Here is a 72,089-nt window from a genome sequence, read left to right as displayed (position 1 = left end):
CTCTTTCTGACTTACTTCACTCTGTATGACAGACTCTAGGGCTATCCACCTCATTACAAATAGCTCAATTTCGTTTCTTTTTATGGCTGAGTAATATTCCATTGTATATATATGCCACATCTTTTTTATCCATTCATCCGATGATGGACACTTAGGTTGTTTCCATCCCCGGGCTATTGTGAATAGAGCTGCAATGAACATTTTGGTACATGTCTCTTTTTGAATTATGGTTTTCTCAGGGTATAGGCCTAGTAGTGGTATTGCTGGGTCATATGGTAGTTCTATTTGTAGTTTTTTAAGGAACCTCCATACTGTTCTCCATAGTGGCTGTACCAATTCATATTCCCACCAGCAGTGCAAGAGTGTTCCCTTTTCTCCACACCCTCTCCAGCATTTATTGTTTCTAGATTTTTTGATGATGGCCATTCTGACTGGTGTGAGATGATATCTCATTGTAGTTTTGATTTGCATTTCTCTAATGATTAATGATGTTGAGCATTCTTTCATGTGTTTGTTGGCAGTCTGTATATCTTCTTTGGAGAAATGCCTATTTAAGTCTTCTGCCCATTTTTGGATTGGGTTGTTTGTTTGTTTGCTATTGAGCTGCATGAGCTGCTTATAAATTTTGGAGATTAATCCTTTGTCAGTTGCTTCATTTGCAGATATTTTCTCCCATTCTGAGGGTTGTCTTTTCATCTTGTTTATGGTTTCCTTTGCTGTGCAAAAGCTTTTAAGTTTCATTAGGTCCCATTTGTTTATCTTTGTTTTTATTTCCATTTCTCTAGGAGGTGGGTCCAAAAGCATCTTGCTGTGATTTATGTCACAGAGTGTTCTGCCTATGTTTTCCTCTAAGAGTTTGATAGTTTCTGGACTTACATTTAGGTCTTTAATCCATTTTGAGCTTATTTTTGTGTATGGTGTTAGGGAGTGATCTAATCTCATACTTTTACATGTCCCTGTCCAGTTTTCCCAGCACCACTTATTGAAGAGGCTGTCCTTTCTCCACTGTACATTCCTGCCTCCTTTATCAAAGATAAGTTGACCATATGTGCGTGGGTTTATCTCTGGGCTTTCTATCCTGTTCCATTGATCTATCTTTCTGTTTTTGTGCCAGTACCACACTGTCTTGATTACTTTAGCTTTGTAGTATAGTCTGAAGTCAGGGAGCCTGATTCCTCCAGCTCCGTTTTTTGTTCTCAAGATTGCTTTGGCTATTCAGGGTCTTGTGTTTTTTCCAAACAAATTGTGAAATATTTTGTTCTAGTTCTGTGAAAAATGCCACTGGTAGTTTGATAGGGATTGCATTGAATCTGTAGATTGCTTTGGGTAGTAGAGTCATTTTCACAATATTGATTCTTCCAATCCAGGAGCATGGTATATCTCTCTACCTATTTGTATCATCTTTAATTTCTTTCATCAGTGTCCTATAATTTTCTGCATACAGGTCTTTTGTCTCCTTAAATAGGTTTATTCCTAGATATTTTATTCATTTTGTTGCAGTGGTAAATGGGAGTGTTTTCTTGATTTCACTTTCAGATTTTTCATCATTAGTGTACAGGAATGCCAGAGATTTCTGTGCATTAATTTTGTATCCTGCTACTTTACCAAATACATTGATTAGCTCTAGTAGTTTTCTGGTAGCATCTTTAGGATTCTCTATGTATAGTATCATGTCATCTGCAAACAGTGGCAGCTTTACTTCTTCTTTTCCAATTTGGATTCCTGTTATTTCCTTTTCTTCTCTGATTGCTGTGGCTAAAACTTCCAAAACTAAGTTAAATAAGAGTGGTGAGAGTGGGCAGCCTTGTCTTGTTCCTGATCTTAGTGGAAATCATTTCAGTTTTTCACCATTGAGGACGATGTTGGCTGTGGGTTTGTCATATATGGCCTTTATTATGTTGAGGAAAGTTCCCTCTATGCCTACTTTCTGCAGGGTTTTTATCAGAAATGGGTGTTGAATTTTGTCAAAAGCTTTCTCTGCATCTATTGAGATAATCATATGGTTTTTCTCCTTCAGTTTGTTAATATGGTGTATCACGTTGATTGATTTGCATATATTGAAGAATCCTTGCATTCCTGGAATAAACCCCACTTGATCATGGTGTATGATCCTTTTAATGTGCTGTTGGATTCTGTTTGCTAGTATTCTGTTGAGGATTTTTGCATCTATGTTCATCAGTGATATTGGCCTGTAGTTTTCTTTCTTTGTGACATCCTTGCCTGGTTTTGGTATCAAGGTGATGGTGGCCTCGTAGAATGAATTTGGGAGTGTTCCTCCCTCTGCTATATTTTGGAAGAGTTTGAGAAGGATAGGTGTTAGCTCTTCTCTAAATGTTTGATAGAATTCGCCTGTGAAGCCATCTGGTCCTGGGTTTTTGTTTGTTGGAAGATTTTTAATCACAGTTTCAATTTCAGTGCTTGTGATTGGTCTATTCATATTTTCTATTTCTTCCTGAGTCAGTCTTGGCAGGTTGTGCATTTCTAAGAATTTGTCCATTTCTTCCAGGTTGTCCATATTATTAGCATATACTTGCTTGTAGTAATCTCTTATGATCCTTTGTATTTCTGCAGTGTCAGTTGTTACTTCTCCTTTTTCATTTCTAATTCTATTGATTTGAGTCTTTTCCCTTTTTTTCTTGATGAGTCTGGCTACTGGATTATCAATTTTGTTTATCTTCTCAAAGAACCAGCTTTTAGTTTGGTTGATCTTTGCTATCGTTTCCTTCATTTCTTTTTCATTTATTTCTGATCTGATCTTTAGGATTTCTTTCCTTCTGCTAACTTTGGGGTTTTTTTTTGTTCTTCTTTCTCTAATTGCTTTAGGTGCAGGGTCAGGTTGTTTACTCGAGATGTTTCCTGTTTCTTAATGTGGGATTGTATTGCTATAAACTTCCCCCATAGAACTGCTTTTGCTGCGTCCCATAGGTTTTGGGTCGTCGTGTCTCCATTGTCATTTGTTTCTACGTATTTTTAAATTTCCTCTTTGATTTCTTCAGTGATCACTTCGTTATTGAGTAGTGTATTGTTTAGCCTCCATGTGTTTGTACTTTTTACAGATCTTTTCCTGTAATTGATATCTAGTCTCATAGCATTGTGGTCGGAAAAGATCCTTGATACAATTTCAATTTTCTTAAATTTACCAAGGCTTGATTTGTGACCCAAGATATGATTTATCCTGGAGAATGTTCCATGAGCACTTGAGAAAAATGTGTATTCTGTTGTTTTTGGATGGAATGTCCTATAAATATCAATTAAGTCCATCTTGTTTAATGTATCCTTTAAAGCTTGTGTTTCCTTATTTATTTTCATTTTGGACGATCTGTCCATTGGTGAAAGTGGGGTGTTAAAGTCCCCTACTATGAATGTGTTACTGTCGATTTCCCCTTTTATGGCTGTTAGTATTTGTCTTATGTATAGAGGTGCTCCTATGTTGGGTGCATAAATATTTACAATTGTTATATCTTCTTCTTGGATCGATCCCTTGATCATTATGTAGTGTCCTTCTTTGTCTCTTCTAATAGTCTTTATTTTAAAGTCTATTTTGTCTGATATGAGAATTGCTACTCCAGCTTTCTTTTGTTTTCCATTTGCATGGAATATCTTTTTCCTTCCCTTTACTTTCAATTTGTATGTGTCTCTAGGTCTGAAGTGGGTCTCTTGTAGACAGTATATATATGGGTCTTGTTTTTGTATCCATTCAGCCAATCTGTGTCTTTTGGTGGGAGCATTTAGTCCATTTACATTTAAGCTAATTATTGATATGTATGTTCCTATTTCCATTTTCTTAATTGTTTTGGGTTTGTTATTGTAGGTATTTTCCTTCTGTTGTGTTTCTTGCCTAGAGAAGTTCCTTTAGCATTTGTTGTAAAGCTGGTTTGGTGGTGCTGAACTCTCTCAGCTTTTGCTTGTCTGTAAACGTTTTAATTTCTCCATCAAATCTGAATGTGATCCTTGCTAGGTAGAGTAGTCTTGGTTGCAGGTTTTTCTCCTTCATCACTTTAAATATGACCTGCCACTCCCTTCTGGCTTGTAGAGTTTCTGCTGAGAGATCAGCTGTTAACCTGATGGGGATTCCCTTGTGTGTTATTTGTTGTTTTTCCCTTGCTGCTTTTAATATGTTTTCTTTGTGTTTAATTTTTGACAGTTTTATTAATATGTGTCTTGGCGTATTTCTCCTTGGATTTATTCTGTATGGGACTCTCTGTGCCTCCTGGACTTGATTAACTATTTCCTTTCCCATATTAGGGAAGTTTTCAAGTATAATCTCTTCAAATATTTTCTCAGTCCCTTTCTTTTTCTCTTCTTCTTCTGGAACCCCTATAATTCGAATGTTGGTGCGTTCAATGTTGTCCCAGGGGTCTCTGAGACTGTCCTCTGTTCTTTTCATTCTTTTTTCTTTATTTTGCTCTGCAGCAGTTATTTCCACTATTTTATCTTCCAGGTCACTTATCCGTTGTTCTGCCTCAGGTATTCTGCTATTGATCCCATCTAGAGTATTTTTCATTTTACTTACTTTGTTTTTAATCATTGCTTGATTCATCTTTAGTTTTTCTAGGTCCTTGTTAACTGTTTCTTGCATTTTGTCTATTCTATTTCCAAGATTTTGGATCATCTTTACTATCATTATTCTGAATTGTTTTTCAGGTAGACTGCCCATTACCTCTTCATTTGTTAGGTCTGGTGGGTTTTTATCTTGCTCCTTCTCCTGCTGTGTGTTTTTCTGTCTTCTCATTTTGCTTATCTTACTGTGTTTGGGGTCTCCTTTTTGCAGGCTGCAGATTCGTAGTTCCCATTGTTTTTGGTGTCTGTCCCCAGTGGCTAAGGTTGTTTCAGTGGGTTTTGTAGGCTTCCTGGTGGGGGGGACTAGTGCCTGTGTTCTGGTGGATGAGGCTGGATCTTGTCTTTCTGGTGGGGAGGTCCATGTCTGGTGGTGTGTTTTGGGATGCCTGTGGCCTTATTATGTTTTTAGGCAGCCTTTCTGCTAATGGGTGGGGTTGTGTTCCTGTCTTGCTAGTTGCTTGGCATAGGGTGTCCAGCACTGTAGCTTGCTGGTCGTTGACTGAAGCTGGGTGCTGGTGTTGAGATGGAGATCTCTGGGAGATTTTTGCCGTTTGATATTATGTGGAGCTGGGAGGTCTCTTGTGGACCAGTGTCCTGAAGTTGGCTCTCCCACTTCAGAGGCACAGCACTGACTCCCGGCTGAAGCACCAAGAGCCTTTCATCTACCCGGCTCAGAATAAAAGGGAGAAAAAGTAGAAAGAAAGAATTAGTAGAAGAAATAAAGAGAGAAAGAAAGAAAGAAAGAAGGAAAGAAAGGGAGGAAGAAAGGAAGAAAGAAAGGAGGGAGGAAGGAAGGAAAGAAAGGAAGAAAGAAGGGAGGAAGGAAGGAAGGAAAGAAAGAAAGAAAGAAAGACAGGAGGGAGGGAGGGAGGGAGGAAGGAAAGACAGAAAGAAAGAAATGAGGGGCGGAGGGAGGGAGGGAGGAAGGGAAGGTAGGAAAAAAGAAAGAGAGAAGATAAAGTAAAATAGAATAAAGGGTGATAAAATATAGTAGAGTTATTAAAATAAAAAAGTAATTATTAAAAAGAATTAAAAAAAACGGACGGATGGAACCCTGGGACAAATGGTTGAAGCAAAGCTATACAGAGAAAATCTCACACAGAAGCATACACATACACATTCACAGAAAGAGAACAGGGGGAAAAAATCGTAAATCTTGCTCTCAAAGTCTACCTCCTCAGTTTGGGATAATTCATTGTAAAAAGAGGAAAAGGGGCAGAAGTGTTAAATCGTGCTCTCAAAGGCCACCTCCTCAATTTGGGATAGTTCGTTGTAAAAAGAGGAAAAGGGGAAAAAAATCTTAAATCTTGTCCTCAAAGTCCACCTTCTCAATTTGCGATGATTCGCTGTCTATTCATGTATTCCACAGATGCAGGGTACATAAGGTTGATTGTGGAACTTTAATCCACTGCTTCTGAGGCTGCACAGAGAGATTTCCCTGTCTCTTCTTTGTTCTCACAGCTCCCGGGTCTCAGCTTTGGATTTGGCCCCGCCTCTGCGTGTAGGTCGCCAGAGGGCATCTGTTCTTCGCTCAGACAGGACGGGTTTAAAGGAGCTGCTGATTCGGGGGCTCTGGCTCACTCAGGCAGCGGGGAGGGAGGGGCACGGAGTGCGGGGCGAGCCTGTGGCGGCAGAGGCTGGCGTGACGTTGCACCAGCCCGAGGCGCTCCGTGCGCTTTCCTGGGGAAGCCGTCCCTGGATCCCGGGACCGCGGCAGTGGTGGGCTGCACAGGCTCTCCGGAATGGGGGCGTGGACAGTGACTTGCGCTCGCACACAGGCTTCGTGGCGGTGGCAGCAGCAGCAGCCCCAGCGTCCCACGCCCGTCTCCGGGGTCTGCGCCTTTAGCCGCAGTTCGCGCCCCTCTCTGGAGCTCCTTTAAGCAGCGCTCTTAATCCACTCTCCTCGCGCACCAGGAAACAAAGAGGGAAGAAAAAGTCTCTTGCCTCTTTGGCAGCTCCAGACATTTTCCCGGACTCCCTCCGGGCTAGCCGTGGTGCACTAACCCCTTCAGGCTCTCTTCCTGCTGCCAGCCCCAGTCCTTTCCCTGAGCTCCGACTGAAACCCGATACCCGAGCCTCAGCTCCCAGCCCCGGCCGTCCCAGCGGCCGAGCATACAAGCCTCTTGGGTTGGTGAGTGCCGGTCGGCACTGATCCTCTGTGCGGGAATCTCTCCGCTTTGCCCTCCGCACCCCTGTGGCTGCACTCTCCTCCACTACTTCGAAGCTTTCCCCCTCCGCCACCCGCAGTCTCCGCCTGCGAAGGGGCTTCCTAGTGTGTGGAAACCATTCCTCCTTCACGGCTCCCTCCCACTGGTGCAGGTCCCGTCCCTATCCTTTTGTCTCTGTTTATTCTTTTTTCTTTTGCCCTTACCCAGGTATGTGGGGAGTTTCTTGCCTTTTGGGGGGTCTGAGGTCTTCTGTCAGCGTTCAGTAGGTGTTCTGTAGGAATTGTTCCACATGTAGATGAATTTCTGATGTATCTGTGGGGAGGAAGGTGATCTCTGCGTCTTACTCTTCCGCCATCTTCCCCCGGGAATCCTCTATTTCTGTTTTGCAAATAAGTTCATTTGTACCCTTTTTTTACATTCCACATATAAGTGATATCATACGATATTTGTCTTTCTGTGTCTGACTTACTTCACTCAGTATGACAATCTTTAGGTCCATCCATATTGCTGCAAATGGCATTATTTTGTTCTTTTTTACCAGTGAGTGCCAGGACCTGCCCTGCTGTCTCGGGAGCGCGCGGATAACTCCTCCCAATAAAAAAGAAAGGACGTTTTTAACATCCAAGTGTTGGAAGGACATTGGGGCAGTGACTGCCCTGCATGCCGCACAAGCCACAGACGGACTACAGTTCCCAGAGTACCTTGCAGTTACACCGGCCCTGGGGATAGGGCGGAAGTGAGGCTCATTGCTTGCGGCCCTGGCCCGTAAAAACCCCCACAATCCTCCTCACTCTCATCCTCCACGTGTGGGGGCAGGTGCTAAGCTTCCCGCGAAAGACCGGGTTCCCTGTTACCATGGCTGAGTCACAGGGTAACAGGAGCCGGAGTGCCCACATGGCCATGTGGAAGGCCACTGTCAACCCGGAGTATTTTCATTGGATTCTGAGTGAGCAAGTGTGGAGCCGTAACTCTGACTTCTGAGGAGGGGACCGTGGCCTGCAGTGTGGTACTGATATCTCTGGGAGCTTGATGAGGCTTCTTCTGGGAAAGAGGAAATAAACTGGAAACCGGAACCAACTACTTCTAGAACTAGCTGCTGCTGTCAGGTAAGAAGTGGTGCTCAGGTGACATTGATGGGTGTAGCAAAACAAAGCAACCCACAAAAACATGAAAAAACAAGCAAAACCCCCAGACAAGCCCACGAAGGAGCACATCCCTTATTTCTCCTCCAGCCTTGCAGGCCCCTTTTGGGACCTCGTACTGGTAGAACCTTCAGGAAACAGCCATCAAAGCATAGTGTGGTTTGCTGAATTCCAGCTCCAGCATCATAAAGCTGAGTATAAAAGGTGGGTTTTGAGAAGAGATACAATAGCTTAATTACCAGCACAGTAAGAAATATACTTTTATTGCAATAAACTACCAAGATATTTGTGACAGTAGCTAATCAAAACAGATCCCCAAACTAAATTTTAATTGAACAAATTTAATTTCACAAAAACCCATTTTTTTTCTTTTCTTATTTCAGTAAGGATTTGGTGAAAGTTCACTTCCTGATGCTGTTCTTGGGGAGGTGTGTGGAAGCCCTGGGGTTTTGAGGGCAAGTAACCTTTTAATTTGCCAATACAAAACCTATCGTGCTATTACTCTGATGGCTCCATCCTTTCCTCCAAGTATTGTTTCTGTTCTCAGATGTTCACAAAATCGTGGGTGTGAGTGTGGGTGTGGGAATAGAAGGATGAACTTTGGTTGGGGGCAAGAACAAGTTGAAGTGATGGTTTAGTACCGGTTTCCTTTGGGCTCCTTGGATTGGGTTTAAATTCCTCTGGTTAGAGGAGTAGGAGTAAAAACTGACTTGTTTCTTGTGAGAAATCCTGTTGAGGGAGTGTGTTCATCAATTAAAAAATAATCAAGTAAACAAGACCAGAGAGTCCATCAGCAGTGGCATCTACAAGGAGAGATCTAGCTTTCAGTGGCTGGAACCAGGTGGGGTTCAGGACTGTGTAACCAACCTTATACTAAGGTGTTTAGCAGGGTAACAGGGAAGCCGGGTCTCTTATACTTTGGTCCAAGGGTACTTGGTATGGTAATGGGGCATCAGAGGAGAAGCTCAGACAGGAAGGGTCCAGGGATGTGTTGTGGTCCATGCGTGGTTGGAAGAAGAATTTCCAGACATGAAGTATTTTAGAAAAGAGTGAGTTTGTTGAGAACAAAGAGCGGAGTTACTGAGGGGCGCTGCAAATACAGTGGGCTGACTTCCTAATAGACCAGGGAGAGCCTGACCCCCTTTGTGGACTAGTAGCCAACTTTTATAGCCTCAAGACAAAGAAAATTCCTGCTGGCAGGATGGCATTAGGTGATTGGTCAGGATGCTACAAGGTTGCTACATGGTGAATATTTTACCTAATATGGAGTCGGGGGGCTGTCCGGTTTGGATTAGGAGAGCCCATGGCAACAGTTGCTATGGGGGCTCGGTTAATTCCGGAGTTTTTGTCCTGCGTCCTTGATGTAGGGTGTCCTTGATGTATGGCTCCACAGGATGCTGAGTGTCCTGAGGTTCGAAGATTGTCCTGGGAACTGGGCAGTGTAGGAGCCTCAAGCAGCTCCAAGGAAGCCTGGCGGCTGTGGTTGGACACTGCTTCCCGGGATTGGAAACCTTACTTAACTCATCATGATGATGTCTATAGTCCCAATAGCCTTCTTCCTTGTAATCATGGCCTGCTAGGGTTTCCAGAGTCACCTACAAAAATACAAAGAAAAAGCCATTTCGTTATAACTGGCAATTTTATTGTCATAAGGAAGTCAAGGAGAGGGAGCAGCTTGATGTCTCAAGCTTTGGAGCCGGGTGGATAGCACCCACGGGAGGGAAGACTCTTCATGTGAAAACTTGTGACAACCACAGATAGCACCTCCAGACTGCTACTGTCTCCACAGGCCGGACCTGCGTCACGCTTCTGAGCATCAAATTGCCTAACTCATACATACCGCAGGATTGTCAGGATGTCTTAGCAGAGCTGTCTGCACTAACAGAAGGAGTAAGGCATTTGTCTGAAGACTTGTAGGGCAATGAAATAACTCTGCCTCATAACTACCAAATCCCAAGACAGAGGAAAGGATATGGATGCAATTTCAAGATTGTCCCCAAATTGCTTTATGGTGTAAGTTGTTCCTACTCACTTTATGCTTTCTGCCATTCTGTTGCACTCCTCAGCCCTCACACTCAAGGTGCCTGTCAATCATGACCCACTTCCATGATTCTGTGGAAGCAGGGTGACACAGAGGTTAGGAGTCCTGGGTTGTGACAGTTGGACTTAGGCTCTTTAAGCCTCAGCTTTCTTGCCTGGAGAATGAATTTCATAAGAGTCTGTCTCTTATAGGGTTGTTAGTGAAATGATACATGTAAATGGCCACATAGCAAGCATCAGACAAATATGAACTGTTATTATCACGTTCTCATCGCCCATACTGGAGTGTATGCCCCATGAGGACAAGAGATATTCTTAATTATCACCAGGTCATCACCCAGTCTGTAGCACATAACAAGTAACCAGTGATAATTCAGTGATGTACTTACCTGGACCATTTCAGGCCATACCTGTCTCTAAGCTCTCTCCTAAAGGTTGGAGATTTGGAGGCCTCTCTTCCATGACAGTAACATACATTATAAAATAAAAGTTGTGAAAATGAAACCTAACATTTTAGTACAGCATAATATTTCTTAGTGTATACTGCTAGTACATTATGCTGAACTACTTACTATTTTTAAGGGTCGCCAATGTTTTTAATCTTAGCAATACTACAGTTGTTTTAACCTGTATGTGAACAAGAGCCACTTGACTTGCTTGTTACAATGCAGACTCCTGGGCTCTATCCCTGGAGGTTTTGGTTCATAGGTCTGAAGTTCTGTTTTTAAAAAGCTCTTCAGGTATTTCTGACGTAGGAGGGTCTCGGACTAAACTTTGAGAAATTCTCGGTTCACTAACTTACAAGCTGAATTGTGCATCTGAAAAGCCATCTCCCATCATCAGTTGGACCACTAAAGTCACTGTGGGAACAAGGGGTTGAACATCCACAGTGAGCGAGGGAAGAGCTGAGGAAGTGAAAGTCTGGCAGGGGAGGTCGGAGAACCAGAGAAACAGTCACTAAACATGATAGCCTGAAGCACTGGTCTAGGCGAGCAGGCCACGGCTTGGAGGAAATCCCACAACCTGTGGGTGGCCATCTGCCCACGGGGACCTGCAGAGGGGGCTGCTAGAGAAATCTGGGGCAGCTGCTGCCTCTGGAGATTGGTTTGGGGCCGCTCTTGTTTGGTGGGTCCTCGTTAGAAAGCAGCTGGAGGCTGCATCCTGCCAGTCCCGCCTACATCCGTCGCATCTTCCCGTTGTGACCTGAGAATATGACTTCATTTCTTCCATAAATTCCTCTTTTTGACAACTCTAACCCACATCCGTACAGGGAAGAGGCTCCTGGAGAACAAAGTTTCCAGCTGTAGTCAAACGGACACAGAACACTCTGACGCATCTAAATGTGCAAATGTGCTAAAAATCACACATCCATCCATCCTCTCCATCCTGCTGCCCCAGGTCTCTGAGTGCTGGCCTTCACGCCATCTCTTGGGTTTCTGTGTATCTCAACTGCACTGTGGAGAGGATTCCAACCTCTTTATTAGGGAGAAGTTGCAGATCTGAGTATATTTGGCATGTCGGAAGAAGCTGCATGCTGAGCTGCATCCTTGAGCCAGCCTGCGGCCTTAAAGAAATAAAAGATGATAGATGTAGACATAACATGAATGAAAGATGTTTAGATTCATATCATTAGGAAAATTAGCATTTCGGTGCTCAGCTAATCATACATGCAAACAGAAAAACATATATGTTAGGTCTATCTCAAGACAGACATCCCAAGCAGCCTCTAAAATGGTCTTTCCAGGGCTGGTGGAATCCTGTTTGCCGGGCAAAGGTGGAGGATGCCTGTAGAAGGAGGACTAATGGCCCCTAAAATATCAGGTCATAATCCCTGGCACCTGTAAATGTTACCTTATGGTTCCACATGGAATATATTATAAGAATTTGTAATTTTTAAAGTATTTGTAAACTATTTTACAAATGGAAAATGGGTCTTTGCAGATGTGGTAAAGTTAAAGATCTTGAGATGGGGAGCTTATCCTGGATTACTGGGTGGGCTCTAAATGCCATCGTGAGTGTCCTTGTTAGAGAGAGGCAGAGGGAGATCTGGCACAGAGACAGAAAGGGAGGAGAGAGAGACTGGAGTGATGCAGCCACAAATCAAGGAATGCCAGCAGCCACCATAAGCTGAAGAGACAAGGGGCAGATTATCCCTTAGAGCCTCAGAGGGAACATTGCCCTGCTGACACCTTGATTTTAGCCCAGTGATATTGACTTTGGAATTCTGGCCTCCAGTACTGTGAGAGAATACTTTTATTTTATTTATTATTTTATTTTATTATTTTATTTTATTTTATTTATTTTGCGGTATGCGGGCCTCTCACCACTGTGGCCTCTCCCGTTGCGGAGCACAGGCTCTGGACGTGCAGGCTCAGCGGCCATGGCTCATGGGCCCAGCCGCTCCGCGGCATGTGGGATCTTCCCGGACCGGGGCACGAACCCGTGTCCCCTGCATCGGCAGGTGGACCCCCAACCACTGCACCACCAGGGAAGCCCCACAATTCAGTTTAAATGTCATAGTGAGGCAAGTACAATGTACCAGGGGGAGCTGCAGGAAGGGCCCTGTGATAGAGAAAGCTTGTCCACAAATTCTTTGACTTCTATATTGTCTCCCCTTGAATCTGGACTGGTTCTGAGACTGTGCCTGCTATCAGAATATGGATAAAGTGATGCCTCACCCAAGCTTTAAAGAAGTAGCAACATCCTCTCTTGGAATGCCTGCTCTAGTGGAAGCCAGCTGCCAGGTAATGGGTCCACTGTCCTGAGACTGCCATGCTGTGAGGAAGCCCAGGCTAGCTAGGTGGAGAGCCTGTGGGAAGAGGGAGGCCCATGAGCTCTGGTTATCCAGCCATTCCAGCCAGGTGCCAACATCTGAGTGAAGAAGCCATCTCAGGTACTTCAACCCCAGCTTGTATAACATAGAGAAGAACCTAGGAATTCAACTGGAATTTAGAACCCAGGCCTCAGACATGTGACCCCAGGCAAGTTGTCCTAGTCAATTCCAGTTATTCAAGCCGTCCTATAGCCATTCCAGCTCTGGTGTGTACAGAGTCCCAACTTGAAAAATGGTGAACTTTATAAAATGGTGGCTATTGTACTAAGTTTGGGGATGCTATGTTAGATAGCAGAAGGTAACTGGAACAGGGCCCTAAACTAGACCTGGAGGATAATTAATAAATCCTTTCTATCACAAGTCCAACATTAAAGCACAGAGCACATAAAGACACAGAATTCCCAGACAATGCCTGTCTGCAAACTCCATTCTCTTCTGTCCCATGTGAAGGCTGTAGGTGAGGCCTCTTCAGGCCTCAGGTCTTCCAGTCCTTGCGCCGTTGATGAACTCCATGGAAAGTGCTGATTTTGATCCTTATATAAAAGTGCTGCCTGTATGGGGCCCACTGGTCTCCTGAGGGCTGGGACTGCAATTTTCTACAGTGGCCACCCTCCAACGGCTCCCCGGGTCATTACTGCAGGATGCTTATTCAGCCTTTCCTCCACCCATGGTTCCGTGCCACAGAATGCTACCTGATTTTGCTACCTAATCTGCTTTGCCAGAGGTCCTTCCCTTCTCTCGTCTCACTAATTATTTTTTTCTGTCCAAAGTTACCTTTTTGCGTTCCTGGGTCCAAAGATCCCTTGAACCTTTCTTCCTCCAACTCTCCGTCATGTTACATGGCAGAAAAGCAGCATAGTAGAGAGAGATTCAGGGTGCAGGCCCTGGAGTCAGACTGCCTGTGTTTGAAGTCTGATTCTACCTCTTACAGTATAACCTTGCAGCTTCTGTGCTTCCATTTCCTCAACTACAAAGTGAGGGAAATGGTAGTGCCTGCCTCACAGGGTCAGTGTGAGGATAAAAGAGATCAGTCCTGAAAAATGCACAGAACAGTGCTTGCATGTAGCAAATGTCCAGTAAATGTTGCTGACTTTTATTATTCATAATATGCATCTTGTAGTATGGTATTCACCTGCCTGTTTTTGGGTCTGCTCACTAGATTCTAAATTCCTTGTGGACAGGTGGTGTCTTGAGCACTCTCACCTCCCTGATGCCCTGTACAATGTGTGATGTGTTAGACATTCAATAACTGCTTCTTGGCTGAGTCAGTGCCACAAAAACAACCGAAAGACAGTGTTCTATCAGTGGAAGTTCAATGATATCTTCATAGGAGAAAGGCAGCAAAAGTTGGACAGCAGCTTAACTTTGTAGAACATACTCTGTATCACTCCAAGAAACAATAGGACAGAAAATTGATTGGGTGAATACATGTGAAACAACCATATTCTTATGTGTGGTTTGCATATATGGTTTACCATTATTGCTGTGTGCTTAAGATGCTTGAAAATGGAAAACAGTAACGATCGGGTACCTGAAGAAATTGGGGTGTAGGAACCTTGACCCTGAAACACCTTGATTATTTGTGGAGAACTATTTAGTTATACATGGGATCCACTTGGTTTAAGAAAGGATTTAAAGTGGCATACAGAGACCCATATAATAATTCAATAAGATAAAGTGAAGTGGGGGAATTTGAGTCCTAAGAAAAATGTAGGTTAAAAGCTAGATGGGGCTTCTCTGGTGGCGCAGTGGTTGAGAGTCTGCCTGCCGATGCAGGGGACACGGGTTCATGCCCCGGTCCGGGAAGATCCCACATGCCGCGGAGCGGCTGGGCCTGTGAGCCATGGCCGCTGAGCCTTCGCGTCCGGAGGCTGTGCTCCGCAATGGGAGAGGCCACAACAGTGAGAGGCCCGCGTACCTCAAAAAAAAAAAAAAAAAAAAAAAAAAAAAAAAAAAAAAAAAGCTAGATGAAGCTGGGAGTGACGTTTGTTCCCAAAATGCTTGCTGTGCTGTCCTATACATTTTCTAGAGGTGGGTTACAAATTTGAAGCTGCACTTTCTACTGGGTTTTATGTGAAAACCATAATACAACCAATTACATGAGTCACGCTCTGGAATAATAATGCTAATAGCTAGCATTTATCAAGTGCTTACTTGGTACCAGCTGCGTCTCTAAGTGCTTTGCGTACATTAACTCTTAATCCTCATGTTGATCCTAGAAGGTAGGTACTTAGCCCCAGTCACGCAGCTGATACACAGTTTTGAAACAAGGCATCTTGGCTCCGTGCTTTTAAAACCTACCTTGTTTAAAACAAGAATAGCGAGATCTCATATTAAGAACTTGGAAGAAATTTTTCTGGTTGGTTCTTGAATTTTTGTGGGACTATCATCTGAGAAATAGAGGAGACCATCCAATCAGAAAAGGAAATTGATTGCATGCCCAGCTAAGGCAGTTCTCAAAGCTGACCCAAAATTAGCAGCATCAGCCTCACCTGGGCACTTGTGAGAAATGGGAATTCTTGGTCCTCTTCTCAGGTCTGTTGCATCAGAAGCTCTGGGGGTGGGGCTCAGAAGTCAGCATTTTAACAAGGTTTCCAGGAGCTCCTGATATGCTCTCAAGTTTGAGAACTCCTGCTCTAAGGGGAAAGAAGCTTCTGGTATAGAAGATGTCTGGCTTCTTATGACCTTGGTGAAGAGCTTCAGGAGGCAGAATGGCTCATGAAAGCATCTTGTCAGCCTCGGAGACCAGACGGATTGGACTCCTATAATCACTATTCTAGAAAACTAGGAGATACTGTAAAAACCAGTGACAATGTTTCTGACTAATCCATCAGGTCAGAGGGAAAAAATGCAATAATCATAGTAATGCCTCCACATACAAGCCAGCAGTGCAGTTTGACAAAGTGCTTTCCTTATATTTTCTCATAAGAGTCTCACAACACCACTGTGAATTCGAGATTCTAATATTGAGATTTTACTAGTGAAGAATTAGGGGCTCGGGCTCAGGGAATTTCATTTTCTCAAGGTCATATGACTGATACATCTCAGAGCTGGAACTTGAGTCTAATTTCTTCTACCTCTGACTGTTTCTCAACACTTCCCTCTTCTCTCCACCTCCAGCCCTGCCCAGTGTCTTTCACCTGGGTTATTACAGTGACTTCCTTGCTCGTGTCCCTGCGTTTACTCTTATCCCTCTCCAATCTATTCTTAAGTCATTCATTTAACATTTTTTTGGTGGGGTGGGCGCTGGGGAATTGGCACCTTTTTCCCCCCCCCCCTTTATTTATTTATTTATTTATTTATTTTATTAGTTTCTGCTTTATAACAAAGTGAATCAGTCATACATATACATCTGTTCCCACATCCCTTCCCTCATGCATCTCCCTCCCTCCCACCCTCCCTATCCCACCCCTCCAGGCGGTCACAAAGCACCGAACTGATCTCCCTGTGCTATGCGGCTGCTTCCCACTAGCTATCTACCTTACGTTTGGTAGTGTATATATGTCCATGCCTCTCTTTCGCTTTGTCACAGCTTACCCTTCCCCCTCCCCATATCCTCAAGTCCATTCTCAAGTAGGTCTGTGTCTTTATTTCCGTTTTACCCCGGCACCTTTTGTGTGCCAGGTATTCAGCACTGAATTAGAGCAGTGATCAAAGTCACGGAGCTGGTACTCACAGAGCTGGCATAGCAGCAACAGGAATCCTCTTAGGATTTTAATACAGATCATATTGCTTTTTTTTTTTTTTTTTTTTTTTTTTTTGCGGTACGCGGGCCTCTCACTGCTGTGGCCTCTCCTGTTGCGGAGCACAGGCTCCGGACGCGCAGGCTCAGCGGCCATGGCTCACGGGCCCAGCCGCTCCGCGGCATATGGGATCCTCCCAGACTGGGGCACGAACCCGTATCCCCTGCATCGGCAGGCGGACTCTCAACCACTTGCACCACCAGGGAGGCCCCCCATATTGCTTTTTTAAGAAAATATTTTATTGAAGTATAGTTGATTTACAGTGTTGTGTTAATTTCTGCTGTATAGTAAAGTGATCAGTTATACGGATATACACATTCTTTTTCATATTCTTTTCCGATATGGTTTATCACAGGATTTTGAATATAGTTCCCTGTGCTATACAGTAGGGCCTTGTTGTTTATCCATTCCATATATCATAGTTTGCATCTGCTAACTCCCAACTCCCAACCCATCCCTCTCCTACCCTTCTCCCTGCTGGCAACCTGTCTGTTGTCTGTGTCTGTGAGTCTGTTTCTGCTTTGTAGATATGTTCATTTTTGTCACATTTTAGATTCTACATATAAGTGATATCGTATGGTATTTGTCTTTCTCTTTCTGACTTGATTCACTTAGTATGATAATCTCTAGTTGCATCCATGTTGCTGCAAATGACATTATTTCATTCTTTTTTATGGTTGAGTAATATTCCACTGTATATATGTACCACATCTTCTTTATCCGTTCATCTATTGATGGACACTTAGGTTGCTTCCATGGCTATTGTGAATAGTGCTGCTGTGAGGCTAGGGTGCATGTATCTTTTTTGAATTATAGTTTTCTCCAGATATATGCCCAGGAGTGGGATTTCTTGATCATATGGCAACTCTATTTTTAGTTTTTTGAGGAACCTCTGTACTGGTACCTCATTGTAGTTTTGATTTGCATTTCTCTAATAATTAGGGATGTTGAACATCTCTTCATGTGCCTCTTGGCTATCTGTATAGATCATGTTGCTTTTGTGTTTGAAATTGTTTTAAGGCCTTCCCATTATACTTAGAACACAATTCAGATACCATGCCATGGCCAACGGCCTTCCTCCTGTGTCCCTGTCCTCTTGCCGGTCTAATCTTCAGCTCTCCCTCTTGCTCCCCAAGCTCCAGCCACACTGGTTGACTCTCAGCTCCTGGAACACTCCAAGGATTTCCCCAACTCTGGATCTTTGAACATCCCTTTCCACTGCCTGGATTGCTCTTCTTCTTGGTCCTTGCACATCCAAACTCTTCTCGTCATTTAGGTCTTAAACTAAATGCCACCTCTTCAGAGAGGCCTTTCCCATCTGTCGTAGGTTGGTTGGGCTTCTATAACAAAATACCACAGACTGGGAAGCTTATAGACAACAGAAATTTATTTCTTAAAATGCGGGAGGCTAGAAGTCTGAGATCCGGGTGCCAGTATGGTCTGGAGAGGGTCCTCTTCCTGGTTCATAGCTGACTCCTTCATACTGTGCCCTGACATGGTGGAAGGGATGAGAGATCTCTGTGGGGGTCTCTTTTATAAGAACACTAATCCCATGTACGAGGGCTCCACCCTCATGACCTCCTCCCCAAAGCCCCACTTCCTGATACCATCATATTGGGTACAGGATTACAACATACGAATTTTGGGGAGACACAAACATTCAGACCGTAGCACCATCCAATATGAAATATTCAAGACAGCTTCTTTTCTCAGTTGTTGTCACCTGGCTGGAACAGCTGAATAACCAGAGCTCACTGGGCCTCTCTCTTCCCACAGCCTCTCCACACAGCCAGCTTGAGCTTTCTCACAGCATGGCAGTCTCAGGGACAGTCAGACCCATTACGTGGCAGCTGGCTTTCCCTAGAGCATGCATTCTAGAGAAGATACTGCTACTCTTCAAAGGCTGGGTGAAGCATCACTTTTGTCATATTCTGCTGGTCAACACAGGCTCAGAACCAGACCAGATTGAAGGGAAGAGGACATAGACATCTCTCAGTGGAGTGGGGGGCAATGTCAAAGAATTTGTGGACAAGCTTATTCTATCACAGGCTCCTTCCTACAGCCTCTACTTTCACACTGTATTTGCTTCACCATGATATTTAAACTGAACTGTAATTGTGCAGTCTTAGTCAACATTATAACCCTAGAGGGCAACACTGCACTCTCAAAACATTTTTGTCGAATGAATGAATGAAAATTAAGAGGCTTTGCCTTACATTTTAGATATCTGCAAGGATTCCAGGAGACAGGAAACAGGACACAAAGCTCCATGAAGGACCACATCTGTCTTGTTCACTCTTGCTTCCTCTGCAGGTGGCAGAGGAATATTTTAGGTTTTACATGGCTATTTGTTTAATGAGTGAGTGAATGCACGCGTCAGCCTAGTTCCACTGCCCTTTCAGTGGCACCAGAGTCGATTGTTTGTCTTTGAACCTCAAGCCTTTTTTTCTGCATCTGCTTCAGAGCCACCTCCATCCTTGTCTTCTTAAACCTCAAGCCCCAGGGACTCAATAGAGTCACCGCCCCCCCCGCCCCCCGCAGCACAATACACCATACTTCACACACAAATCCTCCGATCCTTGAAGCAGGAGTAGAATACTGTGAGTTTTAGAATTCATTCAACTCAGAAGAAAATGTCTTCAAAACTAAGAGGCCTCTCAGCTATAATATTTAGACTTTTGGAGCTTATTCAGCCTTTTCTTATATGGGTACATTGGAAAACAGGAAGTTGGAGCAGGATGTGGGAAAAGCTGTATATACGTGAGGTTCTTCTCTCTGTGCCCAGAAGAAATGCGAAGGGGGACTATGTGAACATCATAGGAGTTACTGAGAGGCTCAGAATTAGAGTCAACTCCTGTCATGGTATTTTGCTTTTCAGCTCAACAAGATGATTTATTGTTGAGGCTTTTTACTCTGGTGAGTTTACTTTGAGTACTTTGGATTCAGAGTTTGCTTACAGGGGACCAAGTCAATTGCCTGTAAAGTAAAGGATTCCTCTGAATCTTTATCTTTGGTTTAAACTTCCCTTCTGAGCTTCGGACCTTTATATCAGAATGCCAACCATAGATCTCACTGGATATCCCACAGCTATTTCAAACTGCACTTGCCCAAAATAGAATTTATTTTCTGTTCCCAGAAATGAGTTCTTCTTTCTGTAGATCCTATCAGGATCAAAGGCACCACCCTCCAAGCAGTCAGTCACCTGTGGACGTCATCCTCCAAGCTTCCCTAATATTGATGGTAATGGATAATGGGTAATGTTAACTTCCTATTGCCAGGTACTGTGCTGAGTGTTTTGTGTGCTTTAACTCTCTTAGTCATCACGTTGCCTGCGACTCAGATGATGTTGTTCTCTCCATTTTACAGACAGGGAAACTGAGATGATTGCAAAAGTATCCAAACATCCCTCTTGCCTCCTATGCCTCTCCATCCTACCACATGGCAGCCTGACTCATCTTTTAAACATGCAGATCTGATTGTGGCATTCCCTTCCTTAACCAGCTTCACTTCAGAATACAGCCCAAATCCCTTAGTCAGGAGTACCGGGCCCTTCATGACCTGGTCACTGAGCTCCCATCCATTCCTAGCTGTTCCTGCCTGCCTTCATCCCCCATGTGCTAGCCATGCTGGATACTTGCAATCTCCTGAAATACACATAGTTTTCCTAGGCTCATTTGATTCTTCACTCATTCTACAAATACTTTTGGGGAGCCCACCTTGTGCCAGGCCTCTCTTGGGCACTGGTGATGCAGCTGTGAACAAAACAGATCAAACCCCTGCCCTCGTGTTTAGACAATACACAGGTCAATAGCTAATACATGTATAATATCATAATCCTGAGTGCTATGTAGAGAAATAAAGCAGGGCAACGGGCTAGAGAGTGATAGGAGGGCACTAGTGTATGTAGGACTGTCTAAGAAGGCACTTCGCAAAGGTGTTTGCAAAGGAGCTTGCCTGGAAGGTTTGTAGAACAGCAAGGAGGTCAGTGTGGCTGAAATGGTGAACACTGAAGGAAGGGAGGTCTCTGATACAGCATGGATCCGTCATGTAAGGTCCACAGACCGTGGCAAAGACTTTGGATTTTATTCCAGGTGTGATAGGAAGCTGCTGGAAGTTTGAGGTCAGGGAGGGATGGAATCTGACATTTTAAAAGGATCATGAGGACAGCTGTGTGACTGCCAGGCAGCCCACGGTGGGGCCAGAGTGGAAGCAGGGGGAACATAGGAGGCTCTCGTGTATCTAGTTCCTGTTTCAGGGATGCTCATTCCCCAGCCCCCTCTCCACCTTTGTCTGGCGACAACTATCCAGTTTTCTATACTCATCTCAAGGGTATCCCTACACGAAAAACATTCCTCAGTTCTCCTCTTCTCCACCCTCCTGACACAGAATCGTATCTCTTTCGCAGTGCTGAATTTCACTATTTTGCAGTTATTTATGTGTGTGTCTAACTTCCCTAACAGGCTGTGAACTCCTTACAGGAAGGACCTATTTTTTACTTTTCCTTGTGTTTCTGGATCCCTGTCATGGCACCTGATACTTGATAGCACTCAAAAAGGGTTTGATGAATGAATGAAGAAATGAACAGCTTGTTTGGCTAACACTAAACATTCAAATGCTTATTTGATTGAACAAAGGGAAGCTTTACATAATTCTGTTCGGTCAAAATGGGCTGCGTCCATGTAGGCTAGCTTTAGCATATAATGAACACAGATTTCAGAAATGGTTGTACAAACTGGATTTGTGGGGTCGTGGAGCAGTCCCTTTGATTACAGTGCCATCTGTTGGAAAGAGCTCAAGGCTGTTAGCTCGCTTAGCCAAACTTCGCGCACAATTTCCATCACCTCTCGCAGTGGGCTGAAATGCAGCCAGTATCACACAAACAGAACCAGAAATCACACATTTTTGTTTCAGGTTTTCAAGTACTTCTGCAAAACTCGCTTCAGCTTCCTGAGGGTGGAGGATGTGACTTATGGCTCCTCAGATTACTCATTTGTCGAATGGCCTTCAGTTGGCTTTGTGCCTCACCTAAAATAAACCTAATATAAGAAAATCTTTTTTTTAATACAGATGACTGAAAGCTGATTTATTTGATGAATGAATTAAATCATTATAGGATTCCTTTAACTAACAAGGTTCTTTAATGCATTTAAAATGATGCAATTTGTTAAAAAAAAAACATTTATGTGCAACCTCTAAGGGTCCTTCAGCAATTAGATTTCAGCAATTCTAACTCCGACAGTTTCCATCAACAGTAGTTACTGGGTACCCGTGCTGTGGGAAGCACAAAAGAGTAGAAAAGACCAGATTCTGGCTCTCAGTCTAGTCCTGCAGTGTCTGAAATGTAGCCCCTAGTCATATGTGGCTGTTGAGCTCTTGAGATGTGGCTAATGCAGCTGAAGAATGGAATTTTAAATTCAATTCAATTATAATTAATTAAAATGTAAAAAACTGATACTTGATTCAACTACTCGAAAAGATGTAAGTATGTGTGGAACAACTTGGGTACATGGATTTGCTCTTTCAGCTATAAATTTTATGAACCCTAAGTACAGATCAAGTATGTCTGATGAAAATTTAGTGTACCGATTAAAATGTATTTTATAAACACTGATTTTGAAGACATTAATACAAAAGGATGTAAAATTTCTCATTATTACTTTTTTATACTGATGACATGTGGAGATAATATATTGGATACATTGTGTTAAAATATGTTAAACTGATTTCACCAGTTTACTTTTACTTTTTGAATGTGACTATTCTAAACTGCATACGTGGTTCATGTTATATTTCTAGCGAACAGCGCTGACAGTCTGTGCTAGGGATGCCTGCTACCTCTACCACACATATCCTGTTCTATGTGAAACCACACAGCCTAAATGGGGCAGCCCTATGCACTAGTAACCCTGGCTTATGATCTCACTTAATTACACAAGGGTTGAACAGCCAGGGCTGAGAACCAAGTTTTATTATTTGATTACTTGTGTGGTCCCTGATGTAGACTCTGTCTCTATGGATATAAATAAAACATCCAAAATGCTCCACCACCCCTCTTCCCTCTTTTTTTTTTTTAACATCGTTATTGGAGTATAATTTCTTTACAGTGGTGTGCTAGTTTCCGCTTTATAACAAAGTGAATCAGCTATACATATACATATATCCCCATATCTCTTCCCTCTTGCGTCTCCCTCCCATCCTCCCTATCCCACCCCTCTAGGTGGTCACAGAGCACCGAGCTGATCTCCCTGTGCTATGTGGCTGCTTCCCACTAGCTATTTTACATTTGGTAGTGTATATATGTCCATGCTACTCTCTCACTTCATCCCAGCTTACCCTTCCCCCTCCCAGTGTCCTCAAGTCCTTTCTCTACATCTTCATCTTTATTCCTGTCCTGCCCCTAGGTTCTTTAGGACCTTTTATTTTATATTTTTTTAGATTCCATATATATGTGTTAGAATACAGTATTTGTTTTTCTGTTTCTGACTTACTTCACTCTGTATGACAGACTCTACGTCCATACACCTCACTACTAATAACTCAATTTCGCTTCTTTCTATGGCTGACTAAAAATATTCCATTGTATATATGTGCCACATCTTTTTTATCCATTCATCTGTTGATGGACACTTAGGTTGCCTCTATGTCCTGGCTATTGTAAATAGAGCTGCAATGAACATTGTGGTACATGACTCTTTTTGAATTATGGTTTTCTCAGGGTATATGCCCAGTAGTGGGATTGCTGGGTCGTATGGTAGTTCCATTTTTAGTTTTTTAAAGAACCTCCATACTGTTCTCCATAGTGGCTGTATCAATTTACATTCCCACCAACACTGCAGGAGGGTTCCCTTTTCTCCACACCCTCTCCAGCATTTATTGTTTGTAGATTTTTTGATGATGGCCATTCTGACCAGTGTGAGGTGATACCTCATTGTAGTTTTGATTTGCACTTCTCTAATGATTAGTGATGTTGAGCATCCTTTCATATGTTTGTTGGCAATCTGTATATCTTCTTTGGAGAAATGTCTATTTAGGTCTTCTGCCCATTTTTGGATTGGGTTGTTTGTTTTTTGATAATGAGCTGCATGAGCTGCTTGTATATTTTGGAGATTAATCCTTTGTTGCTTCATTTGCAAATATTTTCTCCCATTCTGAGGGTTGTCTTTTGGTCTTGTTTATGGTTTTCTTTGCTGTGCAAAAGCTTTTAAGTTTCATTAGGTCCCATTTGTTTATTTTTGTTTTTATTTCCATTTCTCTAGGAGGTGGGTCAAAAAGGATCTTGCTGTGATTTATGTCAGCGTGTTCTGCCTATGTTTTCCTCTAAGAGTTTTGTAGTGTCTGGCCTTACATTTAGGTCTTTAATCCTTTTTAAGTTTATTTTTGTGTATGGTCTTTGGAAGTGTTCTAATTTCATTGTTTTACATATAGCTGTCCAGTTTTCCCAGCACCACTCACTGAAGAGGCTGTCTTTTCTCCATTGTATATTCTTGCCACCTTTGTCAAAAATAAGTTGACCATATGTGTGTGGCTTTATCTCTGGGCTTTCTATCCTGTTCCATTGATCTCTATTTCTGTTTTTGTGCCAGTACCATACTGTCTTTATTACTGTAGCTTTGTAGTATAGTCTGAAGTCCAGGAGCCTGATTCCTCCAGCTCTGTTTTTCTTTCTCAAGATTGCTTTGGCTATTTGGGGTCTTTTGTGTTTCCATACCAGTTGGGAAATTTTTTGTTTTAATTCTGTGAAAAATGCCATTGGTAGTTTGACAGGGATTACATTGAACCTGTAGATTGCTTTGGGTAGTATAGTCATTTTCACAATGTTGATTCTTCCAATCCAAGAACATGGTATATCTTTCCATCTGTTTGTATCATCTTTAATTTCTTTCATCAGTGTCTTATTTTTTCTGCATACAGGTCGTTTGTCTCCTTAGGTAGATTTGTTCCTAGGTATTTCATTCTTTTTGTTGCAATGGTAAATGGGAGTGTTTCCTTATTTTCTCTTTCAGATTTTTTGTTGATAGTGTATAGGAATGCAAGACATTTCTGCATAGAGAAGTTCCTTTAGCATTTGTAAAGCTGGTTTGGTGGTGCTGAATTATCTTAACTTTTGCTTATCTGTGAAGTTTTTAATTTCTCTATCAAATCTGAATGAGATCCTTGCTGTGTAGAGTAATCTTGGTTGTAGGTTTTCCCCTTTCATCACTTTAAATATGTCCTGCCACTACTTTTTGGCTTGCAGAATTTCTGCTGAAAGATCAGCTGTTAACCTTATGGAGATTCCCTTGTATGGTATTTGTTTTTTTTTCCCTTGCTGCTTTTAGTATTTTTTCTTTGTATTTAATTTTTGATAGTTTGATTAATATGTGTCTTGGCGTGTTTCTCCTTTGATTTATCCTGTATGGGACTCTCTGTGCTTCCTGGACTTGATTGACTATTTTCTTTCCCATATTAGGGATGTTTTCAACTATAATCTCTTCAAATATTTTCTCAACCCTTTCTTTTTCTCTTCTTCTTCTGGACCCCTATAATTTGAATGTTGGTGTATTTAATGTTGTCCCAGAGGTCTCTGAGACTGTCCTCAAGTCTTTTCATTCTGTTTTCTGCTCTGAGGTAGTTATTTCCACTATTTTATCTTACAGGTCACTTATCTGTTCTTCTGCCTCAGTTATTCTGCTATTGATTCCTTCTAGAGAATTTTTAATTTCATTTATTGTGTTGCTTATCACTGTTTGCTCTTTAGTCCTTCTAGGTCCTTGTTAAACGTTTCTTGTAATTTCTCCATTTTATTTCCAAGATTTTGGATCATGTTTACTATCATTAAACTGAATTTTTTTCAGGTAGACTGCCTATTTCCTCTTCATTTGTTTGGTCTGTTGGGTTTTTACCTTGCTCCTTCATCTGCTCTGTGTTTCTCTGTTTTCTCATTTTGCTTAAGTTACTGTGTTTGGGGTCTACTTTTCATAGGCTAAAGGTTTGTAGTTCCCGTTTTTTTTGGTGCCTGCCTCTAGTGGCTAAGGTTGGTTCAGTGGGCTGTGTAGGCTTCCTGGTGGAGGGGACTGGTGCCCATGTTCTGGTGAATGATGCTGGATCTTGTCTTTCTGGTGTGTAGGACCGCATCCGGTAGTGTGTTTTGGGGGTGTTTGTGACCTTATTATGATTTTAGGCAGCCTCCCTGCTAATGGATGGGGTTGTGTTCCTGTCTTGCTAGTCGTTTGGCATAGGGTGTCCAGCACTGTAGCTTGCTGGTTGTTGAGTGGAGATGTGTCTTAGTGTTGAGATGGAGATCTCTGGGAGAGCTTTCACTGTTTGATGTGACGTGGAGCCAGGAGGTCTCTGTGGACCAATGTCCTGAAGTCGGCTCTCCCACCTCAGAGGCTCAGGCCTGATACCCGGCTGGAGCACCAAGACCATGTCTGCCACACGGCTCAGAGGAAAAGGGAGAAAAAAAGAAAGAAAGAAAGAAAAAATAAAATAAAATAATTAAAATTTAAAAATTATTAAAAATAAAAAAATAAAAAGTAATAAAAAAGAAAAAAGAAAGAAGAGAGCACCCAAACCAAAAAAGAAATTGACCAGTGATAACAATCGCTAAAAACTGTAGTAAAAAAAATAAAAACAAAAAACAAAACAAAAAAAAACGGACAGACAGAACCCTAGGACAAATGGTAAAACACAGCTATACAGAAAAAAATCACACAAAGAAGCATACGCATACCCACTCACAAAAAGAGAAAAAAAAATGTTATTTAAAAAAAAAGAAAAAAGGAAGAGAGCAAACAAATCAATAAATAAATCTACCAATGATAATAAACTCTAAATATTAAACTAAGATTAACATAAAACCAGAAACAAATTAGATGCAGAAAGCAAACCCCAAGTCTACGGTTCCTCCCAAAGTCCACCGATTCAATTTTGGGATGATTCGTTGTCTATTCAGGTATTCCACAGATGCAGGGTACATCAGGTTGATTGTGGAGATTTAATCTGCTGCTCCTGAGGCTGCTGGGAGAAATTTCCCTTTCTCTTCTTTGTTCGCACAGCTCCTGGGGTTAAGCTTTGGATTTGGCCCCGCCTCTGCGTGCAGGTCGCCTGAGAGCGTCTGTTCCTGCCTGGACAGGACGGGGTTAAAGGAGCAGCTGATTCGGGGGCTCTGGCTCACTCAGGCTGGGTGGAGGGAGGGGTAGAGACGTGGGGCGAGCCTGCGGCAGCAGAGGCCAGCATGACGTTGTACCAGCCTGAGGCACCGTGTGTTCTCCCGGGGAAGTTGTCCCTGGATCACGGGACCTTGGCAGTGGCGGGCTGTACAGGCTCCCAGGAGGGGAGGTGTGGATAGTGACCTGTGCTTGCACACAGGCTTCTTGGTGGCTGCAGCAGCAGCCTTAGTGTCTCATGCCCGTCTCTGGTGTCCGCGCTGATATCCGCGACTCGCGCCCATCTCTGGAGCTAATTTAGATGGTGCTCTGAAGCCCCTCTCCTTGTGCACCCCAAAACAATGGTCTCTTGCCTCTTAGGCAGGTCCAGACTTTTTTCCGGACTCCCTCCCGCCTAGCTGTGGCGCACTAGCCCCCTTCAGGCTGTGTTCACGCAGCCAACCCCAGTCCTCTCCCTGGGATCTGACCTCCGAAGCCTGAGCCTCAGCTCCCAGCCCCCACCTGCCCCGGCAGGCGAACAGACAAGCCTCTCCGGCTGCGGAGTGCTGGTCAGCAGTGATCCTCTGTGTAGGAATCTCTCTGCTTTGCCCTCTGTACCCCTGTTGCTGCGCTCTCCTCCATGGCTCTGAAGCTTCCCCCCAGCCACCCCCAGTCTCCACCAGTGAAGGGGCTTCCTAGTGTGTGGAAACTTTTTCTCCTTCACAGCTCCCTCCCACTGGTGCAGGTCCCGTCCCTATTCTTTTGTGTCTGTTTTTTCTTTTTTCTTCTGCCCTACCCAGGTACGTGGGGAGTTTCTTGCCTTTTGGGAAGTCTGAGGTCTTGTGCCAGCATTCAGTAGGTGTTCTGTAGGAGTTGTTCCACATGTAGATGTATTTCTGATGTATTTGTGGAGAGGAAGCTGATCTCCACGTCTTACGCCTCCACCATCTTGAAGGTCTCTCTCCAGCACCCCTCTTGATAACTTCTTCATGCTTGGCCAACCAAACTTTCTCACCTAGGATTTTAGAATCAAGACTTGATAGTAAGAAGTTACCTACATGGAGCTTTAAGGTGATGCATCAGGTTACCTCATGGTAACCCCAAACTTCCTTGGGAGAGTAGGAGCCTTGCAAGTGGAACCCAGCATGAAGAGGGCAGAGCCGGCCTATGTGCGGACCCACGGAGTGTGGGAAGAAACACAGCGGGAACCTAGCTGTACCTCCCACACGGAGTTTTGTGAGATTCCCTTGTATCTTTACCATAAATCTCCCTTGGTTTAACCTAGCTTGACCTAGCTTCTGTTTGGTTTAACCTAGCTTGACCTAGCTTCTGTTTCTGTCTGAAACCTAGCTTCTGTTTCTTAAAGCTACTGATTTTCATACACACACAATTAGGGAAAAAAAGGTGAAGAGTCATAAAAATAAAAAGTCATTGAAATATACCAACACTGAAATTAGAGAAATGAGCCTGTATGTGAAGGTGGAAGGAATGTAGGAGGAACGGTGATGCAGAACAGGGGTCCTCAAAGTGTGGTCTGCGGATCACTGGGAGACCCTGAAGACCCTTTCAAGGGGGTCTCCTTAAAGTCAAAATTATGTTCCTAGTAATACTAAGCAATTATTTGCTTTTCTTTCTCTCATGAGTGTCTGATGGAGTTTTCCAGAGACAGCATGATGAGTGATAATAACAACAGATCAAATGCAAAAGCAAGTATGAGAACCCAGCTGTCTTCTATTAAACCGTACATTAAAGAGATTTATAAAAATGTCAAACAATGTCACTCTTCTCACCAATTGTTTGGATTCTGGAAAATAAGGGTTTTTTTTAAAAAAAATAAACCTATATTATTTATGTTAACAGGTAAAGAGTTTATTAAATATTTAAATTTTTTCCATTTTAATTTCTAGTGTGTTAAACATGATAGGTATAACCCACATAAACAAAAGCTCTTTGTTGTCCTCAATAATGTTTATGAGTATAAATGGGCCTGAGCATAAAACAGTAACATAAGTCAAAAAAGAGACCATGGAGGGAGACCTGGCTTAGAGCTGCTCTAGGATTTTATGTAATTTCTGTTCATAATGCCTGAGTCTCAAACAAGGGCCAAGGAAAGATGTGATTACAGTGGTTCTCAACCTTGACAGGAAAATCAATTTAGGGGACTAAAAATAAATACAGATTCCCAGGCATTTGTGTCTAGATGTTTGTATCATAAAATATGAGAGGAGATCCAGGAATCTGAATTTTTAAAAAGTACTTCAGGTTTGTTTTTTTCCCCACAACATGCAAAAGGGGAGCCAAGAAAAGACATCGTTTACTACAGAGAGATGGGCTACGGGGATGAAGATCGAGGGAGGGTGCCTGCCCCCGCCTGGCAGTTACCCTTCTCTGGCAGCTGTGGGTGCACCGGGGGGAGTGCGAGGCTGGTTAGTTGGGTCGGAGGGAGTTGGGTGCACCCAGGTGGGCCGCGCTCCCCTGCTGCCTCTCTGGTGGCCTGCCAGCCTGACCCTGGGAGCTGATGGCCTGAATTCATTCACAGGTTCTCAAGGGCACATCCTGAAACCCAGGAGACCCCCAGAGTTGAGAACTAGAAAAGAGGAGATGCTGCAAACACGAGCCAGTCCTGGGGCCGTATTTCTAGAGTTTTAGCTCTTTAAAAGATGTTCTCAGGACCAAAACTGGCTTCTGAAGCAGAGGCTAGCTGTGTTTCAAGAGGTAGGCTAGATTTTGTCATTTCTGTAGCAGACCTGCAGCAGGTTTTCCAATGTGTGTGTGTGTGTGTGTGTGTGTGTATGTGTGTGTGTGATGTACTTGTGGTGGTGTTCTTGTTTCCTTAAAGAAGAGGAGACCCCTCCTCACTGCAATACCTTGCAGACACATATTGATTTCTTCTGAGGGCTTAAAGAGTGCTGTGTTTACCCCTCACCTGCCCTACCCTTGTACATAGGGAAGGTATAGAGAGGGTTGGTGTGGAATTTTCATTTCTTCTCACACTGGGATGGTATATTGAGGTGGGTTCTGGGTTTATTTTGGCACTCTATTTTTCCCTTCATTTGCTTTTTCTGAAAACAGACACTGCCCTCCTGGACTCAGGACTACCATGTGACACAGGTCTATCCATTCATAATATCCTATTCTTGGGAGCAGGGCCCCCATGCAGCACAACTCTACTTAAACGCCAAATGCCACCGCTGATGTAGAGTTCAGTGTGAAGGTTGCCCCCTGGTGTTGTGTGACAGGACAGCTTCCCCTGGAAATTGAGTGGTCTGAGGAGTGCGCATGAGACATAGCAGGACCAATTGGACTCTATTCCTAGAATTAATCTATGGAAATTGGGAGACAAAAACTCCCTTTGCATTGGGACTGCTAAACAGGGATGCTGGGAAATGGGGCTTTGGTGGTCATCCTCCTGACTGTGTGCGGGAAGATCTTTGATGGAGAAAATTTTGCCAACATACACAACAGAAAACAGAAATGAGAGATTGGGAGAGAAAAAACCCTGATGACATAGTTTGAGCCCCTGGATCCAACGGAGCCTGAAGTGAGACCCATTTTTGGACTCATCAATTCCATGAGTCAATAAATTTACTATTTTTCTGAAGGAAGTTCAAGTACTGATTAATAATATGTTCTCATAGAGAAATAAACATGTGCAATTTGGGTGGGGTGTGGAGGTCCAGAGAAAAAAAGAAAAAAACCTCAGCAGAACATTCATATGTATTAACTTTCCCACATTGTTTTGAAGAAGCTTCTTGCTTTGGGCCGACTGGTGCATTTTGATTTTATTGGCTGCAGGGAAGAGGTTTAATATAGAAATAATAGTGTTGATAAATAGTGGAAAATAAAGCCTGGCCATCATTTGAAAGCATGATGTCAATTAAGAATATAAGAGGAGGCCCCGGAGGAAGATGGCGGAAGAGTAAGACGCGGAGATCACCTTCCTCCCCACAGATACATCAGAAATTCATCTACACGTGGAACAACTCCTACAGAACACCTACTGAACGCTGACAGAAGACCTCAGACCCCCTAAAAGGCAAGAAACTCCCCACATACCTGGGTAGGGCAAAAGAAAAAAAGAATAAACAGAGACAATAGGATAGGGACGGGACCTGCACCAGTGGGAGGGAGCCGTGAAGGAGGGAAGGTTTCTACACACTGCAAGCCCCTTCGCGGGCGGAGACTGCAGGTGGCGGAGGGGGAAAGCTTCGGAGTAGCGGAGGAGAGCACAGCAACAGGGGTGTGGAGGGCAAAGCGGAGAGATTCCGGCACAGAGGATCGGTGCCCTCAGGCATACACCAGCCCCAGAGACTTGTCTGCTCGGCCGCCGTGGCGGGCGGGGCTGGGAGCTGAGGCTTGGGTATCGGCTTTCAGTCGGAGCGCAGGGAGAGGACTGGGGCTGGCGGCAGGAAGAGTGCCTGAAGGGGTTAGTGCACCACGGCTAGCCCGGAGGGAGTCCGGGGAAAGGGTCTGGAGTTGCTGAAGAGGCAAGAGTCTTTTTTCACTTTCACTTTTGTTTCCTGGTGTGCGAGGAGAGGGCATTAAAAGGGCTGCTTAGGGAAGCGCCGCGGGTAAGGCGTGGACCTCGGAGACGGGCGTGGGCCGCCGCCGCCGCCGCCGCCCACCGCCCGCCGCCGCCCGCCGCCGCCGCGGCCCGCCGCCGCCCACGGCCCGCCGCCGCCCGCCGCCGCCGCCGCGGCCCGCCGCCGCCGCCGCCGCAGCCGCGGGGCCTGTGTGCGAGCGCGGGTCACTGTCCGCCCCGCCTTCCGGGGGACCTGTGCACCCCGCCACTGCCGGGGTCCCGAGACCCGGGGACGGCTTTCCCGGGAAAGCGCACGGAGCGCCACGGGCTGCTGCAACGTCACGCTGGCCTCTGCCGCCGCAGGCCCGCCCCACACTGCGCGCCCCTCCCTCCCCTCTGCATAAGTGAGCCAGAGCCCCCGAATCAGCGGCTCCTTTAAACCCGTCCTGTCTGAGCGAAGAATGGACGCCCTCCGGCGACCTACGCACAGAGGCGGGGCCAGGTCCAAGGCTGAGACCCGGGAGCTGTGAGAGCAGAGTCAGGGAAATCTCTCTGTGCAGCCTCGGAGGCAGCGGATTAAAGCTCCACGGTCCATTTGATGTGCCCTGCGTCTGTGGAGTGCATGAATGGACAGCGAATCATCCCAAATTGAGGAAGTGGACTTTGAGGACAAGATTTAAGACTTTCCCCCCTTTTCCTCTTTTTACAACGAATTATTCCAAAGTAAGGAGGTGGACTTAGAGAGCAAGATTTCAGACTTCTCGCCCTTTTCCTCTTTTTACAACGAATTATCCCAAATTGAGGAGGTGGGCTTGGAGAGCAAGATTTTTGATTTTTCCCCCTGCTCTCTTTTTGTGAATGTGTATGTGTAATCTTCTGTGTAAGATTCTCTCTGTATAGCTTTGCTTCCACCATATGTCACAGGGTTCTATCGGTCCGTTTTTTTTTTTTTCTTTCAATAATTACTTTCTAATTTTAATAACGCTACTATATTTCATACTTTATTCTATTTTACTTTACCTGCTCTTTCTTTTTTTCCTACCTTCCCTTCCTCCCTCCCTCCCTCCGCTCTTCCTTTCCTTCTTTCTTTTTCTTTCCTCCCTCCCTCCCACCCTTCTTCTTTCCACTTTCTTTTTCTTTCCTTCCTCCCTCCCTCCCTCCTGTCTTTCTTTCTTTCTTTCCTTCCTCCCTCCCTCCCTTCTTCCATTCACTCTTCCTTTTGCTTTCATTGCTCCCTCCTTCCCTCCTTTCTTTCCTTCTATCTTTCCATCCTTCCTCACTCCCTCCCTCCTTTCTTCCTTCCTTCCTTCCTTCCTTTCTTCCCTTCTTCCTTTCTTTCCCTCTCTCTTTCTTTCTTCTACTAATTCTTTCTTTCTGCTTTTTCTCCCTGATATTCTGAGCTGGGTGGATGAAAGGCTCTTGGTGCTGCAGCCAGGAGCCAGTGCTGTGCCTCTGAAGTGGGAGAGCCAACTTCAGGACACGGGTCCACAAGAGACCTCCCAGCTCCACATAATATCAAGCAGCGAAAATCTCCCAGAGATCTCCATCCCAACACCAGCACCCAGCTTCAGTCAACGACCAGCAAGCTACAGTGCTGGTCACCCTATGCCAAGCAACTAGCAAGGCAGGAACACAACCCCACCCATTAGCAGAGAAGCTACCTAAAAACATAATAAGGCCATAGGCACCCCAAAACACACCACCAGACGTGGACCTGTCCACCAGAAAGACAAGATCGAGCCTCAACCACCAGAACACAGGCATTAGTCCCCCCCACCAGGAAGCCTACACAACCTACTGAAACAACCTTAGCCACTGGGGTCAGACACGAAAAACAACGGGAACTACGAATCTGCAGCCTGCAAAAAGGAGACCCCAAACACAGTAACATAAGCAAAATGAGAAGACAGAAAAACACACAGCAGGTGAAGGAGCAAGATAAAAACCTACCAGACCTAACAAATGAAGAGGTAATGGGCAGTCTACCTGAAAAAGAATTCAGAATAATGATGGTAAAGATGATCCAAAATCTTGGAAATAGAATAGACAAAATGCAAGAAACAGTTAACAAGGACCTAGAAGAACTAAAGATGAATCAAGCATCGATTAAAAACACAATACATGAAATAAAAAATACTCTAGATGGGGTCCATAGCAGAATAACTGAGACAGAAGAACGGATAAGTGAGGTGGAAGATAAAATAGTGGAAATAACTGATGCAGAGCAAAATAAAGAAAAATGAATGAAAAGAACAGAGGACAGTCTCAGAGACCTCTGGGACAACATTAAATGCACCAACATTCGAATTATAGGGGTTCCAGAAGAAGAAGAGAAAAAGAAAGGGACTGAGAAAATATTTGAAGAGATTATAGTTGAAAACTTCCCCAATATGGGAAAGGAAATAGTTAATCAAGTCCAGGAGGCACAGAGAGTCCCATACAGAATAAATCCAAGGAGAAATACACCAAGACACATATTAATCAAACTGTCAAAAATTAAACACAAAGAAATCATATTAAAAGCAGCAAGGGAAAAACAACAAATAACACACAAGGGAATCCCCATCAGGTTAACAGCTGATCTCTCAGCAGAAACTCTACAAGCCAGAAGGGAGTGGCAGGACATAATTAAAGTGATGAAGGAGAGAAACCTGCAGCCAAGATTACTCTACCGAGCAAGGATCTCATTCAGATTTGATGGAGAAATTAAAACCTTTACAGACAAGCAAAAGCTGAGAGAGTTCAGCACCACCAAACCAGCTTTACAACAAATGCTAAAGGAACTTCTCTAGGCAAGAAACACAACAGAAGGAATAAACCTACAATAACGAACCCAAAGCAATTAAGGAAATGGGAATAGGAACATACATATCAATAATTACCTTAAATGTAAATGGACTAAACGCTCCCACCAAAAGACACAGAGTGGCTGAATGGATACAAAAACAAGACCCATATATATGCTGTCTACAAGAGACCCACTTCAGACCTAAAGACACATACAGATTGAAAGTAAGGGGTTGGAAAAAGATATTCCATGCAAATGGAAATCAAAAGAAAGCTGGAGTAGCAATTCTTATATCAGACAAAATAGACTTTAAAATAAAGACTATTAGAAGAGACAAAGAAGGACACTACATAATGATCAAGGGATCGATCCAAGAAGAAGATATAACAATTGTAAATATTTATGCACCCAACATAGGAGCACCTCAATACATAAGGCAAATACTAACAGCCATAAAAGGGGAAATCGACAGTAACACAATCATAGTAGGGGACTTTAACACCCCACTTTCACCAATGGACAGATCGTCCAAAATGAAAATAAATAAGGAAACACAAGCTTTAAATGATACATTAAACAAGATGGACTTAGTTGATATTTATAGGACATTTCATCCAAAAACAACAGAATACACATTTTTCTCAAGTGCTCATGGAACATTCTCCAGGATAGATCATATCTTGGGTCACAAATCAAGCCTTGGTAAATTTAAGAAAATTGAAATTGTATCAAGTATCTTTTCCGACCACAATGCTATGAGACTGGACATCAATTACAGGAAAAGATCTGTAAAAAATACAAACACATGGAGGCTAAACAATACACTACTCAATAACGAAGTGATCACTGAAGAAATCAAAGAGGAAATTAAAAAATACCTAGAAACAAATGACAATGGAGACACGACAACCCAAAACCTATGGGATGCAGCAAAAGCAGTTCTAAGGGGGAAGTTTATAGCAATACAATCCCACCTTAAGAAACAGGAAACATTTTGAGTAAACAACCTGACCCTGCACCTAAAGCAATTAGAGAAAGAAGAACAAAAAACCCCCAAGGCTAGCAGAAGGAAAGAAATCATAAAGATCAGATCAGAAATAAATGAAAAAGAAATGAAGGAAACGATAGCAAAGATCAACCAAACTAAAAGCTGGTTCTTTGAGAAGATAAACAAAATTGACAAACCGTTAGCCAGACTCATCAAGAAAAGAAGGGAGAAGACTCAAATCAATAGAATTAGAAATGAAAAAGGAGAAGTAACAACTGACACTGCAGAAATACAAAAGATCATGAGAGATTACTACAAGCAACTCTATGCCAATAAAATGGACAACCTGGAAGAAATGGACAAATTCTTAGAAAGGCACAACCTGCCAAGACTGACTGAGGAAGAAATAGAAAATATGAATAGACCAATCACAAGCACTGAAATTGAAACTGTGATTAAAAATCTTCCATCAAACAAAAGCCCAGGACCAGATGGCTTCACAGGTGAATTCTATCAAACATTTAGAGAAGAGCTAACACCCATCCTTCTCAAACTCTTCCAAACAATTTCAGAGGAAGGAACACTCCCAAACTCATTCTACGAGGCCACCATCACCTTGATACCAAAACCAGGCAAGGATGTCACAAAGAAAGAAAACTACAGGCCAATATCACTGATGAACATAGATGCAAAAATCCTCAACAAAATACTAGCAAACAGAATCCAACAGCACATTAAAAGGATCATACACCATGATCAAGCGGGGTTTATTCCAGGAATGCAAGGATTCTTCAATATACGCAAATCAATCAATGTGATACACCATATTAACAAGTTGAAGGAGAAAAACCATATGATCATCTCAATAGATGCAGAGAAAGCTTTCGACAAAATTCAACACCCATTTATGATAAAAACCCTGCAGAAAGTAGGCATAGAGGGATCTTTCCTCAACATAATAAAGGCCATATATGACAAACCCACAGCCAACATTGTCCTCAATGGTGAGAAACTGAAACCATTTCCACTAAGATCAGGAACAAGACAAGGCTGCCCACTCTCACCACTCTTATTCAACCTAGTTTTGGAAGTTTTAGCCACAGCAATCAGAGAAGAAAAGGAAATAAAAGGAATCCAAATCGGAAAAGAAGAAGTAAAGCTGTCATTGTTTGCAGATGACATGATACTATACATAGAGAATCCTAAAGATGCTACCGAAAAACTACTAGAGCTAATCAATGAATTTGGTAAAGTAGCAGGTTACAAAATTAATGTACAGAAATCTCTGGCATTCCTGTACACTAATGATGAAAAATCTGAAAATGAAATCAAGAAAACACTCCCATTTACCATTGCAACAAAAAGAATAAAATATCTAGGAATAAACCTACCTAAGGAGACAAAAGACCTGTATGCAGAAAATTATAAGACACTGATGAAAGAAATTAAAGATGATACAAACAGATGGAGAGATATACCATGCTCCTGGATTGGAAGAATCAATATTGTGAAAATGACTCTACTACCCAAAGCAATCTACAGATTCAATGCAATCCCTATCAAACTACCACTGGCATTTTTCACAGAACTAGAACAAAAAATTTCACAATTTGTTTGGAAAAACAAAAGACCCCGAATAGCCAAAGCAATCTTGAGAACGAAAAAAGGAGCTGGAGGAATCAGGCTCCCTGACTTCAGACTATACTACAAAGCTACAGTAATTAAGACAGTGTGGTACTGGCATAAAAACAGAAAGATAGATCAGTGGATCAGGATAGAAAGCCCAGAGATAAACCCACGCACATATGGCCAACTTATCTTTGATAAAGGAGGCAGGAATGTACAGTGGAGAAAGGACAGCTTCTTCAATAAGTGGTGCTGGGAAAACTGGACAGGGACATGTAAAAGTATGAGATTAGATCACTCCCTAACACCATATACAAAAATAAGCTCAAAATGGATTAAAGACTTAAATGTAAGGCCAGAAACTATCAAACTCTTAGAGGAAAACATAGGTAGAACACTCTATGACATAAATCACAGCAAGAGCCTTTTGGACCCACCTCCTAGAGAAATGGAAATAAAAACAAAGATTAACACATGGGGCCTAATGAAACTTCAAAGCTTTTGCACAGCAAAGGAAACCATAAACAAGACCAAAAGACAACCCTCAGAATGGGAGAAAATATTTGCAAATGAAGCAACTGACAAAGGATTAATCTCCAAAATTTATAAACAGCTCATGCAGCTCAATAGCAAAAAAACAAACAACCCAATCCAAAAATGGGCAGAAGAATTAAATAGGCATTTCTCCAAAGAAGATATACAGACTGCCAACAAACACATGAAAGAATGCTCAACATCATTAATCATTAGAGAAATGCAAATCAAAACTACAATGAGATATCATCTCACACCAGTCAGAATGGCCATCATCAAGAAATCTAGAAACAATAAATGCTGGAGAGGGTGTGTAGAAAAGGGAACACTCTTGCACTGCTGGTGTGAATGTGAATTGGTACAGCCACTATGGAGAACAGTATGGAGGTTCCTTAAAAAACTACAAATAGAACTACCATATGATCCAGCAATCCCACTACTAGGCATATACCCTGAGAAAACCATAATTCAAAAAGAGACATGTACCAAAATGTTCATTGCAGCTCTATTCACAATAGCCCGGAGCTGGAAACAACCTAAGTGTCCATCATCGGATGAATGGATAAAGAAGATGTGGCACATATATACAATTGAATATTACTCAGCCATAAAAAGAAACGAAACTGAGCTATTTGTAATGAGGTGGATAGACCTAGAGTCTGTCATACAGAGTGAAGTAAGTCAGAAAGAGAAAGACAAATACCGTATGCTAACACATATATATGGAATATAAGAAAAAAAATGTCATGAAGAACCTAGGGGTAAAACGGGAATAAAGACACAGACCTACTCGAGAATGGACTTGAGGATATGGGGAGGGGGAAGGGTAAGCTGTGACAAAGCGAAAGAGAGGCATGGACATATATACACTACCAAACGTAGGCTAGATAGATAGTGGGAAGCAGCCGCAGAGCACAGGGAGATCAGCTCGGTGCTTTGTGACTGCCTGGAGGGGAGGGATGGGGAGGGTGGGAGGGAGGGAGATGCATGAGGGAGGGGATGTGGGAACAGATGTATATGTATGACTGATTCACTTTGTTATAAAGCAGAAACTAATAAAAAAAATAGAAAAAAAAAGAATATAAGAAAATTTATATAACACTTTAGACCTTTGTTTTTGAAAAAAATTTCCATTTCAAAATCTATCTCACATTTTATATGCATGATCATATATACAATACATATGTACTATTTTACAAAAATGTTATCACCAGGCAAAACAACTTCTGTAACTTGCTGGTTTCATTTGATTTATCTCATTGTTTTTATTTTTATTTTTAAGTTATTGATGTTCTGAGAATCACCTCATGCATTTTTGTTGTCATTTTAATTTCTTTACCTTGAATTATCTATTGTTATGCTTTGTTCGCCACTTAGGTTAATTTATGAAGCATATTAACAATTTTCTCCTTATCTATTTTGTTAATATTTTCTCCTAAATTTTCACTTCCCTTTATGTAATATCTTTTGTTTACCCATAGGAAAGCCTTTCTTATTTTCCACAGGCTTTTCTGATAAAAACATAATATAGCTCATTGTCAAGCAGTTGAATGGTATATGTGGTCCATTCACTACTCCTTCATGGCCTAGACCAGTGCTGCTTGGTAGAACATGTAAATGTTCTCTCTCTCTGCTGTCCAGTGATTTACCACATATGGCTGTAGAGCTATACAACTGAGAAGGTAAATATCTAATTTCATTCAATTTAAATTAATTAAATTTAAGTAGCCACTGGTAGCTAGCGGCCACTGTATTTTTTTGTTACTCTATTTTGCCTTCTAGCCTAACTGGAAAACAGTTTCTTACTAAAGCCTGAGAGGGAAGAGGTAAGGCAGAGGCCAAAGTCAGATGGCTGGTTTGCTTGTCCGGACCGGGTGTGAGAGTCAGGAGACCCTGGTCCCAGGCCAGACTTCTTACCTCCCTGCTCCCATCTGAAACAGAATTATATTCTAACATGGAGGCTGGAGAACGTACTCATATTTTGGTGTTAGAGGGGCTGAGCTTGAGAGCTGGTTTCACTAGGAAATGGATCCAGGGGGCTCACAAATTTATTTCTCATAGTCTGCTGTCCAATGACCGTGCTGCTCTTTTACTTTTCTGTCAGTTCATAGGCTACTTCCCAGGTCATAGATTGAGAGGGATGTTAAAGTGCATTTTGTCTGGTCCAGTCCCTTCCCTCTGATGCCATAAGGCAAACAGATCCTTAATGAGTTCTCTGCTGGGGATGCTCTGGGCAGCTACCTGGGCAGTCACTGTGGAATTGCATCTGGTCCCTCTGGCTTAGTGAGGAGGGGGGAGGTGGCATACTTCCTCCTAGTGCCTCAGTGACATGAGGGCTATTGGAAGTCTTGACTTGTAATGTATTATCATATTGGAGTTGCGGAAGAACTGTGTGGGATAATCTGGCTCTGGTGTTGTCATGATATGAATTTTGTTATTCACATTTTTCAGATGAATAAAATGCCACATAGTGAGTCAGTGGAAGAGCTGAGCCTGAAAACCAGCCCCACTGAATCCACCATGTCATGGTTGACTTCCTACCATATCATGTGGCCACCAGCTGTGCATGTGTACACCTGTTCTATCTGTCTCCTTGCTGAGGCTCGTGTGTGTGTGTGTGTGTGTGTGTGTGTGTGTGTGTGTGTCTATTTGGGAAGAATGAGAAATAGTGGATGAAGGCTGGATCTGGAGCTATAATGTGAGAGAAGATCATAAATATAATACAAGAAAATTGGGATTCTGACATAAACCCCCTATGAATTCAGCCTAGATCAGTGTAGTAACTGGATGCTTCAGGAAAATATTCAACCATTTCAGTAATAGTAGTCAAAGCAATTATTTTATCAGATTCTAAATGTGCACGCTGGCTGTTGTTGCTCTGGGGGTCTCATTTCCCTGTTAGCCCCAGGCTGTGAGACAAATAATGGCCTATTCTTGTGAAGGGATCAATGTGTCTATTCAGCAACCACAGAAGCTCAAAGCAGGAATGTGAGTTTTCATCTTAAGTACCAACTCTGATTGATTGGCAGTGGCTCTTTGGAGAAATGGACAGCATTGAGAAGGACTGAAGGGGCTTTGGGCCTCAGTAAGAAAGTGTGCCATTAGTTGATTAGTGATGTCTGCCATGAGCACTAGATTATAGAGTCTGTTAGGGCAGGGATTGGTTTATATTGTAAACCAATATATTGTTGTATTTACTGCTGGGTTCCAGCACCTAGATGTGCCCTACACACAGCACATAAATATTTGTTAAAGGAATGAGTGGAGGAGAGGAAATGATGGCATGAAAGCCAAGCACTTGCCATCCCTGGTAAAGAGATCAAAGCAGATGAGAAACCCTAGGAAGCCCTCCGAACAGCCTCTGTTAGGCACGGGGTCTACTTCCTCTCTTTAGCAAGTTGCTCCTAGGTCCCTACTTTGTCCTTCCAAGCCAAGAGTGAATGGGCAGCTGTAGGTGGTATTGCAAAGTGCCTCAAATGCTAGTCCTTACAGGATGCTGGTGCTTTGAACATTGATGCTGAGGTTTTGTTGCTGCTCACTCACATGCTTCCTGGTTCCTGGTTCTCTCTCAGTTTTCTGGATTCCTCTGCCTCTCTGGGTCTTTAACGTGGCACTTCCTCCACTCTTGTCTGATTACGTTGCTCTGACTCCCAGCCAGTCCTGATTGCATTGCTAGAAATAATAACAATTTCTTTAATGTTTACTATTTTCTAGGCATTCTACTTTATAGGTAATATCTCATTTAATCCTCACAAGAACCTAATGGGGTAGATACTTAGTATTTGCTAGGGAGGAAATTGAAGCACATAAACATGTTAACTTGCTTAAGGTCACACAGTGAGTGGCAGAACTGAGATTCAAATTCAGGACTGTCTGATCTCAAAGCTTATGTGCTTGACCTTATAGGACATTGTTTATGGGCTCACACTGAACTGCTTGGTTTTGACACGTGGATAGAGTCAGACCTCCAAACCATCGTAAGGTCCCTCTGGTGCCAGTAGGTGGAACATTTACTCGTAGCTGATGCTTCTCCTCCAGTCCACAAGCAGAAGCCAGCCAGGTCCGCTGAATTCCATGCCTGTGCTAGAAACACATCTGCTGAAACCACAGGCATCTCTGGCTCCCCAACCCTCCTGAATAGGAGTCTAATACTTGTAGCTTCTTCTAACTGCACAGGGTGTCCAAGGGCATCAGTTTGCATTTCAGCAAGTCTGACTAATTCCTGTGTAATTGTTGCATTGTTGTGCACTGTCCTCCAGGAAACCCATCAAGGGATTTTTGTACAACAGTTGCCTTTGGAAATGCATTCCAATTCTTACCAACTTGGACTAGTAGCCATTTCCTCTTTACATCTCATCCAGAGATTTCTTGGATTCATTTTGACCCAATTCCTCCTCATGCCACTTTGCTAAGAGAATGAAAACTGCTGATCTTTATCCCCCTTTGCATCCTTTATATAGTTGAAGGTCTCAGCTTCTTCTTCTTTACTGCATTCAGAAACTAATAGTGGCATACTGCGTTTCATTGTGTTTCACTTTATTGTGCCTTGCAGATACTGCTTTTGTTACAAATTGAAGGTTTGTGTCAACTCTGAGTCGGGCAAATCCGTTGACACCATTTTTCCAACAGCATTATTTTTAAAACTATGGTATATGCATTGGTTTTTTCTAGACATAATGCTATTGCACACTTACTAGACTACAGTGTAGTGTAAACATAACTTCTATATGCACTGGGAAACCAAAACAAATCGTATGACTCACTTTGTTGCCCTGGTCTGGATCCAAAACCACAGTGTCTCTGAGATATGCCTGTAAATCTTTTCTTTTTCAGTTAGTCTTCTCTTTTAGAGTGATGTAATAGTTTTTGATGGCTGCCATAGCACATTACCACAAACTTTGTGGCTTAAAGAACATTTATTCCAAAATAATTATTTATTTTAAAATAAATAAATGCTTATTTAAAAATAAAATGTACTTTCTTACTCTTCTGGAGGTCAGAAGTCTGAAATTTATTTCACTGAGCTAGAGTCAAGGCAGCTCCCTCTGGAAGCTCTGAGAAAGAGAACCTATTTCCTGGCCTTTTTAAGCTTCTAGTGGCCACCAGCATTCCTTGACCTGTGGCCCCTTCCTCCAGCTTCAAAGCACATCACTCCGATCTCTGCTTCTATCTTTTCCTCTAACTTTGGCTCCTCCTGTGTCCCTCTTATAAAGACTCTTGTGATTATTTTGGGCCTGTCCAGATAATCCAAGAAAATCTCTCCCTCTCAAGATCCTTAATAACTTCAGCAAATTCCTTTTGCCAGGAAAGGTAACATTTAGAGGTTCAAGGATTAGGATATGGACATATTTGGCGGGCATTATTCACCCTACCACAAATTCACATGTCCAGGCTGGAAGAATCTCCCTTTTGTCAGAATATCTTGTGGCAATTCTATTTTGTCAGGGGTGTAATTTTTCAATGATTACTTTATTCTTTAGAAAATTATGCTCCACAAAATTAATTCATAGTGTAGGAAGTTTAGAAAATAGAGATAATTAAGAAGACAAAAACAAATATGCGTTTAATACTATCACCCAGAGGCTAGGTAAGTTTTTGGAGGAATCCACTCACCCACATGAAGGAAACTCTGTAAGTCATTAACAGTCCATGTGAGTTTCCAGAATTTTCCTAAATGGTATCCTCATCCTTAGATCCTGTAAAGATGATCTCATCTCATTATTCCATGTTTAACATGAGGAGCAGAAAGAAATTATAAATGACTTTTTCAAGGTCTCATAATTAGTAAGTGAAGAACTCCAGGTGAGAAATTAGATTCCCTAGTTCCTAGTTCAGTGGTCCTTATCTTCCACCTTGCAGATGTTTCCCTTAAGGGGAATTCTTCATTCATTCATTTAAACAATAGTAAGTACCTCTTCTGTGAAGGTAATTTTGCTCAGTTTTGGGAATAAGTCTAATCTCTTTGAAGACAGAGAACCCAAATGGACCTGTTTTCAGGTGATGTTTCTGTAATGTACTTGCTATGTGACCTAGGGCAATTTGCTTAGCTCCACTGAGCCTTAGTGTCCTAATGTATAAAATGGGATAATAATAACACCTGCCTGCATTGATAAGGATGCTTTTGATTGCATGAAATGGAAAAATTCAAAATAAATTGTTTAAACAATAAATTCCAGGAGTAAATGTAGCTTCAGGCAAGGTTTGATCTAGCATCTCAAAGCCCTGGTTTTCTCACTCTTTATTTCTCAGCTCTACATCTTCAGCATTGGCTCTCATCATGGAAGTACATCCCCTTATATGTCCAGAATGTCTTACATCACATAATGAGACCATATGCTTCACGTTGTTCAAGTCCTACAGGGAAGAAGTACACCGTATCTCCCCATCCCTGGCAAATTCCTGAGGTTTCTTCCGACTGTACTGCTCAGGTGTGGTCTGCCATTGAACCAATCACTGTGGCAAGGGGAGGGGGCATATACTGATGATGAAGCCAATCAAGATCTACTTCCAGAGCTGGGGCTGAAGCCAATGCCACGAAACCACATGGGGGAAGATGACAAGGAGGCATGTTTTCTCGTGGGAAATTCAGAGCACTGTTACCAGGAGGCAGAGGGAAATGAATGCTGGGCAGCCAACAGCAGGTGTGTCCAGTCAACTTTTCTCAGTGTCGTTGGCAGGATTAAATGTGCTAATGAACGTAAAGCATTTAACACTGTGATTGGCACATCGGAAGTGCCCAGTGAATATGAGCTTAGTATTTTAGTCATTTTAAAACCTCTCAAATCTATCTATCATCTATCTATCTATCTATCTGTCTATCTGTCTATCTATCTATCTATCTATACACACACATTGCTGATTGGTTCAGAGGTGGACAAGATCTGAGCAGTACAATCAGAAGAAACCTCAAAAATTATATATCTCTCTCCTCAAAGATATGTATATAGTGTAGAAAAAGTAGAAACTACAGATAAGCAGAGTGAGCACCCATGACAACATTCCTCTTATAGGAAGGGGAGGGATACAGGTCAGCCTTCTCGCTGACAGGAAACTGTGACCCTTAGGGGAAGAAGAACTTGCTAGAAGTTCAAGTGGTGGGAGGATGGGAGCCCAGGGTCCCCTCGGCCACCAGCCCAGCTGTCTTTTCCCCTTGATTGCCCTGCTGTCATTAGCTGCTTGGTCTTTCCCAAGTGCCTCTGTAGACCTGGACTTGGCAGGCAAACTGACAATGATCTATGGCCCTGGGAGTCCCCGGGAAGTGTACTCTGGAGCCACTATGAACATACAGGTTAAAGGGAATGGCTACATCTGGAAGCCTGCGGAAACTTCCATCTGAGGATGTGCTGTCTGCCACTTTGTCCCTGTGTGTCCCCTTTCTGCCATCATAATCTGCCATAAACCTATCATAATACGGGAAGATGCCAATTAGGGAGGCCACTTCCAGCTGTTTTGTTCTGTGCCTGCTTTGTAGCGATTCCCTCCCACTTCCCCCAAATGTTTCCATTAGGGAGGGAGGGGTCCCCATTGTAAGATTGCTCCCTGATGGCAGCAGAGCACAAAACAGCCAAATTTATGTCCAAAAGCTGAAATCAGTTATTGCTGACAACAGTAGTAATGGTGTCTCCAGCACGACCTTGTTTATTGCTCAGCACCTGGTCTGAGTTGATAAATTCATTTTGAGAGACTGACTGGTCATGTAGGCATCCGAAGGGAAAAAGAGCAGTAGGACCGTGGAAGGTAAAACTTCAGGGAGGGAGAGAGAGAAAAGGGAGGGTGGAGAGAGGGAGAGGGAGAGAGAGAGAGAGCACGTTTATGATCATTTATTACCAATACGCATGATTACCAATAATAATTGCTACCATTTATTAAGTGACAGGTACTGGGATATGTGTTTTGAACATGTTTTCTCTAACCTTCGCCACAGCTATACAAAACAATATTATTACCACTGTTTTAGTGATTGGAAAACCAAGGCCCAGAGAACTTAGGTAGTTCGTCCAAGGTCACACAGCTAGTAAGTGGAGAAGCCCAGTTCAGACCTAGTTCTGAGTCTGATTTCAGAGCCCAAGCTCTTTACACATCCTGCTGTTTCTGGTTTATCATGTTCAGCTGGTGTCTTCTGGGTCTCTCTCATGAAAGGTCTGACTTAACACACATGAACTAGTGGTGGGTTTACATTCTCATTGGATTAGTTTTGAGAAATGCGAGGTTCCTAAAACAGGAGCCTGGAGGTGCCGAGGGGCAGGGTGTATGCTTGTGCTTCTGTGTGAATCCTAATCGTGCCCATTGTGGTTGCAGCCTGTATCTGTAATGATGTTTTATTAATTGTGGTCCTACATCTCTGCTGGCAGCCTAGTGTAATCTGGAGGCAATAGGCTAGAATGTGACTAATGAGAATACTTTCTTGATTGATGGGGCTGTTCTTTCTGGATTTTTGTAAAAAATGATAGAGTCTCATTTTCACACTATATCTTCAATATCTAGATATAAAAGTCCTAAAAATAAAATAAGCCATTCCAGATACTTGGAGGACAGCCTTGGGAACCAGGCATTCTGTTCTGCCCCAGCTTTCAGCCAGGCTGAGCCAACAAAGTTTAAGGCGGCAGCTGTTCACAAAACCCACCAATGCCAGATGTGGCCATGGGCAGTTGTTCTGAAGTACCTTGTCCTTTGCTTGCATGCATCTCCATCTCTAGCAAAGCACCATTTAGTAATGAAGCTCCTGGCATGTGCCCATCATTGGGTCTCTCTCTCTTCATTGCAGTGGCTCAGCTTTGGGCTCCTTAGGGAAGCAGGCTGTGCAACGTTGTGCGTGGCGGTTGTGGCCCAGCTCTGGGAGATGATTTGAGGCACTGATCAAGACTTTCCTGCCTTAAACATTTTTTTTTCTCTTCATCAGGCATCATGCGCAAAGGATCATCCTCAGCCATTCATTTCTTTTAACTTTGAAGAACTTAATATTTGGGGAAATCTTACAAAATTTCAATCATCCTGAGAGGACGAACACCTAGGGCACTATCATTCGTCACCGTTTTGGAAACTCCCTGAGTATCCAGGCCCTTGAGAGTGGGATATAGATCAGGCACCTGGACTGGGAAAGGCACAGCCAGGCATAGGAAGAGGAGTGGAGGAGCAAGAAGGGCACAAAAGACGATGTGTCTGTATCTCCATTTGGTAGAGAGGTGGCTGCCAATGGTTAGAGGAAAGTTCCAGAAAGGGCTCAGGATCCTGTGATACAGACACTGAAGGACTAGGTGGCAAAGTAGTCCTTTTGTCAGGAAAAGGCAATGCTCCTTGACAAAGGAGGTCAGGATTCCGTATCCCTGTCAGAGTAGCGTTTGGAAAATGCCAACTGATAACATCCTCTACCCCCCGCTTCCTTCATCTAAACGGAGCTCAGAGAAGGGTCCACAAAGGCTGGGCCGACTGTCAACCTGATGCAACAGGCAGGAAATGATCTCTTTTACAGGGTATGCGAGGATTAAATGAAGTGAAGGACGAGTCATGTAGCTCTAGAAGAGCAAGAGATTCTTGACCTTGTTTTGCTCTTTCTGGCGTTTCTGAAATGCTTGCCACATCGTAGGAGTTCAGTAAAGGTTTCCTGAATGCAGTGAACAAATGACAGGCTGGGAATGCAATTAAGGAATGGAGTATCATTCAGCATTCAAGGGTCATGGTTTAAGAGCAACATCTATTCTTTTTCACTGAGGTCTATTTGACATCACATTATATTAGTTTCTGGTGTACAATATAATGATTTGATATTTGTGTATATTGCAAAATGATCCACAGTAACTCTAGTTAACATCCATTGCCATACGTAGTTGCAGATTTTTTTCTTATGATGAGAACTTTCAAGATCCACTCTCCTAGTTACTTTCAACTATGCAGTCCATTAATTGTGTATTAACTATAATTATTAACTGTAGTCACCATGCTGTACGCTTTATCCCCATGACTATTTATTTTGTAATACAGGCAATTATTGATCAAAATATTATTCCTGTAAGATAGATCCTCCAGCAAGTTTTTAAAATATGTATATGGTTATTAGGGCATTCTGTCCATTCTTTTGTTGGTCTGTGTAACCAACCATGCATCCATGCATCCATGTATCTGTCCATCTATCCAGCGTTTATTGAGTGCTTGCTCTTTGCCATGTTTAGAAGCCGTGTCTAGATTTTTTTTTGAATAAGCAGCTTCTTAAGCCATGTAAAGTGCTTTGCTGCTTGGGTTGACTGTGCATGTACGAGATCCATCCATTCTTTCAACATATACTACTTGAGCACCTGTTGTATGCCAGGTATTGTGCCAGGTGATGAAGATGCAGTGGAGAGCAAAACTAGACATGCCCCTGTTCTTAGGTATCTTACAATCTGGTGAGAGTAGAATTAAATAATAACTCCAACATAAAATTATAATTGTCATAAGTGTCATAAAGTACAAGTTCATGGGGCTGTAAGAAAAGATGCTAGGGGAACTGACCTAGTCTGGGAGGTTAGAGGCAGTTTCTATGAGAAAGGGATACATGAGCTGAGATATGAAGGAACAGGAGGACCTGAGGGTCGGTGTTCCAGGCAGGAACAGCATGTGCTAAGGCAGGACTGCAGTCATTTCTTATGGCTGTTGTAACAGATTTCCACAAACTTAATGACTCAAAACAACACAGGCTTATTCTCTTACAGCCGTGGAGGTAAGAAGTCTGAAATGGGTTTCATGGGGCTAATGTGAAGGTGTCTGCAGGGTTGCGTTCCTTCTGGAGCTTCTAGTGGAGAGTCTGTTCCTTGTCTCTTCCGGCTCCCAGAGGCTGGCTGCATTTCTTAGCTCATAGCCCAATCTTGCAGCCCTCCACTCTCTGCTTCTATTATCACTTCTTATTATAGCCTCTCTGCTTCTGATGCTCCTGCTTCCCTTGTGATTCCATTGGGCCCACCTGAACGATCCAGGATGCTCTCCGTGTCTCAAGGTCCTTAATTACATCCACAAATCTCCTTTCAGCATGTAAGACAACATGTGCACAGATTTCAAGGATTAGGGTGTGGACATCCTTGGGAGGGGGAATTATTCTACTGTAAGGGGGTATGATGATATTTTGAGTAACTGAGAGAAGCCCATGTAGCTGGGGTGAAAAGGACCAGGGAAGATGAAGCTGGAGTGTCAAGCAGTGGAGCAAATGGGCATCTGTCAAATTGGTAACTGTCTACCCTCACTGGTTGCCTTTCCTACGCTTGGGGCATTTTCCACCCCAGGCACTCCACCTTCCTAAAGCAGACACCAGAATACTCTTTTCCCCAACTTCGTTATAGACGGGGCACAGCCCTGTTGTAAGCTCTGACAATTAGGGGCTCCCCCCCCCCCCCCCGCCAGTGCAATTTCTTTTCAGAAGAGAGTAAGGTGAGGCAGCGGGAGCCATGCTGACTTCATCCTCTGGGGGGCGTGGTGGCTTTCAGGAGCAGCAGTGGGGGAGGTTCTGGTGTCCAGTGCTCAGCAAGGGAGGGGTGGACCGGGCAGTCTGTGTGAGGGACGAAGTCAGGGAGCAGTCTGGGTGAGGCTGGCTGTTGTTCCTAGCTCTGGAAACTTCTGACTGTCTCTCCCAGAGGTTCTGTGAGTCCAGTTAGAGTGGGTCTGTCATGAGCAACTAAGACTCCTGCCCCAAAGAAGCCATACCCTGGAAGGTCCTGCAAGTCCTGGTAAGGACTTTGATGTTGACCCTAAAAACAAGAGGAGGCTATAGAAGTGTTTTCGTTAGAAGCTTTGGGGTAAGGGTGGCATACTCAAATCCACCCAAGTGCGTTCAAGTTTCGAAAACAAACCTTTGAAAAACAGACCACCCTAATATATCCTAGACTGATAAAATAACAGGTGTGGTGATTCCTAGAGCAGCCTGCCTTCTCTATACCATGTTGCTTAGTTGTGGTTGTTGAGGGTATTTGTTCTGATAGAAAAGAAGACAGATGCGGCTTCAGAGTTAGATGGGGGTCAGGAATGGATTTCTATCAGTGCTTCCCAACATTTTAAACCCGATGTCAACACCACTTAACACGGCACAGTTAAGGATGATTATATTCCTATAGCACACCGGGGCCATGCGGAAGGCTGCTCACAGCTGAAGGCAGCTGGCCTGGCATCTCCAGCTCCCCCAAGGCCCAACCAATACAGAGGGGCTAACACCTGGAAACACCTGTGAGTCATTCGTAGCACACAGTGTGCCCTGGCATGCCAGTGGGAAACCCTGGGTTTGAGGACAGCGGTTGGGTTTTACCCCTTCGACTGCTGCTCCCTTGTCTGTGCTGCTCCTCTCTCACGTCCCTTCACGCTCTCAGCCCATCCCTCCTCGGTCTCATTGCTGCCACGCCAAATGCAGCTGTTCTAAACACAGTGTGCTGCTTTCAATTTATCCAGTGTCTGAGGTCTGATGGGTTGACTTTGAAGTGGTCCAGGCTGGACACAGCCTTTCATCACTGTACAGACTGTAGAAGCTGTATCATGTCTCTGCTGCCTCTTTGCCACCCCTCTGTTCTACAAGGTCTATTGGTAGGGAATTCCCTGTTTATGAAAGACCATGGTTCAGTCATCTTTCAGTTAAACTTAATAAGAAAAACAGACCCTCAAATTCTACTTGGAGGGAAAGGGCGTCTGAATCTGGAGAGGTGTTAAAGGCTCAGGGAAACAGTTTCAATAAGGTCACAGATGAATTGGAATTGGGCTTAATGAACGGCATGAGCGTCTGGACAACTTTGCCAGCAAAGGGGGTCATCTGGGTATCTTTGAACGGTTCCTTTCTCTGCTGGGTGCTCATTCTGTAGTTTGGGCCTTGGTTCCCAATGCTGTGAGAGACTCTTGTGCCTGAAAGCTTTTCCAAGTCAATTATACAGGCTTCTCTATGGCTGGTTAGTTTGGTTACCGGGTTATTCTAGTGAAGTCAAGGCTTGATTCCCTGCGTGGGTCCTTGGTTTTCGTCTGTTCTGCAGCCCTGACTGCATCTTTCCTCATATGGGGAGAGAAGACACTGCTTGGGTATGGAGGGGGTGCAGCTTCGGGGTGTTCCACTAGGGTGTCCCTGTAGGAAACTGGGTGAGTGAATTTGACTTTGACAAGACCAACAGGGTGATAAGTGGAATACTTATAAAGGGCATGGAATATTTATATATGGAATATTTCCTGCCATATAAATAAACAAAGGATGGCACAGTCATCAGTGATTGCAACCCTCCAATGGGAGCCAGTGAGCCCTGAGGTAACTCAGGGCTGAAAAGGATTCCTGCCATCTAGCAGCCATCATACTGCAGCCACTCCCCAAGGTGGGCCCTGAGGAAACTCAGGATGTGAAAATACAGGATACTGGCCCCAGATAGCTGAGGTGCCTATCAAAGGAATGATTTCACTGAGACCACTCTTGCATCTTCCCATACCTAGAAAAGCGCTGAATTCCTTAACTTGAGACATTTGGTTTTCTTTATTTAACAATAATCTTCTGACATCCGATTACCTGCTCTTTGCTTCAAAACTCCTGTATCTCCTGGCTCCTCCCCTCCCCTCCTTGGGGCAGTTTCTCAGAGTTATCTGAACCGCTGTCTCCCGGGCTGCAGTCCTCATTTTGCCTTAACTCGCACCTCTCACGTTGTGCACATATATATATTTTTTAACTCAACAGGGGCATGCTTAAGAGGCAGCCATACCCGTCCTTTACACCGTCAAATCCCGTTCTTCACCTGGCTGCCATTTGGAAAGTAGCTGGTGAACTAATTCATACTACGCTGGCAATGACCAACCATGGCTTAAAATGTTACCTTTATTAGAAATGCTTATATTGTGACAAGGGCAATGAATTTTTCTAAATTGGGGATTTTTAAACCATCATGGAGGTGTGTTTAGGGTTAGGTGACCAACTATCCTGGTTTGCATGGAACCGAGGGGGTTCCCAAGATGTGGAACTTTGAGTGCTAAAACCCAGAAAGTCCTGGGCAAACTGGGATGAGTTGGTCACCATAGTCCAGGGTTTTTAGCAGAGGTGAGTGTGTGGCGGGGAGGGTCAGGCCCGGACGGCAGTGCCAAGAGGTGGCTGAGTACACAGAGCTCGGAGTCCCTGCCTCTGCTTCAGCCAGAGCACCAACACTCTATATGTTTCCTATTTTGAAGTTGTGGATAAGATTTTCCTTGAAAAGCATTTAAAAAACCTTGCTCTCAAAGAATGAGAGTTAAAAGGAGTCTCTAAGGACCAGGAGCAGGGGGAGATGTCTGGGGGTGCAGAGGTTCTGAGGTCCCCTGCTTTTCTCCAAGGAGGCATCCCTACTCTGCCGACATGAAAAGTAGGATTTGGCTGTAGTCACAGCAGAGAAAGGGTGCTGGTTACCTTGTGTGGAGAATCAAAGCAAGAAAGTGCTTTGGGAGTAGGATAATATTTGACATAATAATTTGTGTTTTTCTATTTCCCCCTTTCACTCCCCCCACCCCAGTTCCCCCAGATGTTAAGTTTCCTTCTCTCAGGAGGGGTTGTGTTGAGGTGGAAAGTAGAAGCTGCCTACAATATACTTTTCTTCCTGGCGTTTGTTTTCCATAAGTCTCATCTAACTGATGCAGTTAAGTATCTTTAAATAGAATGGAAGGTAGTAAATGGAAGATTTCTGTAAATTTTAGGGGATGAGAGACTGAAGGTGTTGGACATTAAGGCTCTAAAGAGGTGGTGACCTCAGAAGACAGTAGCTCTTTGTGTATATCAGTACCTGGACCCAGGTTTTATATCTGTATCTATATCTTATCTATATCTATATATAAATAAATAAGTAAATATATATATATATCTCCATCCTCCAGTGTAGTATGAAAGGATGAACCTGCCTTCCTCTGGAGGCTATTAGGATACTTGCTAGTTTTCCTGTCACCAGGAAAGCCCAATCTCCCAGTTCACCCATTGTCACCTTGACCCTTAATGACCATATAATTCTGACCACCCAGTGCACTCCCTTGTCCTTTTAACCTTTTGTTATGCCTGTGGAACTCTTAGGTTATCATTTAGCTAATAACTCTGTATCCTCAACATCTACTTTAAGTGCTGTATTTTTACCCTAAAAGAAATTAGCTGTCCTCTGATGATATCACCCACTCTGCAGACTTCTTGTGTGAAGCTTATATGTCTCATAAATCAGAGCCTGGAAGTAGAGATTGTGCCCTTCATATTTCCTTTTGCTGTTTTCAAACTGTTTCTTCTCTATCTTAAAAAAAATCTCCTTCCAGTTTTAAAGTAGTAGAACAGAGAAGCATTCCATCTGTCTACTCCTTCATTTAAGAAAAAAGGAGAATACTCAAAATTGAGAAAACTAAAATTCCAGCTTAAAGAGCACTAGGAAACATTTATAACTCCAAACTGTAATATTTGAGAAAGGGATGTCAAAAGGAGTAAAAGTCAAATAGTGGTTATTCCAACAGGAGAGGACGTCTTTGGCTGCTGATCTCAGACAAGGCTCGCAGAGCAGTTCTTCAAAGTCAGTAATACACCCTTAGGGACAAAGCTTTGTTGTTTCAGTTAAGATTAAGTTCAAGTGCATCTAACAGAACAACCAAAATAACAGATAGAAGTTTGTTTCTCTCTCACATAAGAGAAGTCTAGAGGTTTGCGGTCCAGAGCTGGTGTAGTGACTCCACTGTTATAAAAAATCAGATTTTCTGCTTTTTGGGCCCACTTTCCTGGTGTGTGGCTTCCATCTTTATGGTAACCTCTTGATCCAGGAGTTTGCTGGAGCATCAATCATCACATTCATATACCAGGCAGTAGAAGGGACGATAACAAGAGTTTTCTCCAGCTGTTTATATTTTTTTAATAGAGACTTTCCAGAATTCCCTCCAAAAGATATCCACTAGAACCTGATTATACGGTCACAAACAGCTGCAAAGTCCAGAAAAAGTAATCTTTTAGCAGTTTATATTGCTATCTCCAATAATAGAGAAGTTCTGATATAATGAAACTGAGCAGGACACTGTGGGGCCTCCTGGGGACAGACCGTTGTGTCCCCTTCCTTTTGTTTATAGAGAAACTTTAGCCTCCTAGGCCTTCCCCAAGTTCCAAAGAGCAAATTTAATCAGGGAAGTGAGAAAATGCAGAAACAAAGGAAAACACTCAAACAAGACAAAATAATAATAGTTTAGCCGTAAAACAAAGTCAAGGACCTTCAGTGCCTCCTCAAGGGCTACAGATAATATCCTGAGCCATATCCTTGAGTTGTTTTGCAGATACTAAAAACCCCACCACGTGGAAGAAGTAAACTTCATGCTGATAACCAGCACACAGACCCCAAACTGGTTGGAACTGTAAGGTTGATAATGTTGACTCCTAGAATACCATCCGGTTACCTCACCACCAACCAATTAGAAGAATGTTCACAAGCTGATCAGGCACCCTACCATCCTTATCCCTAACGTTGCCTTTAAAAGTCCTTCCCTGAAAGCTATTGGGGAGTTTGGGTCTCTTGAACATGAACTGCCTGTTCTCCTTCCTTGGCAACATGGTGGGCACCTTGCAATAACACAACCCAGTGTCGATAGATTGGCTTTGCTGCATGTCAGGTGAGCAGACTCAAGTTTGGTTTGGTAACAAGAAGAAAAGAGAATAAATGTTAGTAGCAACTGGTGGTCTTGGTCTTATTCTTGTTTGGAACAGAGAATATGTCAGGACTCGTTACAGGGACTTTGCTAGGCCTCAGTGGTAAAGAGGACGACAGGCAGAACTGAATGAGAAATTACACAGACAAGACATACTGACAGGAAGCAAACTGCAAATGAGGCAGGGTGGGAGAGAGGCAATCTGTATTGTGAAAAGATCAGACGGCTATGGGTCACTGCTGACTGGGGGAAAGAAAAGTTTAAAACCATTTAATTGCACCCACAGCTTCATATAAAAAGAGGGTTCTTTCTAGTTTGGTTCAGAGTCCTTGGTGAGTCCCCGAGATATTTTCTGTAAATATTTAATTGAGTTAAGAATCATCTTACTCATGAGTAACAGCAAAAAGAGAATGGTCACAGGATGATTATATAAAGACACTAGAAGAAAGAAGTCAGAAAAGGAATTGAAGCAACTAATAGCAAATAAAGACTATTCACCAGAAAAATATTGTCTTCAAGATACAAAAATTACGATCAAACATATCACCATTAATAAAAAATATCATACTGAAGTAATTGCCTCCAGAAAACAGGGATCGAAAAAGTGAGATGCCAAAAAGAGATGCTCTGTGACCTGACAGAGCTCTGGGAAGAGATGGAGGAGAAAAGTAAGTTCAACAAAGGATTGAATGCAACACTATAATGGATAGACACTGGTGAACATAAGGCACAGGAAAGTGAAATGTAAAGTACCATGAAATTTTTTAAATGATTAGGACAAAAATAACAGATATCGAAGACAGATACAGGAAGTCTAAAATACCCATAATTGGTGTTAATGATGGTTAAATAAGGAAACTGAATGAATATTTAAAGATATAATTTTTAAAACTGAAATTTTAAAATTTAAGAGAACTTTTCAGAAATAAAAGAATACTTGAATCCATAGGTAGAAAGGCCATATCCTACACCAGAAAAAAATGGCCTTGTTAAGAGAAAAAAAACCAAGGCATAGCTTAGTATGACAGAAGCTACTCTTTATATAAGTAAGCCAATTTTTTATGCATTGAATATCTCTGAAATTATCTCCAAACAGTGACAACAGTGCTTGCCTCTGGGAGGAGTAACTTTTTTCTCAACGGAGACTGCTAGATACTTACCAAACATCCATTTCCCTGTCGTATCTCAAAATACAGAATTCCAACTTTACCACCTGATATTTACTATTGTGATATGTACCACCTCTTTCAGTTTAAGTCAGTGGTTCTCAACCAGGGGTATTCCTCTTTCCCTGGGAAATTTGGCAATGTGTGGAGACATTTTGTTACAACTTGGAGGTGGGGAGAGGGGCATGTTCTACTGGCAACTGGTGGAATGCTAGCAGAGATGCTGCTAAACATCCTACAAAGTACAGGACAGTCTCTCCATAGCAAAGAATTATCTGGTCCAAAATGTCAATAATGCCAAGGTTGGGAAAGCATGGCTTAGGTTATGGATGATGGGATATAAACAGAAATGAAGTGTGGACTTCTGAAAGTCTACTTAAAATAAAGGGGGCATGTCTTTCTTCCTCCTTCCTGAATCCTGCTGCTTAAAATGTGGATGTGATGTCAAAGACTGAGCAGTGATCTTGGGCCATGAGGACAAGGGTCATATTCTAAGGAGAGAGGAGTGGAAAACTGGAAGGATTCTGGGTCCCTGATGTATTCTTTCCTTCTTTCATTACTGAATATTTATTTACTGAATATTTATTTCTGTCTTCTATGTGCCAGGCACTGTTCCAGATACTGGAAACACAGCTGAAAAGAAAACAAACAAATCCATGTCTTTATGAAACGTATACTAATTTGTTTATAATAAAACAACAGATAATAAAAATACATAGTATGTTAGATGGTGATAAGTGCTATGAAGGAACATAGAACAGAGAAGTGGTTAAAAAATGTCTGTTGGGGAATTTTTGAATTTTAAACATGGTTATTAGGAAAGTTCCCAGTGAAAAGCAAAGAAATGAAGGAGAGGAAGGAGTAAGTATAGTATGGATATCTGGTAGTGTTTCCAGCAGTAGGAACAGCAGTTATCCCTGGAGTGGGAGTCTGTGTGGCATGTTGGAGGAACGGCAACAAGGCCAGGGTGTCTGGAGTGGAATGAACAAGGCGAGGAGTGGGAGGAGTCTGAATTGGAGAGGTGATGGGAAAACCCCATGATGTAGGGCTTTTTGGGCAATTGTAGGACTTAGGTCTTTACTCTGAATGAGATGGGGCACCACTGGAGGATTTTAAGCAGAAGAGTGATACAATCTGATTTAACATTTTGAAGGATGACTCTGGTCGCTGGGATGAACTAAATTTGGGGGTTGAGGGAGAAGGGAGCATGCAGAGTGAATTACTGCAAAAAGTCATGCAATCAGTGATGGTGGCTTAGACCAAGGTGATATTGTGAAGGTGGGGAGAAGCTGTCTGACTATGGATATATCCTGAAGGCAGGCCTGGCAGGGTTGATTTGTTGATGGATTCAATATGTGGTTTTAGAGACAGAGAGGAGTCAATGATGGCTCCAGGTTTTTAGCTAGAGCGAAGGAAGAATACGATTGCCATGTATTGAGGTGGGCAGATGCGAAAGAGGAAGATTTGGTTTTGGATAAGTTATATTAGAGATGCTTATTAGAAATATAAATTAGGCAGTTTATTTATAAGTTGAACTATCTGAAATCACACATTTTTAGCCCCACAAAAAATGGTAATTTTGTATGATTCGAGCTATATAATTCTGAAGTTCAGTGGAGAGGTCTGAGTTGGTTTTATACATTCTGGAATCATCAGCATTTAGATGTCATTTGAAACCGTGAGATTGGATGAGGTCATTGAGTAGATAGGACCTGCCTGCTAAACCAAAAATAACATGTTAGCAGAATGGCCCTCTTTACCAGACCGGGAAAACATTTTCTTGTATCTTCGTCAAACCCTGAGAGAGAATGCTGGAATTCTGCATATGTGGGCATCATCATAGTTTGGTACTGATGTTTGAACTGCCTCAAGATGGGGCTGCTCTCTGCCTGGCATGTCATGTCACACAAAGTCATGTCCAGTTGGCAGAAAATAGTTACCAATATTGGACTTGTTTCAATTAACTTATTTCCTGAGCATTTGCAAGCACTTCTCCCTTTTCATTCTTTCCCTCTTTATCCCCAGTATTTGAAATTTCTTCATGAAATATAACTATATATGGAAAAGTGCATAGATTGTAAATGAATTTTTACCAAGTGAACATAGAATTATATGTTCATAATTATAATAAGTGTAATCAGCACCCACATCAAAAGTACACATTTTACTAGCATCCCAGAAACCTCCCTTATACTCAGTCATCACTAGCCCCACGAAAATAATAGCTATACTGACAATTCACACCATAATACAATTTTCCACTGTATGAATTCTGCTATGGATGGGAATTTGGATATTTTCTAGTTTTTGGCAGTAATGAATCATGCTCTTAAGCTCACTCTTGTCCATGTCTTTTGGTGAATACGTGTGGTCATTTTTGTTGGCTATCTACGTGGGGATGAAATTGCTGGATCACAGGATAGGCACATATTCAGTTTTTTTAAGTGGTTGTATCAGTGTATCATCTCATTAGCAGTGTATGAGAGTTCTGGATACTCCACATCCTTACCAACACTTGGCATTTTCAGTGATTTTCATTTTAACCATATTGTGGTTTTAATTCTCATTTTTTTGGATGACTAATGAAGTTGAGCATCTCTTCATATATACTGGCTATTTGGATAAACACTTCTGTGAAGTGCCTGTTGAATTATTTTTGTCCATTTTTCTATTGGGTTATCTGTCTTTTTCTTGCAAACATTAGTTATATGCTGCCGATGCGAGTCTTTTGTAGGATAAGTATGTATATATATATATATATATATTTTTTTTTTTTTTTAAATATTTCTTCCCACTCTGTGCCTTGACTTTTCGCTGTCTTAATGGTATCTTTTAGTGAGCAGAATTTCTTAATTTAAACAGCATTCAGTTTATTAATTTCTTTGTTATGTTTAGCGTATTTTTGTCCTGTTTAAGAGATTTTGCTTACCTCAAGGTCATAAAGATATTGTCCTTCATATTCTTTTAAAAGATGTATATTTTATCTTTCACATTCAATTTACAGTCTGTCTGAAGTTGACTTGTCTGTATGGTGTGCATTATGATTCTAACTTACTTTTTTTCTTTATGGATACCCAATTGACCTAGCATTGTTTATTGAAAAGACCGCTCTTTCTCTACTCTGTTTTGAAGTTATCTTTATCATAAATTCAGTGATTGTAGACATGGGGTCTGTTTCCCTATTCTGTTTCATTATTGTATTTTTCTATGCTTATACCTGTACTTACACTTTAATTACTGCAGCCTTATAGTGTCTTGGGATGATAAGTCTTAACATCTTGTAGTATATATTTTCCAACTTTGTTCTTCCTTTTGGCCATTATCGTGGATATTTTTGGCCTTCTGTTTACTATGTAAATTGAAAAACTACATTGTAAAATTCTTAAAATTAAAGATGCTGAGATTTAGATTTTGATAGAGATTGCTTTAGATTTACACATCAATTTGTAGAGAATTCCCAGATTTACAACATTGGGTCATACAAAACTACGAACCTGGAGTATCACTCAGTTTATTTAGGCCTTATTAAATTTCTCTTAACAATATTTGGTAGTTTTCTATGTAGAAGTCTTGCATATCTTTTGTTAGATATAGTCTTTGGCAGTTGATTCTTTTTATATTATTGTAAATAGTGTCTACTTGAGAATTTCATTTTCTTCCCCTTGGTTCAATCTCTAGTCCAGAGCCTGAAACCTTAGAGGGTAGGGATTCATTCTTCCTTTTTAAAAATATTGTGGCAGAAAGTATGGGTGAAGGAGAGGGAGAGGCACAGAGGTGAGACAGAAGGCAATTTACCCAGCAAGATAAAATTTAGATCCATTTGGAAAATGGACTGAAATGATGCAGGCTTATGTGAGGGCACTTGAAACATCTCCATGGTGACTGCTGTTTGCAAAGTTCCAGACTTGATGGCTGCCAGTGAGATTTTAACCACATCTTTTAATATGGATTGGTTCGTTCTTCTAAGAGGACAAAAGAGCTTTTGTGAACAACTCTTAAGTGATGACCAGCTCTGAAAGTGTTTTGGGTTTTTTTTTGGCTTGATTTTCACTGCTTTTGATTTTCCTTGCTGCTCAAGTTCTTCTACAAACTCCCCATGATCAGATTTTGTATCTGTCAGTGAGATCATTTCAGCTTCAGAGACAAATGTTTCTGACACTCAGCATAAACCAAGGCCCTTCTCTGCTTCATGCTGATAAACTTTCGGAAGCATGGGGCTTCATCCTTTCTTCTCTTTGTCTCCTCCAGCCAGTTAATTGTTCTTAAGCCATCAGATAAAGAATGGCAGTGTATATTAAACCGACATTCAAAGTCAGTTTCTTTGAATGAAAATATAACCTCAAACCTCAGGGTTTGTGTCTTATTGTTCCTGAGTCAGATTACCTGTGCAAATGTTGCCCAAAAAGGAATAATCCAGATGGCTAATTCAGTTTCTTTAAAGACTTGAGAAAAGGCACTACATAGGCAATGGTACAATATAGTTTAACATGATGTGGAATAAATTCTTGTTTTTGCTCATGAATGTAATAGATACATTAATTTTTGTCTCCCAGCATCTAATCACCCTTCTTCTTACACAGGACTCTGTATTGAGTAGAGTTCCCTGTGCTATAAAGCAGGTTCTTATTAGTTATCTATTTTATATATAGTAGCATGTATATGTCAGTCCCAAGCTCCCAATTTATCCTTGCCCCCCCATCCCCTGGTAACCATAAGTTCGTTTTCTACATCTGTGACTCTACCTCTGTTTTGTAAATAAGTTCATTTGTACCCTTATTTTTAGATTCTACATATAAGTGATATACCCTGGTAACCATAAGTTTGTTTTCTACATCTGTGACTCTTCCTCTGTTTTGTAAATAAGTTCATTTGTACCCTTATTTTTAGATTCTACATATAAGTGATATATGATATTACTCTTTCTGTGTCTGACTTACTTCACTCAGTATGACAATCTCTAGGTCCATCCATGTTGCTGCAGATGTCATTATTTTGTTCTTTTTTATGGCTGAGTAATATTCCATTGTATATATGTACCACATTCCTCTGCTGATGGACATTTAGGTTGCTTCCATGTCCTGGCTATTAATATATGTATATGTATAGCTGATTCACTTTGCTGTATACCTGAAACTAACACAGCTTTGTAAATCAACTATACTCCAATTAAAAAAATATAACCCAAACCAAAAACCAACCAAACAAGCAAACGAGATACCACTACATATCTGTTAGTGTGGCCAAAGTCCAAAACACTGACAACACTAAATACTGGCAGGATGTGGAGAAACAGGAACTCTCATTTACTGCCGATGGAAATACAAAATGATACAGCCACTTTAAAAGACAGTTTGGCAGTTTCTTATAAAACTAAACATAATCTTACTATACAACCCTGCAATTGTGCTCCTTGGTATTTACCCAAAGGAGCTAAAAACTTAAGTCCACCCAAAAACCTGCATATGGGTATTTATAACAACTTTATTCATAATTGCCCAAACTTGGAAACAACCAAGATGTCCTTCAGTAGGTGAGTGGATAAACAAATGGTGGTTCATCCAGAGAATGAAATATTATTCAGTGTTAAAAAGATAAATTACCAAGCCATGAAAATAAAAATGGAGGAAACATAAACATATATAGCTAAGTGGAAGAAGCCAATCTGAAAAGGTTACATACTATGTGATTCCAAATGTGATATTCTGGAAAAGGCAAAACTATGGAGACAGTAAAATGATTAATTGTGTCTAGTTAGAATGAAGGGTGAGATGAACAGCTGGAGCACAGAGGATTTTTTAAGACAATGAAATTATTCTGTATGAAACTACAATGGTGGATACATGTCATTATACATTTGTCAAAACCCAGTCAATGTACAATAACAAGAGTAAACCCTAATGTAAACTATGGACTTTAGGTAATAGTGATGTGTCAATCTAGCTTCATCAGTTGCAACAAATAGATCACTGTGGTGTCAGAAGTCAACATTGGCAAGGTTGTGCATATGTGGGGGTGGGGGTATTTGGGAATTCTCAGAACTTTTTGCTTAGTTTTGCTTTGAACCCAAAACTTCTCTAAAAAATTTAAGCTTATTAAAAGTGTAAAAAAAGATTAAAAAAAAAACAGGACTCTGTTTCTCTTCTAGGTAACCACTTCCCCTTCACTATGTAATCTATACGCTTTGGATGGAGTTGACTGCAGCCCTGGCCCCGTACGTAGGCCTCTAACTCCAGCATGCCTGATCAGAGATCTGTATTCTATAGTCATTATATCTGTAGTGACTGCTTCAGAGATGGGTATGTGGCCCTCTCAGAGCCGGTGGGTAACAAGGAGACAATTCTGAGAGTGTTGGCAGAGAAGCACACTCCCCTTTGTGTTGGTGTTGATACTCAGAGGTTTCCTTCTGGAAGAGATGGCAGCTACTGTATCCCCAAGTGGAGCCTGAGACTGAAGCCCATGTGTAGGATAGCAGAGCCAGGAGAGAGCAAGTTACCAGGCACTGGTGACTTTCTTTGAGCCTCTGAAGTTGAGACATCCTAGACTTTTAAGTTTTGTGAGCCAATGCATTTACACTTCTGCCTAAACCAGTCCAGTGTTTACTTTGTGAATTGTGTGTATGCGTGTGTGTCTGTATGTTTAGTAAAAATATTTATAACTCATATAGTGGCAGTGGGTGAAAAGAAGAGGCTTAGCCATAAAGACTTTGTGTAGGATTCCTTTTCATGGACTTTATTCTTACCCATATTAATCTGTTATGTAAAGGCTACTAAAAATGTAATACAATGATTTTTAATTTAAATGTAGCAGCATTTCACTGGAGAGGGTATGGAGAAAAGGGAACCCTCTTGCACTGTTTGTGGGAATGTAAACTTATACAGCCACTATGGAGAACAGTATGGAGATTCCTTAAAAAACTAAAAATAGAATTACCATATGACCCAGCAATCCCACTACTGGGCATATACCCAGAGAAAACCATAATTCAAAAAGACACATGCACCCCAGTGTTCATTGCAGCACTATTTACAATAGCCAGGTCATGGAAGCAACCTAAATGCCCATTAACAGACGGATAGATAAAGAAGATGTGGTACATATATACAATAGAATATTACTCAGCCATAAAAAGGAATGAAAATGGGTCATTTGTAAAGACGTGGATGAATCTAGAAACTGTCATACAGAGTGAAGTAAGTCAGAAAGAGAAAAACAAATATCATATATTAATGCGTATGCATGAAACCTAGAAAAATGGTACAGATGAACCAGTTTGCAGGGCAGAAATTGAGACACAGATGTAGAGAACAAATGTATGGACACCAAGGGCGGAAAGCGGTGGGGAGTCGTGGCGGTGTTGTGATGAATTGGGAGATTGGGATTGACATGTATACACTGATATGTATAAAATGAATAACTAATAAGAACCTGATGTATAAAGAAAAAAAAAAGGTAGCAGCATTTCTAAAAGTGTCCCCCTCCCCCAACTTCCTCATTCTTCATTGCCATGCAGAGCCCAGAAGTTGCATATAGACCAGAGCTCTTGTGTCAGTATAAAAAGGTGCAGGCCTCCACTGTGTGCAGCAAGAAGGTGTGACAAAATGGACTGCGCTCTCATTCCAATTTCCAGTGTAACCAAATGTGACCTTGGACAGGTCCCTAAATCAGGGTGGGGTTCAGTTTCCTTGTCGAAAAAACAGGACTGTCTCTAGGTTATAGTGAGACCCAAATGAAATAAATGTAGAAATAGTTCTAGTAGGATTTATTCAATTTAATGTGTCATTATTATTATCCTTCATAAGAGGAAGATTCAGGAATGACTTTGAACATGTCTGTGTTGCTCAGTCCCAGAAGAAAAGTGTTTCATACTAAATTCTTGAAGTGTTTACCTATGTTTCTAATATAGCTATTAGTATATTTTCCCAAAGGCAGACTTAATTCATCTGGTTTTGCTTCACTGGGGTTTGTCAAACCAACCAGAGTGAGTTTACTTATAGACACACTAAGGGCAACTTTTTCATCAAATTAATGGCCTATTTGAATAAAAAATTAAAGAACTAATGATAGTTTTGAGTGAGCCCTACTGGCTGCCTTTCATTCTCTCCAACTCCTGTTGAAGCCCATTTTTGTTTATATCTCCTTCCCATTCCCTGCTCCAGGAGGAGCCCTGATTTCTAAGGTGATTAACGCATGGCATTCCGTGATGGCACTTACTAGTCTAAGGGGGTGGGGGCGGAATGTTCTGAGTTGGCCCAGTCAGAGGGAGAGCCTTTTCTTTCTCTCCTGCTGGATGTAGACAGGGAGGTACGCAGCTCCAGCAGCCACTGGCTGCCATGTTGCTGTAAGGAGAGAAGGCAGCCCTTTGAGGAAGTGGACATTGAGGAGAACAGGGAAGAGAGGTAGAGAGAACATGGGGTTTCATGGCATCATTATGTTTCTGGGCTTCTGGTTATAGGCTTTCTGGCATTTCCTTATTATCTGAGCCAGCTCGAGTCTACATTTTCTGTTACTTACAGCCAAAGATACTCTTGATGACCCCATATGTTTTTAGAATCTTTCTGGGAAGCCTTGAGATGGAATTAGAGCAAAGACTATGTGTTGGGGTACTCTTTTCCCATATTGGCTAATCTGGAGTCAAACTTCTTTTCCTTTCTTAGGGAGATCAGAAGAAAGATGTTAGCAATCACTTGGATTCAGAATTGAGAAGGAATCAGTCTTTGACATATTATTATGCCAATCTATCATTACCATTTAAAAACTTGTTGATGTATTTTAGAAGGTGCTTATTTCATCTGAGGACCACTAATGAGCAGTCAGACTGAAAGGTCTGGGGACTAGGGTTGCCAGATTTACCAATTAAAATAGAGGATACCCAGCAAAACTTAAATTTCAGATGAATAATAAATAAATATATTTTATATAAGTATGTTCCACACACTATTTGGCATATACTTATACTAAAAAACAGTTTGTTGTTTGTCAGAAATTCAACTCTGCAACTACATAATGACTGAAGTATTTTTAAATATATGCATGTAATTGTGAAAATGAAACTATAGGCTAAAAGGAATAAATCTTGTTCCCCTTAAACTTGTGCCTAAATGTATTACTGGCTCAATGCACATCAGTATTACGTAAATTTGAAAGAGTCTTAAGACAAGGTGATGATTAAGACACATTTATAAAATGAATCTTTAATATAAGACTTTTAGATACTAGGTGAAGGAGATATTTTCCCAGGGTCTCACATGTCACACTAAATACATAACCTTTTACTGTAACTTTGAGTAAAGTGGGCCCTGAGCTTAGAGCAATTATTCTGTTATTTCTTTCCAGACAAATGTGAATCTCGGCTAAATTGCTTGGTGTATACTGAGGGGATAAGTCAGTGAATTCAAGATGAGTCAACAAATACAAAGTGAGTGAGTGGGATGCAAATGGGAGACAGAATCAGGAGTCAGGGAACAGGAAGTTTGGACAGGAACATGTAGGGAACGTAGCAGGGAAGGTCCTGGGTCATTGCTGAAAAGCTGGCCAAAGCACCCAGAGATCTAAGTCACCTTTTTTGTCATTCACATAGAATGTGCTCTTTTCTAGGTTGCTATTCAGGCTGCAGGATCAGAGAGAACATAATTATACTCAGAATTCCTAGTAATTGTTCCTAGTCTTTTTAAAAATAACAGATCTTATGTGCATCTCTTCCTATTTCAGACTTTGGGCAGAGGTCCTACAGGGGGAGAAAAACACAATTAGTTTCCAAGTAAAATGCCATCCTGAAATGAAGTATGGCCTGTCAATGCAGGGCGTGCCAGTGAGTTTGTGAAATGGGTTTTGCCAGCACTAGTGACCATCCATCCACCTGTAGCCCGTATAAGAGGTTGGAGAGAGTTGTCAGGGCTGTGCCTTCCCCCCACCATGCTGGGGGAGGCTGGGGGCTGCTTCTCTTTACCTTAGGCTCAGTGAGAGGGGCTTCAAGGGGAACTCTTGGAAAGCTTGACATGTGATCTCTGGAATTTAGAAAGCATAAGACTTCTACTGAGTAGAAATCAGAGAGGAGATTCTTTGGGTGATGCTGCTAGCTTGGCTGCGCAGGGAGTGAGTTGCATGGGGCAAAGACTCCTGTTTTCCTGGCTTGAAGTAAGGAGCCAGCCTGTGGGTGTGCATGTGAGCTCTGAGGGCTTCCTCTCAAAAGGACTGCTTGGAAAGACAAAAAGACCCTGTTAGAGGGAGTCCCTGTGGAGTGGGCAGATGGAGAAGAGCAGTGCAAAGGCTCCTAGCTGGAGGATTTCTGAAAAAGCTGTCAAACTGACCCATGGAAGAACCAGCTCCACACCCTGGGGACCCAACACCAAATTATTGATACAACGGTCCCTGCCACAAAGACTGTGCCTGCTGTGCCCTTTCCTCCTCCCCCTCTTTCCCTCTGAGCCCATGGCCAGAAAGCTAGAAACCATTTCTAGAAACACACTGTGTGGGGAGAAGTGGGGAACAGTAGGACGAAGGTGGCCAACCAAGCCCCTGCACCCACTGCAGGCTCCAAGCCTGAAGCTGGGGACGTCGAGAGGGGAGAAATTTTATATCAAATGAAGTGTTTTTTGAGTTTTGGTGGTTATATTGGATAAGCCGTTTTAATTATTAAAGTGAAATTGTTCTTGACCTTAGGGGACTGGGAAGCCCTGGGGCCGGCTTGGCTGCTGTCCCAGGCTGGGGGAGGGGATTCAGAGTGAGTTGAGCTGGGTGTAGGAGAAAGACTAAAGTTGCTTTATGATTACACCCTATCCAGTATCACCCATTGAGTACAACAATTACATTGGCAAATTCAATATCCCTCTTTAGAGCAATGCTCTGGAGGCCAGATATTTGCTGGAATTCTTGAAGAAAGATTTAGGTCAACCTCATTGCAGTCTGTGGGTCTCTGTGGGAGCATCTAATTCTTTCTGCTTATTCTCCATTGATGGGAAAATGTATAATAATCATAATCCTGCAGACTAGAGCTCTGAAAAGACAGAATGCTTTTTATTTCTGAATTTGACTGTTATAAGAAAGAAACAATTTAAAACATTCCTTATAAAGATTTGACCAACAAGGACATGTAAAGTGTGTGGTCTGGATTTGAAGCAGATGAAGCACAATCACCTAAATTTTCTAGATTACATCAAACAGTAAGAATTGATATTCTCAATCATAACCACAGGGTCCTGAACCTTAGACCTAGGTACTTTTCAAAAGTCTCCCATTTGGACTAGACTAATTACTCTAGTCCAAACCACCACGATCTTAAATTTGAATTCCGTGGTAGCCTCCTAATTGGTTCTTTTTTTTTGCTTTCAAGAATTTAAATTTACTTAAAGCCATATTTTCGAATCTAAGTTGTGCCAGGTTCAGGCATGGGAGATGTCCTATTCTTGGATTGCAGACAATGTGTTATCCACCAAGTATTTATTGTTTTAGTCATGCACAGCAGTGTGCAAAGGCAAGAAGAGATCTTAACAAAGAGGAGACCGCTCTCTGCCCTCAGGGGACTTACAGTTTAATTGCAAGCCCTTTGTTTTATGTGTTGTCGTTGTTGTTTTAGCTCCTCTGTACATACAGTTGTTGGACATACAAATAATAGAAGACTGTCTTATTTTGACTCATCCAGCTTTGGAGGATGACTTCCATCACTGACCTTTTGGACTTCCTCTGTGCATAACAACTTTTTAATCTGAAGTTGGTGAAATACGTTTCGTTTCAGGAAGTGAGGGGTGCAAATGCATATGTAGAGCAGACATGAATGAAGCCAAAATCAAAGCGCAAGAGCTAAGGAGGACTGGAGCAAATGAGGTCTGAATGGAGGTGATGGGTAGGCAGCCATGCAGATAAGGGAGGCAAGAGCATCCATTCCAGGTGAAGAAAGTAGCAGATGAGAATGTGCAAGAGTAAAGAGCCAGGTGTGCTTCACGGATGGGGAGCCCAGGGGACTGGCCTCTCTCTTTGCTTTGGTGGACACAGTGTTGTGTGGAGATGTATTCAAATTGAACTTTAAAGTGTAGGAAACAGAAAGTGCTTTGTCCCCTTTGGAGAGTGTCCCATTTTCCACTCAGGCCCAATTTGCGTGCCACAGTCCTGAGTCTGCAATCTTCCTCTCAGTGGACACTTATGTTCACACCAGGAAGGGCAACCCTTGCTAAATGTTATGGTTTGGAATGATCCTTTACAAGGATGGAAAAGCAAGTTAATTCAATTAAGGCCTGGGGTCCTGGGCTTTGAACCAGCCACAGTCTCAAGTTTATGAGAGAATGAAAAAAGTTAATTATTTGCTGAGTTTGAGCAAAGTCCACTTTGAAAATCCCTTTCCAAAAGAGTCATTTCCACGTCAGCTTCCCACCATATTTTAGTATGTCCTTCTTGATGGCCATTTTTGTTGTTTCTAATTTCTCACCCTCAGAGATGGATCTGTGATGCGTATTGTGTATACACAACTTTTGTGGCGCAAGGTAAGGAGAGGGAGTCATCTGCTGGGGAGGGGTGGTCAGGAGGGCTTCCTGGAAGAGGTCAACCTCAAGGGATTGGGGAAGCAACACAGAAAACAGGAATTGCGGGTAGACGAGTGTATTTTTCAGGATCTGTTGACAAAAGTGAGGTCCTGACCAATGGGTGCTTGTTTCCACAGAACCCAAAGACATTGACCTTCCAGTACTTGATCATAGTGATGGTTTCATGAGTGTTTGCATATGTCTGAACTCATCAAATTGTATATAGGCAGACCTCGAAGATATTGCTGGTTCGGTTCCAGGCTACTATTTTTTGTCTTATCTTTTGTGCTTAGTCTAGTTTCACTGGCTCATGGGGTGCGGCATGCACCTAACCCAGCACCTTCAGACCAGAGTTTCTAGCACAGAGTGGCTGCACAACATCCCAACTCAAGATGGCAGCGGCAAGCCATGTCCTAATTGGTTTTCTTGCTTCCAATTTTGGCTTCTTCTAATCCATTCTTAACACAGCAGCCAGAGTGAAGTTATATGCTTACTCTTGTGGAGTTGTGAATATTAATTAAGGAATTGCCTATCACAGAGTCTGACTCATCGTCGATGCTCAAGAGACTCTCATTCTATTGCTGCAGCCATGTTTACTACCACTTATTTGCCTATAATGACAAATTGCTGTCTCCTAGCCTCCTGTCACCATTATCCTCCTCATCATCACCATCACCATCATCACCGTCATCATCACCATCATCATCATCATTTCCTTCCACATCCTTTTATTTTTTTTATAAATTTATTTATTTTTAGTTGTGCTGGGTCTTTGTTGCTGCGTGCGGGCTTCTCATTGTGGTGGCTTCTCTTGTTAGGGAGTACAGGCTATAGGCGCATGGGCTTCAGTAGTGTGGTGCATGGGCTAGTTGCTCTGCGGCATGTGGGATCTTCCCGGACCAGGGCTCGAACCCATGTCTCCTTCATTGGCAGGCGGACTCTTAACCACTGCGCCACCTGGGAAGCCCCCTTCCACATCTTTTGAGTTTTGTTAGGATCAAATCTAAACTCTCTAAGGGCTTCCAAGGTCCTTTATCATCTTACCCCTGCTTATTTTTCAGGACTCATCTTTTACCACTTGTTTCCTTGCACCTAATACTCCAAACAAATTAAATTTAGTTCTTAAGAAATTCCATGTTCTCTTTCATCTTCACATCTTTGCACATGCTGTTCCTTCTGCCTTGATCATTCTTATTCTTCAAGCCCATATTTGGACATGACTTCTTCTCAGAAACTTTCCCTGATCCCTGAATGCTGGGCTAAGTGCTGTTCCTGTGTGTTTCCATGAGCCCTCTACTTCTCTTGTCATAATGTGTGTCCTGCTGTATTGTGATTGCTCCTTTACCTATCCGTATTCCCTTGTTACCATAAACTTTGTGAGTGCAAGTGTTGTAACAGATTGTGTACGTCAGTGCCACAGTGCCACAGTGTCCTTTAATGGATGTTCAATGAACGAATGAATGAATGAATGAAAAAGTCACCATAGTAAAAATAAGAATTACTATTTGTTATGATGCTGGTGTGGTATTACAGGATTCAGTATAGAGACTATAGTCTTACTCATCTTTGTATCCCCAGATTTCAGTGCTATTTTATTTCCTGAAGCTAAGTTTTCTCATAGCTCTCACAAAGAAGCAGGACAGGATAATCTCGAAGGAAAACATCTAGCTTCAGAGGGTCTATGTCAGTGTTAGCATAGGCATGTTGGTTGGAACTGTCACATTATCTTCTTGGTGTACTGAGAGCTTATACTAATGGGAATTATTATTGTTGATACTGTGAAACAACATTAGTTAGCCTTTATCTTTTTCATGGCTGTGTCTGCAGCACCCAGGACACTGCTTAGCATATTGTAGGTGCCTAATATATATTCACTGAGTGCAAGAATGAACTACTCATTATTAAGAACTTTTAGTGTTATCCTGTATTGGGGCTTTACATATATTAGCTCAGTTAATCCTCACAAAAACTCTAAAAGACAGGCATTATCCTGCCCACTTTAGGAATCATGAAGCTGGGACTAAGTGAGGCTCAGGAAACAGCCCAAGTTTTCACAGCTAACAAGTGGCAGAACCAGGATTCAGACCTAATTTGGACTAACTCTGAAGTGTGTGCTATTTCTGCAGTGTCGTGCTGCCTAATTGTAGCATTTTTAACTGCCTGATAATCTCTAATAATCTCTAAAGTTTGACCAACTTTCTCATGGGGTTTCAAATCCGGTGCATTTTTGTATGAGAGTTGGTAGCAGGGAGAAGCTTTGGGGAGAAGGGACTAGGAAGTAATGATAATCATCATTGTAAAGGTCCCATTGTAATGTAAAGAGATTTATTTTAAAAAAAGATGAACCCTAAATAAAGATAAGGAAGATTTAATCCAGCTGAACAGCTATAAAATCTCCTCAATGTTATTATCTTACAAGGAATAACTCAGATCCTCCCAGAAAAAATGAATTCCATATTTCTTCTGCCTGTACATAGGGGCCAAGCAGGCCATTGTCATGTTCCTGATGAGCAAGCCTACAGCACTGATACCTTCCTCTCCTTTCCTTTTTATCTCCTCTCCTGTTATCGGCAAGTCCAATCAGAACCAGAGCGCTCGGGATTTCCTTTTATTTCTTTTCATTTTAAGATACTGTTTTTATCACATAGTTTATGGTTCCCCTTGTATCTGCCATGCAAGCTGGCATAATTCAGCTGCTCTACCATTCTTATTAATCTAAAGCCTTTTGAATGTTGCTGCAAGTTCTCTAACGATTTGTCCACAATGGAGTGCTTCTGAGAGAAAAGAAACAAATTTTAAAAGTTTTACTTTTCGAAAATGTGGCAACTGGAAATATTTAAATTATACATGTGGCTCACATGTTTTTCTACTGGACATCACTGGCCTGGACCCTGGCTCAGCAGCATCTATTAGACCCACCACCTGCAGTAGACCATGCACTGTTTCTCTGCTTCTGTGCCGTTGCTTGTGCTATTGTACTACAGCTGCCCAGATCACCCTTCTTACTCACACGCCGAAATCCTATCCCTCTTTAAGGCCTAACTCAAATATGATCCCCCTTTGGGAATATTTTTTAATGCCCCTCCTCAGACTTTCCATGGCACTTTATAATAGTTCCAGTGTGGAACATCTATTTTAGGGCTAACAACGTCCTGGCACCCATGCTGACGTGGCCATCTTTGTTCATGGCAGGCATTGATAATTTATCATAGCGCTCTCCTGTTGAGCCTGATCTTATTTTATTTTATTTTTTTTTTGTGGTACGTGGGCCTCTCACTGTTATGGCCTCTCCCGTTGCGGAGCACAGGCTCCAGATGCACAGGTTCAGCGGCCATGGCTCACGGGCCCAGCCGCTCCACGGCATGTGGGATCTTCCCGGACCGGGGCACGAATCCGTGTCCCCTGCATCGGCAGGCGGACTCTCAACTGCTGTGCCACCAGGGAAGCCCCGAACCTGATCTTTTTATGAGAATCCTCAGGACAGCAATCTAGGCAGCAACCACCAAAGGATCAGAGTAGAGACATGGTTTGAAATGTTGAAGTGCATTAATAGGCTGGATGCCCCTCAACCATGTGAAGATTTCCCGTTCAAACAGAATTCTCAGGGAGGGATCCATCATCATTGCTCTCAAGAGAGACTAGCAGTGAGGGATCATATATTTAATATCTTTCTTCTGATGTCCTAAGTAATTGTATTATAGTAGCTTTGCTATTCTCTGCATCTTTCCTTATGTGTTTCCACGAGCCTGCTGATAATATAAAATTTCAGCAAACTGACCTCCTTCAAAGAAGACCGGTTGCTAAGGTGTCTGGCCAAGGACAATTTGGGGATGTTGTAAGCAATCGGATATATCACTATGAGTTGAGGCTCATGGGTAGTACACACACAGGAAACCTCTGTTGTTCTCTTGTGAAAATCGTCTAGGTGTTAGGAGAAGTCTGGAGGAGAGAGAAAAATTTTATGAAAGTTCCTTTTCACAGTAGGTTTGGGCATTATTCATCTCTTCCTGTGGATTGACTATGATGTGGTTAACATAATTTCCCACCTTTTTTGAGCTAACCATTCACTGTTACCCTCTGGGACTTTAATAAGGTGTTATAGCTTCTGGGTGTTGGTACAAGCAGCAGAAACCTATTTATGACTCTGTTATAATTCTTATTCATGTGACTCTCTTCTACAATATAGGAAACACATGAGGGCAAAATCTGTATGTAGGCAATTACAGTGAGTTATTGTGTGTGTGTGTGTGTGTGTGTGTGTGATTTTAGTTGAGTGACTGATAAAGGCAAAGATACATTAGGTACTTTGGCTGAACACCACTGCCAAGACCCTCAATGCAGATAACAACGTTATATAATTTGATTTCAAGGAATTTGAAATCAGTTGGTACAGTGAGACAAGCACGAGACAAATTACAAAAAAAATAAAACAGAGTGAGATAACAATAGAATGGATACACTAGGAAACAGTTGTGTTGCCAAACACATTTTGCAGATAGTGAGTGCAGTGGCTCATCAGAGAGAAATATCCCTGTGGGAGGATTTTAATATGAGTGTGTCCTTCTTCAGGTATCCATGCCAAAGGGACATCTCATGAGTGAAGCAGTGTTGTAGTAATAAATTGGAGCCCCTGGCCAGCATCTGCTTCAGAATTACTGAATTCCCAGTGCACTGATGCTTTAAAACCCAGTGAGAGAGAGAGAGAGTTGGCTCTAGACTTACAGGGTTGATGGAGAATAATGGG

This window comes from Mesoplodon densirostris, chromosome 7 (genome assembly GCF_025265405.1).
Source record: "Mesoplodon densirostris isolate mMesDen1 chromosome 7, mMesDen1 primary haplotype, whole genome shotgun sequence".
Taxonomy (NCBI): Eukaryota; Metazoa; Chordata; class Mammalia; order Artiodactyla; family Ziphiidae; genus Mesoplodon; species Mesoplodon densirostris.
Note: the sequence above shows the minus strand (reverse complement) of the source record.